Here is a 72,089-nt window from a genome sequence, read left to right on the forward strand (position 1 = left end):
CTACAGGCTTTTTCTTCACCAGTGAGGAGGGTTTGTGGAATTTTTGCTGACACTTGTTTCTCATTTTGTTTTTGCTAGTGCTAATTTTCTGAGGACTATGGGCTAAACTCCATTAGTGAGCAAAGATCATTAAAGCTCTTTCACTGAAGCCAAAGCTAAAGCTATCTTGTGTCAGCAAAGCCAAGAGTTATTTGGAGTTGCATGGAAGGAAACAGGATAGATCCAGGTAAGCACCCAGTTAATCTTACAGGGAGGAAATAGGGAGATGTGCCAGCTCTCTTCTTTAAGTGCAGGGCATCTAGATACAAGATTTGGGCTCAGATTCAGAGCTTCTTTCAGAGGTATGTGTTAAGGTTTTACACTGATATTTCTGCAGTGTGGTTAAGCCATGAGTTGTCCAGTGCAAACGCTTAGATTATTTGTTAGAGTGAACATCTCCCAGAAGACCAGCAGTTTTGAAACACAGCTTCCTCTAGTCCCATACGATATGATTTAAAAGCTAAAAACTTGTGTAATTTTTTTTAACACAGAAAATGTAAAATGGTTAGCAAAAGCAGGACAGAGAGAAGCAAAACATACATACAGCTCTCCCCCTGCCCACTTTCTCTTGGCAGGTGAGTATTTGCTTCTATGCTTGGCCTTATCTATCTCAGCAACTTCACACTGCAGCATCACTACCTGTGCCCTGTCCCTTCCAGCCTGCCTGGCTGCTTCCTGTTCCTTGTCACAATCTGGTTTTACACAAGCTGCTTTTTTTCCCATGCCTCCTCCTGAATCTTGGGAACCTTATAGAATCATAGAATTGCTCAGGTTGGAAAAGACATTAAAGACCATCAAATCCAACCTAGCTTGTTTTCAATGCTCTGTAGCTTTCCCAGGGGAAGTACAGTGGCCTCCTTTTCCTGTGTGACTTTTCTTAAAGAAACACCCTGTGTAATTGAAGGCTAGCAGAGCTGAGCATGAGTGACTCCGGCACTTTTTGCTGTGTGTACAAACAAGTGTGTGCTTCTAGGTGCAGCCATGTATCACTTTTCTCTCCCCCTCCTCACACACCCTATTTCAGTTTTCTTGTACAAAACATAGTAAACAAAGACATTTTCACCTAATATACAACACATAAAAGCCATATTTATTTGGACTTTTTTTCTGACTTCCGAACAGTTCTTTAGGTTCTCATATGTCAAAGATAAAAGCAATTGAAGCAAGCTTCCTTTACAGTCTCAGAATGATTGAGAGGTATTGGAAGTGGCTCTGAATGAATGGTTCATAAGGCTACTAATTTAAAGACCTAGTTCAACAGCTATATTTCATAGTTAGTGTATTTGGATCATTTTTAAACTGTTATGGTAAAGTTTACCGTGATTAGTATCACAACAGTCAATTCTTCACAGCACCTTGTTGCTTAACAATGCAGAGATTTTGAAAATTCAAAGAATTAGTGATAAATGTATGTACAATATATGTTATTTCTCCCTCTATAAACTCGTAAGTTTTAGAACAGAAACATCTCCACAAATTCCCATCTGAAACAAGTTGATTTTGTATCACAAAATGGTGTTATTACAAAACAAAGTTAGGGCTTCCAAAATTTATGGTTGTTTTGAAGGGTAAAATCAATAAAACCACCGGAGTTTTTCAGTCTTGGTTATGAAGGATTGTGTTGAGTTATTACATCTTTAAAAGCAACTTTTCTGTTTGTATCAAAAAGATATCACTTACTTGTAAAGCTCAGTATTATTTCATTCAAGCTCCAAAACAGGAAGTTCAAATAGGTGCAGCTGAGACATGAGAGTATCTGGATCATGATAATTGTCATGGGAATCTTGATAGAGCTTGCAGAATGTAGGAGATGTTAGGTTCAAATATAGGTTATATAGGGAGAAATTGCAATCTGGAAATAGGATACTAAAAAGGATTTAGAGGTCATGGAGTATGAAGGAAATCAAAATGAACTTTTCTGCTTTGATGCAGCAGAGAGGGACTGATGTATTAGTGTGTATAGACAAGAGCAGTGAGATAATTTGACTACCATAAGCAGTACAATACTAAAATGCTGAAAACAACTAATAACAGAGTTTGAATGTTGATTTGAATTGATTTAACTGAAGTTCAGCTTTCTGAGAACTGAGTGAGTGGTCCATCTGAGTGGCCTCAATGCCTGCTGTAGTGCATGGAGAGAGAGGCTCACATCCAAAGTGTTATTGTCTGACCTTGAGTGAGATGTCTAAGGGATTAGCAGGAACTGATTGCTCTCTGGAGTTGCCTTCTTTACTCTGTGGACCACAGGAGAACTTGCAGGCCTGCCTAGGCTGAAGGCTCAGCTTTTAGATAGAAAAAATGAAAAGAGATGAATTAAAATCCTAGAAATATGCTGAAAGACTGGCAACACAATAAAGACCCACAGAAATAGTATAAGGGTTGAATATAATATGAGGATGAAAGACCGAGAGATCTTAATATGTTTTGCTTTTTTCCCAAAATGTAATTAACACCTACCTTGATTAATATGGGTAAGAGTTTTCATGTGAAGAAGTTACCAGATAACACAAAACTCTTTAATCTAACAGGGAACTGCATAACGCGAATCAAGAACTGGAAGACAAAGCCAGACATGGTCCAGATGAAAATAAAATATGAACTATTAAGAGTAAGGATGACTAAACTGGAAAATACAGTCTTGGGAAGTGTTAGATTACTCGTTCTGTAGGTTTAAAATCATATGCCTGTATTGTATCTCTGGCTTCACATGTGATAACATTCTTTTTGCTGGCCCTGATGTCAAGGGATTCTCATCCTCAGCTTCTGTGGTGGTCCAAATTTTACTGCCACAGCATTTCTCCTCCTTTTCCCTGTATGACCTCTAGGGACAATGTTGTCATTCTGTTGGTCAACGATTAGCACTTCTTGCATGTCTCTTCAGATTCCCAGGAGCATCAAACCACTGTTGAAGGGACACTTCTCACTAGACCAGATTGCTCAATGCCCTGTCCATCCATCCACAACCTCTGTGGGCCTCCAGTGTCTCACCTCTCTCACAGTAGACCTTAGATCTTCTCCTGACTTTGTACCTTTTTTTTTTTTTAATGATTGTGTTATACTATGTTGCCTTGCTGACTCTAACTTCAGTGTACATATTTTTTTCTTGACATGAAACCTGGTCCTGGTATGAAGGTTATTCAATTATTGTGGTTGAGGACAAAATCAAGAGTCAGTTTTCCATTATCATCTTCCAAAGACTACACACTTGAAAGTTTCCTCAGATGCAAATAACATTTAATTAGTTCATCTGTTAATCCTCACTTTTTTGTTGATCTTATGCCTTCTTCTTAGGGACAGAGATGGTTACCATGCAGATCATCTTGCTTTGAGCCTCATTTTTAGTGGAAATAGCTATGCTTGATTTTGTTGAACCATTTGTCCAAATGTGCAGGGCAAGTAGGTGAGTTTTTTGTCTTCCTCACCTCTACTTCCTATCAGTTTTCATTCTTGCCTCAAACACATATCTTTTGCTCATGGCAGATATCATACATCTTCCTTGACTGCAACACTTTGGGTGACAGCACTGTGAATTTTACAATGAAGTCTATAGTCAATACATATTCCTTATTCTGGTGTAAATTTTAGGCTTTCAGTTACAGAGAATCACAATTCTTTTGAGGATCCAGCAGCTGAATGAGTAGCCATTAATCTCCAAAAGGGAAAATGGTGCAGAATCTCTTTAAGAGGATACACGTATTTTGTGAAATTTCTTCTCATGTTCTATCCTGTTGGAATCTGAAATCCTGCACTCATGTATGCATACTGCAATTAAGATCTTTCTCAGTTTTGATATTTAGCTGTTGTTTTTCTGCTATTACTTCTCCCATGAAAAATGACTGGAGGAATGAAAGAATTAATGTTGAAAGGTCAATTATTGAAAATTCCAGAAGTGCCAGAGGTAAGATTTCAACCTTGTCATTCCATTTAGGTGTTCATGTTATACAGTAATCTTTACTTAGATGATCTATCTAAATTTTCTCTATCACCCCCTCATATCTGTACCCCCTATTTTCAGTACACAGATGCAGAGTGCACTCTTAGTGCTGTGTTTTCCTGTCACCAATCAATTAATGACGATAGGCCTTATTTCCTGATTTCAACAGTTTTCAGAGAGAATTCATGACCCCAGGTGGAAATGACCCAGGATAAGTAGAATTGGCAGCCTGACAATTTCTATTGTTACAGTACAGGTGGTTAACAGCCTGACAAAAGAGGTACAACCAGAAATGAGGTCATAGGAGAAAAGTGAGATAGTGAGATAAATTGCAATATTCAAAAACAACTTTGAGGGCAGGGCCTGGCATGGTGACTTCAACTCATTGCTCTGTGCTTCATCAACTTTCATCACCTGAGAAAACTTGCTCTGCTGAGTAGGGCTGTGCCATGGTACCTACTGTTCAGTGTGCTGAGGATTGCTGCCTCTCCATGTCCTTCCATGCCTCTAGAAGACATTGAAACAGGAGTGATGAACAGCCAGTAATTTCTTTTCTAAACCAGCAGAAATGGATAGATGCTAAATCTGGCACTTGTTCATAAGTACCTGTGACTGGAACTGATTACCATGGTCTTAACTGTAGAGGTGGATTGCCTCCAAGATTACAACCTGCCCAACCAATGTGAATGAAGGGCCATGAAGACCTCCTAAAGGTCTCTGATTTCTATACTAAAAATACCAATCTGCTTAGTTGAAGAGATGAATTCTGACATAGTTGACAGCATCTTTGGTGGAGTGCGCATCACCACTTTATACATTCTTAGTAACAATAGAACCTGTATTACTGATATATTGCATTTAGTCACTGCTGGAAGCCAATGGTGAATGAAAAGAAGACCATGCTTTCTCAAACCTCTGAACAGTTTGGTTTTGGCACTCTGTACCTTTTTCATCTTTTTTTTTTTTTTTTTTCCTGTTGCAAAAGAGTTTTACTGTAAGGAGCATTATAGTGTCTGACTAGCCAGCCACCTAGTCAACCTGCTAACTTTCTAGTCAGAAAAGTGGGAAAATGGGAAAGTCTAATGAACTATGATCGTGCAAACAGTGATGCTGTCTCCAGAGAGCCTAGGCTGAAAGTTGTGTCTAGTTTTTCTCCTACAGAAGACTGGATGCAAGAAACAGTTTTCAAGAAGTCTTGAATATACTGCTTCTGGATGAAGCATGAATTGGGTTCAGCTATATATGATAATACTTAAAGACAAAAGATTATTAGATGAGGTGTCTGTGAGCCTTTGTCTTGTAAAGACATTCTAGACAACCTATGAAGAGTCATTTGGCAACCAAAGGATGAATAAAATTTGCCAGTTTTAACTCAAGAATTATACTATACTAGATCTTGTATTTTGCTATCTTGTTTCTGACTTTGCAGTTCAGATCTTGATCTCCTGTTCTGATAAAATGTTTGAAATATTTTTCCCTCTTAAGTGTCTCTGCTAGAGGAAAGTCCAAGTGAAACTGATCAATTTTTTTTTTTACAAGCTTCTTCAGAGGAGACAAATCTAATCTAACTGGTGAAAGCAGGAGCCATGGGGAGTCATGTATATCCATTTACTGGGACAAATTGAGAGGATTTAAAAGTTAGAGGGCGCTTCTTGCCATATTATAGAGACACTAAAGAGTATATTGTAGCCAGCACATTGGTTATCTCAGAAATTTTCTTGCATGGTGAAGTAAACACAAGGCAGACATAACTTAAAGCTCCTGTGTCATCATATGTACACTGGGTCATTTGGACACTATTCACTGAAAAAGAGAAAGAAGAGTTTCTTTTGTCCTAAAAGGCTGAATAAAAGGCTATTTGAGTGAAGGAAGTCCCTATTTTAGACTCTTTTAGAATAAGAAGAAGCACTAATCATCACATTTCTAGTGAATAAATTCCAGGATATATTTTAATTTGTTCTTCTAAATTATATCACCACAATAAATGACTAAATAAAATTCTGTTGTTCACAGACATGGAGTACAGCTTACTGAATAATTGTTAGCACTTGTTTTGACAGTAAGCAGCATGACAGAACAGCATAGAAAAGACCAAGCCACAGATGTATGGTTCAATCCTTTAGGCAAACACTTGTACACCCAGTGATAAGCACACAAACTTGTTACCTCTTGGAGAAATAACCTGTCAAATTGAAAGGTAAGAAATGCACATACATTAATATATTTATGTGCCAAATACACGGAATAGTCTATTTATAATGTATTGACTCTTATATAAATATATTTGTCTTCTGTGATTTCCTCAGATAAGCTGTAGTTGTAAATCTCTCTTTATACTTTCTGGGAATGGAAAGGCTATTCATCATGCCTTAAAATTTAAAAAGATATTTTGTCCCCTTTTGCCTCTGTTGCTGCTGTGAAGTGTGCTAATCTTACTGAACTGATATTATCCAAGCAGTTTTTCCCAGTTTCCTTCAGAGGATTTTACACCTCACAACTTTAAGGTTTCTTTCCAAAACAGCTAGTTCAAGGGCTATTTTCTTCCCTCTGTTCCCTTTTCCTCTTTCTTTCCTTCTCAATTCACCTCTACTGTAGAGATAAGTACTAAGCTTGAAGCTGCCTCTAGTGATTCTGCTTTTTAGGAAGAAAAAAGGTACGCAATAAGTGAACAGATCCTTCAGAGAAGGCTGAACCTAAGCAACCAAATCTTCAGTCACCAAATACACAGGTTGCTTTGGACAAATCAAAGCAAGAAAACATTTCCTCCACGTCAACTCCAAGGCCCCACTCCTTATTTCTTTAGCTGTTATATGCTTCTGCTAGATCTCATTAGTAATGCTAGCAGAAGTGAGCAATATTTTTGGATATCACATTGTTTAATATCTTGTTTATACCATATGATACCAATACCAGGAATAAAATTGTTTCAGGTAGATGATCTTAATTTTAGGCATGCAAATCTGGCAAAATTGTTTCCACATATGTAAAAGAAATTCTGAAGAATTAAATATCAAGTCTGCTAATTCTGTCAGAATGGATGATGATTGTATGGCAAGTGCCTGGAGTCATGTGAAAGTCACTCTGTACATGAGGCAGCGGAAACTGTAAAGACTCACATTTACATGTTTGTTGCCAGGTTATAAGAATCTGTCTTTTTCTTGCTTTTTGATATTGGTTTATTAAAAGCTTTCATGTAGACAGTAAAAATTGGAATGAATGCAATGGAACTCACAGTTGTTTGTCATCGCAAGCCACTAATTTGTTTTTGGCAGGACTTTTACTTCTTTATTGATACACGAGGGAGGATATGTACTAGACTTCATTTTGGATGTCCAATTTAAAGAATGATCCTTCTGTATAGCCCAGAGGCATATCTCTGGGAAAACTACTCTATTATGTGCTTGTGGAATGCAACACAGTTCATCAAACCACCCAGAAGCAGAAAAATATGAGCCGACATACAAAAATGTGTTTTAGTTTGAGGAAATTTCACATATTCTTCTGTGGGAAAAATCATCCCTTTTCCCTATTCCTTTTTCCCCTTTCCCTTTTTCCTTTTCCTCTCCTCCTCTCCTCTCTTCCTCTCTTCCTCTCTTCCTCTCTTCCTCTCTTCCTCTCTTCCTCTCTTCCTCTCCTCCTTTTTCTTCCCTCCCCTTCCCTTTTCTCCCTTTCTTTTTCTCTCCTATCCCCAAATGTTCTAATACTACCTGTAAAACAGGGAAACAGAAGTGAGTAATTCTGACTATGGAGATTTCTTTTAACTAGAGAATTGCAGAGTTATTTTGCTGCTGCCCATGAGAAATAAATGTGATTTTTATCCTCCAGCTGCAAATAGGAACAAGTATCAGTTGTGAGAGATTTGTAGACATTTCATAATGTAATGTTGTTTCAGGTAAGTACAGGTACGTGTTACTTTTTCTATATGCTGGAGCCAGGGCATGAGACCTTAGGACAGTAAAACAGACTCTCTGCTATGGTGATAGCATTCTTCTTCTCCATGGATTCTAATTTGTTTAAATTGCCTTGGGTTCCTCTTCCTCTGAGCTGTGCAGATATCCTGCAATCATTGCCCTTGGTTGTCTGAGTTCAAGGTGGCTATTACAGTTTTGATGCTAGATTAATATTTGCATTGGCTGCATGTAGGGTAAGGCTGAACTTGTAGATGAATGTGATACTGTGAAAAAACAAATCTGCATGAGAAATGTAAAAATGATTTCCCAACATGAAATAATGAGGATTTCAGGGCACATTTCAGGATTATGCCTTTGTGTTTTCCAAAACTAAAATTAACTGCCTTTTTTGTTTTGCCGCAAAATTTTCCTGACATTTCCATAGTAGATCTCTGAAAGAAGGGTATAAGTTGAGTCTGGTATAGATGTATGTATTTTATGTAATTGTCCTGTTACCATCAATGAATTTTCTAGTTATGTAGAAAGATACTATTATTTTCTCAATTTTATCATTGGTTGGATTCTTTTTATAAAAAATATTTTAAAAAATTGATATTTCTAGAAAAAGCTGATAGATCTGGCTTACAGATGGAATACATTTGCAAAAAATGTTCAACATACTTTAGGCTTTATCAAATAGTTCTTTAATAGTTATTTAAATATTTAAATATAAATATATTTAATAGTTATTTCTCTCTATAACTTCCTGAAGGGAGGTTGTAGTGAGCTGGGGGTCGGCCTCTTCTCTCGTGTCATTAGTGATAGGGCCAGGGGGAATGGTTTCAAGCTACAGCAGGGGAGATTCAGGCTGGACATTAGAAAGTATTACTTTTCAGAAAGGGTGGTCAGGCACTGGAATGGACTGCCCAGGGAGGTGGTGGAATCACCGACCCTGGGGTGTTCAAGGAAAAGCTGGATGTTGTGTTGAGGGACATGGTTTAGTAGGAGCTATTGGGAATAGGTGAACGGTTGGACTGGGTGATCTTTTAGGTCTTTTCCAACCTTGGTTGGAAATTGGTGATTCTATGATTCTATGATTCTATGATTAAAGTAACTTATTACTTCAATTTTGCATCTCAAGATTACCGCACTGTTGGCAAAGCATGTTCCGTCTTTTGTTTTTTTCACACAGAATGTAAGCACCCAGCTCACTATTAGACTCTTTATTATTATTATTAATTCCTCTTTGGTATGGTTGATGCTCCAAAATTTATTGTACACTGTTCTATTTTTTTGTAAGATCTTATCTGCAGTTTTTACTAGCTGTCTTGACCCCTCTAGGATGCCCTATCTGCTGAAGAAACACTACTTTTCTGCCACCATTTTTTTTCAGATGAATGGAAAGCACTTGTAGTTGTTATTTTGTACTTTTCTTTCTTTAAAGTAGACTCTATTGCTCTGTTGCTGGAGGCTAGCTCTGATATAAATACACAAAGGGAACAATAAAGAATATATACTGCTCACAGGAAAGGAAGGCACTACAAAACTCGTCTCATCTTAATGTTCTATACATTTGGAGGAGCTGCATTTTACACCCTTTACTGTCCACTGTTACAGGTTTTGGCTGTACAAGCAGCACATAGAAAATAAACCCAGATTTGTTGAAAAATTTTAGAATTTGCTGCATGCTCTAGCACTTCTCCAAAACATCTTTATAATCACAAGCATGTACAGTGTCAGGGAGAGCTAAACCAGTTGTGACGTCACTTCTAACTTAGGAGTCTTCTAGAGAGCATTAGTTATTGAACATACATAGCCTGGCGTCTGGTGTTGCTTTACAAGGTTGCTTTATAACAGAAGCAGAAGCTAACCAAGTGTGCATGTAGAGCTCTCAATAGCTCTTTGTTAAATTGGAAGTGCAATATTGCAAATAAATGCAAAAGGCCACTTCTGCCACCTTTTAGCTTTCTTCTTGTTCCATAACAAGGAGTATACAAGGAGTATACAAAAGTATACCAAGATAAGTGTGGAATTGTTGATTTATTTATAATGAACATTAACCCATCTTGTCTTTGTCACTTTATTATCTTTGCAGAATACCAGGGATGCAAAGTAAAGCTTAAATTAATCACCTCACGTGAGAGTTGTTCATTGTGGTAGATTGTGGCTTTAGTGTATCATCAATCTAATGACACATCAAAGGAAAGGTTTTTGGAGCAATCAAGTGGAGTTTCTTGTATGATTCAGAAAAGCCTTCCTGAGGGGGTAAAGCATAAGACAGATGGGGGGGGTGAGGGGGGGTTGGGAAGGAGTATATTTGAAAATAGAGGATATCCAATAAAGCTGATTGGAGCTGATTGGATTCAGCATCTTGAAACCAAACAGGAGATAATTGTGGGATTGAACTTAGTTGTGAAGAGCCTGTAGAGAGATGGTAAATGTCTGATGTGCAGTGAAGATGGCAAAACTGAGGAAGTGATCCAGAGATGTGAGAACTAGTAGAAATGATCACCAAACATGACTAATAATTAGATGCTGGAGAAGACAGATGTATTTCAAGGCTATAGGAATTGTCTGTACTATTTAAAGTATGGGACTTTGGAGATCAAAAGGTGGCCTCTCAGTAAACAGATATGTTATGCAAAAAGAAGTTATAACATGTCGCAGTGATGTAAATGTGAAGTCTAGAGAGGTTCACTTTGAAGATGATGTTTTGTTTATGATCAGCATAAGATAGTGTAGGATGAAAGTATCCTTGATAGTTGAGAAATATTGCAACAATGCAGATCTGCAAAAAAAATGCTGATAGGTCTCTTATAGATACATTAAGCTTGATTTGAAATCAGTTAATAGAATCATAGAATCATTAAGATTGGAATTAATCTCTAAGACCACCAATTTCAACCATCAACCCATCACCATTATGCCCACTAAACCATATCTCTAAGTGCTACATCTACATGTTTCTTGAACACCTCCACCACTTCCCTGGACAGCCTGTTCCAATACTTGACTGAGAAGAAACTTTTCCAATATCCAGCCTGAATCTCCTCTGGCATAACTGGAAGCCATTCCCTCTCATCCTATCACTAGTTACCTGGGGAGAAGAGACCAACCCCCATCTCACCACAAACTCCTTTTAGGTAACTGTAATGACGTGCGGAAAATCAAACCCTATAGCCTGTAAGGATATAGAGAAGGCATGTTTTATTGGCAATTGTGCAAAAGCTCTGGTGCAAGGGGGATAATTCCTCCAAGCTTGCACACTGTCTAGAAAAACTGTGCTACAGATATAGGGCAAACTAATACATAATCATTAATTTCCCAGAACTGGGATACATATTCATTATACCCCAAAGCATGCAGACCCTCCCCTGTTGCGTGTGTCTAGGGGGTCATGGGTTGAAGAATTTGTTGTCTTTTTTGTGAAGGCTTTTGACCTTCCTCGCCATAACTCCATGTCTCAAATCTTATCAGTGTGGCCTTCATCCCCCTCACTATCCCAGACCCTGTGCCTGCTATTCCCCTTTCTCTAACGAGCTCTACATTCCTGCTTTTATAAAGTATTCCTAACTATCCCCCTTTATCCTCCCCCCTATTCTCAGTTATTGTGAAACCTTTTTGCTTTTTACTTTTCTTATGGGGCCCCTTTTCCACCTTTCAGTAGACAGTGATAAAGTGTCCCTTGATCCTCTTCTTCCCTCTCCACCATTCTCTGTAAGACTTGTGCTCCAGACCCTTCACAAGTTTGCTGTCCTTCTCTGGATGCGCTCCAGTGCCTTAATGTCTTTCTTATAGTGAGGGGCCCATAGATTAGACAGATAAGATTGTATTTTGAAATCAGTAACCTTACAGAACTACAGAATTAAGAGAGACCTTTGGATAGTCTGCAGCGGGAAGATAGTTACATTAATGTTTGTAGATGAGATTAGTCATCTCTAAGATAAAAGGGAAAATGAAACCAAACCCTCAAAATTTGAAGATAGAGATTAACTAATCTAAAGGAGATAATGTACATGTGGGGCATGAAGCTGCATGAACAAATTACTTGTTGGTTTTCTGATGGACAAATAAGGGAATATAGCTATTTGAGATTACAAGAAGAGGTTTTCAGTTTTGCTATTGAAACAGCGTCAAGTTTTTGCACTTTACGTTTGCTCCTTGTGATCGAAAAGAATATTTTCTTTGGATGAATACTTGAATTTTTAAAAAATGAATTATATTTACAAGTGGAAGCAGTTCAATGCGAAAGATCAACCGTTTCATGTGGAAAGTATTGTGATAAAAAATGTTGACTCTTTCCAGAAAGCATCAGCCAAAATAACTTTATACAAGCTTATACAAATGTTTTTCTCTGCTCTAATTGAAGGTAAATCAAGGAAAAGAAGGTCATATTAGGAGAATGGACATTTTATGAGGTTGTAGCAACAAGGCAGATGAAATTGTAGTACTGGTATTACAAATGGACTTATTTCTTCTATGAATTACTAAGTGTGTGTATGAAAACATTCGAAGAGACATATATTGTCAGTGAATACACTGCTCCTTCAATGTCTTGTGGATTGGCCATAGTGAATAGTTAGAAATAGACATGGGTTTTTCAAAGGAAAGTTACACTTTTATTGTCAGAAAAGACTGATTAGTTAGGAATGGTTTTTATTTGCAAGTACTTATTGTGTTTTACAAAAGCGTTTTATTCTAGTTGGACTTTCTACTTCAACAAGATTTACTGATCAGCCTCTGAATTATCAGCAGCTTCATGGCCCAAACACTGATTTGGAACATATGTGGCCTAAATTCAAGTTCCATCACAAATTAAAAAAAATAAGGACAGACTCCTTTGCCAAAAATAATTCTCTTTACTGACAAGCTGTCTGGATGCCTTTGGAGTCTCAGTGTCTTATTTTTATTTAAAAAAAAAAAAAAAAAAATCAAAACATTTTATGGCAGATTATTTTGGCCTAAAAGCTGTTTCTGCCCAACTAGATGCACAGTGTTAAACCTACCTGAAGAACAGTAAAAGCTAAGAAATAATGTGATAGGATTTCTTATTTACATCATTTTTTATACTAAACATTATTTACCTTTACATGTCAACAGTAAAGGTGGTGAAAAATACACTGAAAAGAGGAAGTTTTGGAACACAAACTAATGACTACATCTGAAAATTTATCAGCTTATATCAGCATACTGTGTGTATTGAAAGAAAAATAGCTGTATGCAAATTCCTGTGTTGGTTCCATTTTCTTGTCCAAACTGATTTGTGAAATTTGATTTTATTTGCAGTGTTTGTGAAAGAATGTAAATGTTGCAGCAAGGATCCAGTGGCATTGTATTCAAGCAGTAAACGCTACAGTGATTATGAAAACATGATTTTTTTCCCATGCATTTTCACATACTTTACAAAGACAGCATTATTTCCCCTTTGTAGATGAAGGAATTGAAGTGTAGAGAGGTTAAGGGACTTGTCTGACATCTCAGAGTGAGTCAGAGGCAGAGACTGAGAAAGTCTGGATTTGATTCCTTGTTTATACCTTTATTCACTGGACCATAGTCTTGCTCTCAAGTTTCTAATCCCTTTGTAAGTAACAGATGAGGTGGCTGTTTTCTGTTTTGGGTGGTTGGCTGGCATGCATCATTTGAGTGAAACTGCATTTTCCATATACGGACAGTTTATAACATAACATGGCTTACTGGGTGGGCATTTACGTCTCTATAACCAAGAAAAGTGAGAAATGAGCCAAAAGAACAGCTTAATCCTTACACTGAGACAGTGAATATTCCAGTTCTTAATAGCTCTCCCTCAAATCCTTTTTTAATTTATCTTTTATTGAAATATTTCTGTAGGAGAGATTAAAACCTCACAGGGAAATAATTAATGGAAACAAAAAGTACATACATGCGTTCCCATAGAGCAGAATACTATTGGAGGAATTTCAAGTCTGGGTCCCGTGCTCAGCCTCTCTCCTGTGAAAGTACATCCCATGCACATTTATTTCAGCTATTGAAAACTGCTGTTGTCAAATTGGTTCAGCAACATTCTCTCTGTTGTCAAATTGTTTCAGCCAATGATTTAAGGATCTTTCAAAAGAGTTAGTTCAATATGTACTATAGATAAAAAATAAATTATAAATCACTGATCAATGGTGTTAAAATTCCTTTGATTTACTGGTGGTGTCTCTGCTTGTAAATTGAAAAGTATCAGGGTACAGTCCCATAGGACTAGGGATTTACCTATAAAACTGATAGATGGGTCCCTCTCAGCTTTTGACACTGGCTGAACACCAGGCCAAAGCAGATACAAGGCAGAGTTTTCGGTCACCAATTTGAATGCTGTAACGCATTTGGAAAATGAAAAAAAATATTGACTTTGGCAGTCCTCTTGTTCAGAGGCTTTTGGTCCACTAGGCCAGAAACTGAGTCCTGGCACTGCTTGGTTTGCTGGTATTGATGTAACTGTGAACTGCATTATCCCCAGGACAACCAGAGCTTAACAAGGATGTGAATGAGGGATGTAGCCTAGTAAGAACTTGTAGGGAAATAAGGAGAAAAACTCCATCTTTCAGGAATCTGGATTTTAGTTACTTGATGAAGAACTGATGCCATCTAAATTAAAAAAAAAAAAAAAAAAGTGTAGCTTTTAACAGTAAAATCTCTATAGGAAGTAGCAATTGTAAAATGATTTTAAGTTGAGGGAGGGAAAATTTAGGTAGGATGTCAGGCGAAAGTTCTTTACAGAGAGAGTGGTGAGGTGCTGGAACAGGCTGCCCAGAGAGGTTGTGGGTGCCCCGTCCCTGGAGGTGTTCAAGGCCAGGTTGGATGGGGCCCTGGGCAGCCTGGTCTAGTATTAAATGTGGACATCAGTGGCCCTGCATGTGGCAGGGGAGTTGGAGATTCATGATCCTTGAGGTCTCTTTCAACCCTGGCCATTCTGTGATTCCGTGATACTAGAGTTATTCAATTTATTACCTCAAACTATGGACAAAAACTCCATAGGAAGGAAAAGTTTGTGATACAACTCTTGCTGGGAAATAGAATTTGAATATAATCTGTTTATGAATTATCTTTAACAAAAAGTGCAGCAGCCTCAACAACTGGATTTGATTTTATTGCTAATCATTTCATGACATCAAGGAGAGATGCTGAAAGGCAATATGTTCAGCCTTTGCATTATGAAACATTGCAAAACTGCTGTCTCTGCAGTGTTCTTAGTAAATCAGGAAATAAATGAATTTGAAATTACATGAGAACAAACTTGACAATGAAAGGATTTTGTAATACACAGAAAGATGCTGCTTGAGAGACAGAAAGTGGGGAGAACCAGCTTTTTGGGTGACTGTGAGATTTTTTGGAGCCTGGAGGAGGATTGAGGATGTATTCCCTTGAGGATCTCATCAGATAATATTGAAAATTTATGGACCTTATTGAAAATCAGACCTCTTCTGTCCAGAATTTCTCAAAAAGAAGTGGATGTATATTTTTGTAAAATATGCTAAAACTAAAACTTTATGATACACAGTTAGCTACCAAATGTTAGCATTCTTGGAGTATAAAAACTTGGACCATAATAGTTCATTTTGTTTTTCCTTTTCTTCTTTTTCTTCAAGTCTAAAGGAATCAGTAACTCCAGAGATTACACTTAAAACAGCTCCAGACTTCTTAATTACCAACAAAGTCTTTCTCCTCTTTTGGGCAAAGTGGTGTGTGAATCAAATAATTCCAGTAAAGTCAGCTTTTTATATGAGCTGTTGATAACAAATAAGAAGCTAATAAGGAACAGAGGTTTCAGAAGGGATTTATATGGTCATTAAACAGCCTTGTCAATTAAAGGTACTTGCAGAATATTTGTTTTTCCCAAAAGGCTCCCCAAAACATTTATTCTGCATCTCTCTCTCCTCTAAATGCCTCTCTTTCTCAAACTGGAAACTTATTGCTCATAGCAAGATATTTTATGTTTCAGAGACATGCCTAAGGAAGAGACCAAGGCCACACTAAGCTTTGTAAGATACTTCGACTTTCCCAGCTGCTCACAGCAAGCAGGTCATATCTTCTGATGCTAAGTTTGCTCTCCATGTTTTCCAGAAGGAAAATCTTTTTCTTACTTTTCCAAGCAAAGTTTAGCTTTGTAAGTGACTAGGTCTGAACGTTTTAAACTCCCTCCCTCCTTCCCATCTAAGGCACTCCTTCCCCTTAACAGAAAACATATAACTTCTTGGAAGTTAGTAATAAGACCTGAACATAAGTAGCAGCCATTGCTTTATCTATCACATTTAATGCCTACCTCACTGCATTACTGTAATATTAATCTCACTATTCCCACTTAGACTTTTGAACTACAGAAATGATAGCTAAGCTTCTTCAAAAACAAATCAAACATTCTAACAAAATAGTGAAATGTTTCAAACATTGTTACTAAAGCCTCAAAGGAAAATTTTCTTCATGACTTGGAACAAACATGCCTCTTGCTCCAATCTTTACAGATTCTTTATTAGATTTTTTTCCCCATCTGTGTATGTTTGCAAAATCTCTGGAACTAGTTTTTCTTTTCCAAAACAATGATAAAACAAATCTAAAACTTATCCTTTTCATAGTAGATTCATCCTTTTAGGTCCTTCAGAAAATATATATTTAGCTTATTTTCTTACTTTTATACTCATTATCGAATGGAAGTTAAGGATATAAAGGAGGCCTACAGGAAAGATGGGGAGGATTTCTGTGTCAGGAAGTGTGGTAAAAGAACAAGAGGAAACATCTTCAAACTTAACAAAGTTATGTTTAGAGTAGATATAAGGAAGAAATTCTTGGGGTAAAGAGAGTGGGGAGGTGATGGAACAGATTGCCCAGAGAAGCTGTAGATGACCTATCCCTGGAGGCTTCCAAGGCCAGGTTGGATAGGGCCCTGGGCAGCCTGATCTGGTGAATGGGAACTCTGCCCACGGCAGGGGTTGGGACTGAATGGGTTTAAGGTCCCTTCCAATCCAAGCCATTCTCTGATTCTATGATTCCGTGATTCTATGATATAAATTTCCCATTGAATACCTGCTATCTCCGGATGCCTTATTTCAATCTAGATTTCTAATTGAATATATAAACAGATCCTGGTTACCTAAGGATTATCAGTGATTCACTGATGTTAGAATGTTTCAAGCAGCCTCAGTAGTACGATGTTTCAAAGTAAATACCTGAAATCAAATGAAAGAATGGATTTTTGACCAGCTGTGCATTAATTTTAAAAGGTTGAATCAGACAGGAATCATCATGTCAGTTTGGAAAGTTGTGTTCTTAGATGATACTGTAAAAACAGTATCATCCAAAAATTCCAAGTGCCAAAACTCCACAGTCCCTCAGAATTGCTACCCATTGCAGATGATTTAATCCAGGAATCATTTAATAATAAGAATTATTTAGTGGTAGTTTACACCTGATTTCTTCTGAAAGCAATGAGAGTTACTGCTGTCAGTTGTATACATTGGAGACCTATTTTAATTCTTGTACACTTCATGTGCAAGCACTACAAATACTCTCAATTCCTATCCAGAAAAAAGGCAGTGCAGAACAGAAGGGATTGTACTAGTTTACTTTGCTATCTGCAGTACTTGACAAATCTATTGAGCTTCACCTTTCCCTTAATTAAGATCTTTGCCCTCTATACTATCACTGAAAGAGATTTCCAAAATTCAGTTTCTTTAGTGTTTAGAAGTTTTGTTTCACTTCTAGTTGAAGTTTACTCTTGATCATTTTATAACCATTTGCTTTTGTGTCAGCATTGTTCCTGAGTCTGAATAGTCTTTTTTATTTTTTTTCTCTCCTTTCCATTTACCTTTTGGTATATTTATGCAGAACTTTAATATCCACTCTTAGCCTTCATTTCTCGGGGCATATTACCTTGCTTCATTTTAGCCTTCCATACTAAAATCAGCTCTTCGTTCCCTTGATCCCCATAGAAGTTTTTTTTCCCTGTATCTACTCCAGAATGGATGAATTTTTATTGCCCATGAGAAATTAGAATTGTACACAGTATTAGAAGTGACGTTTCACTGGGGCCTTATAAAGGAGGTTAATACTTAAAAATTTTTATTGTGCCATGTGTATTGGAACAGGCCACAAGCTGAAGGAGTGATTGAGCAGCTGGTGAAGAGGTGTAGCCAGTCCCAGGAGCACAAGTGGAAGCAGTTAACCTTTGTGACCCTAACCTCATTTAAGGGCTGAAAGCCACAAGGGAAGCATCTCTACTTAGAGATGACCTCCTGTGGAGTGTTTGCTGAGCCCTGATCCTCAAAAAGGGGTAAGGGTTTGCTTCTTTATTGCTTTATTTATGACTTCTGCCTTTCTTGGGTGATCCAAAACTGATTTAAAGCAGTAATATCTGCTGTCGCTTGTCCTTGCCCCACATTGTCTACTTCTCTCCAGTTAATGCTCTCTTTTAAAGTAAAAATGTAGTTTCTGATATTGTTTTTTTAAAAATGTGAGTCCCAATGCTAAAATATACATATGCCCTTCTGGTGCAGGGAGAGGGGCAAGAAGAGTTTAACTAGTCTTTTAATAAAAACAGCAGTGTGTTCTTCACTGGTAATTTGCTCCCACAGATGCAAGAATACAATTAATAACAGTAATTTATTCTGCTTACATGGAGAACTCCATCAGTGAAATAAGTATTACAGCTTTTATGTATTTGCAGAATCTACTGTAATAATAGAAGCATCCACAGACCATTTTGCTGACTTCTGAACTAATGGCGGAAAGAGAGCAAGAAGTCTAGAGTTCTCCAAGTTGTAGTGGTATCTGTGTCAGTAAAGGAAGAAAAAAATACATAAATAAATGAATGTTGTCAGCATCTAATGACAGCTCCTAGATCTGTTATGGCCTGAGAGTTAGAGTAAAGGAGGCTGAAGAAATGTATAACTCTTGTTGAAATGAGGGAGTAGGTAATTGCTTTCTGGATTTGTCTGGTGACTTTCTGCGCCTTGTAGAAACTATTTGCTTGATATCTAGTATGAGGACTACTAGCTCCTGGGCATTGTTACTGTGGCATTTATCTTTCATTCCTATGATAAATATTTTCTTTGTATAGGAGAGAGTGGACTGCAATCCAGCTCCCTGGCAGGCTGCCTGCTATCCTGACCTACAGGAAGTAGTCAAATATGTTAGAAAGGTTTAACTCATCTGCCTTTAAATCTGAGCACTTCTCAGAGTAAGACTTCTTCTGTAACAAGGGTTTCCTAAGTAGTCTAACAACACAGTTCCAGTTACCTACAGGACGTGAAGGTAAAGATTTAAAAAACAGCTTTTCCCATCTGAAATAAAACCCTGCAAAGCTCTGTGTTAGGAATGTATGCATAAGTAGCCCATCTCTTACAATATGGCTGTAACCTATATGCCAGATGCTGCCATCCACTTGGAAAAGTCCTGGTTCTCTGTTGACGGAACTCTTTGAGAAATGTTTTAGCCAGTAGCCTGCCAAGCACTGATTTGTTATCAGATGCTGGAAAAAGTCCTGGCATCATTGCTGCTGCCTGTAGCCTTATTGAACTGCATTTTAATAAACCTCAATGCCTTTTGCCTTTTCAAGTTCTGTCTCTTCAGACTTCTTGGGTCCAACTTTCCAGGCAGGTCCTCCATCCCCCTTGTAGCACAGGTGGTAAGCAAAAAAAAAATAATAAATAAATAAAAAAAAAAATCTCTTTTTGTGCTGTCACACCATTATATGCTATCTTCTAGCTGTAGTCAGAAACAAACATATCTGAACTTCTGCTTGCCTCTTGCCTTCTGACTTCAAGTGGGGCTGCTACTTAGGTGATGAATAACTAGTGTAGCTAGTCTTTGTTTTCATAATAAATCTGGTGAATGCTTAACAAAACCCAAAACTCTCATAGCTTTCTTTTCTTTCTATCCTCCAAATGACTGGGTTGAAATTTATAAAGACACTGTAATTGGATATAAGTCAAGACTGCAATCTAAGTCTTTTTGACTTACAAAGTCAAAAACTGTCTTTTTGTTACAAAGACAGTTCTGAGATTACGAAAAAGTTGACAGACTTCTATAGCAATTAATATTTGAATAACTGCTGTCAACATTTCCCTTAGTAATATATCATTTCAAAGGGAATTTAGGGTGTTATATTTATCTCAAAGTAAGCTTGATGGAAGGCTTTTCAAAGTAACTAGAAACTGATAGTTTATCTAAGAATGCCCATGTTTTAGGCTTAACCAGCTGCCTTGCAATGCTTCTTTGCTGAAGTGCTTTACTCTTCTTGATATGAAACTATATTTCAGAAAAAAACAAAACAAAACAACAACAACCAAAACAGTAAAACTGCTCTGAGATAACAGGATACAAGGAGAAGGGGAAGGGAAATGGTGCTGCCAAGCATCAGAAACCAAAGTAAGGTGCTGAAGCTAGCACCTCATCACACTAGGGTCCCCTTATTGTCCATACAGGGCAGAAATGTTATCCTATTTTCTCTTAATGCAGTGATATTGAAGATGATTAGACTCCGCCGTTTGGTGCCTGTAATTTGGTTGGTCTCTTTGTACTCCTACTGGCCAGATATGCCTTCCAGAGATAGGTGGTGTGCCTTCAGTGCAAAGATGCAGAGAGTGTAACCACAATGGGGACCAAGGGTTAATTTGTAATAGATTGCAACAGGAGCAGAGCAGAAGAGTTATGTTAACTAAAGCTGCCATATACATTGTTTAGTAGGCCAGTCGTCTTAAGGGTAAATACAGAAGTGTCACTGTAAGTAACATTAGATGGTTGTTTGTATATGGAAAAGATTCATTAAGAACAAGATACCCAACTGTAAAATCTGTATTTTTTGTTCTATTAATTTTCAGTTTGCTTTATGCATTTATTCATAGGACACGTGAGATGTTAACTTAGAAGTTTCTTCAAGCACTTGTAACTCTTTGGGGTTGAGTTATATTTCTGTTTCTAAACACAGACTTTGGAATTAGATGTGTAGATCCCTTCTCTGTTTGAGATGTGCATGGTGTCTACTCCTCCAACTCCTTCATGCTTTTTTCTGAAGTCACTATGTTTGAACAAAGCATACTGGACTATGCTAGTAGTTTGCATTGATTTTGCTCTGAGATAGATTACCAATGTGAGGTGCAAGGTAACAAGGAAAAATCAAAGAAGCAGCCCATTAACATGGGGGGTGAAGTATAAGCATCCTGATCTTCCACAGATGAATTTCTAGCTTTTGAAATACTTTCAAGGTTTATTCTTCCCAAGTGCACAGACTGACAGGTTGTGTTTCAGATTAGATACAGTCATGCACTTCAAGAGCCATTCTGAAATATTTAACTTTCCATTTTTAAGATTACTGTAGCTCAGGAGTTTGCAAGATAATTAGAAATTTATTGCTGAGCTGGAAGTAGCTAGATAATGTTTCTTAAGGATAGTGGAATTTAAGGTCTTATTAACGAAGCTGAGTCAATGTCACAGAGCTATACATCAGATGGAGAGAAATACTTTATCCTAAGACTCTGATGAGACCACTGTCATCCACAAAATACTTTTTCATTATTTATGGTTATAAAAATAATGTCATAGATTGCCACCAAAGAAATGTGGAGGAAAAAGCAGGTAACATTCTGCAATTCAGAGGTGTCTGACTCTACCATCAACATGTAACCAAGACAGGGAATTCTGTTGGATAAATGATTGTCACAGTGGTTTATATTTTATTTCCTATTTTTTTTAATTGTTGTTCCTTTGTGTTGTAACTTCTGAAAGACTGGCTTCTGCTACTGTTTGTCTGGGTTTGTTCTGCAGTCCCCATGGTGTGCAAGTCACCTGTCTAGCTTAATTTAGTTGAGAGAAAGAAGTGTAAAATAGTTATATCTATACTCTGGCAGCTGTCATGAGAAAGAAAACAAATGTTATTTTTATTAGTAGTCAGCTTGCTCTTCCGGTGCAGTGGTTAACATTTTCTGTTGTGGCTTCTAGCTGCTGTCAGCCCTCCCAGCAGTGATTCAGGATCTCTGAGTCACAGCACAGGATTGGGCTGGGGATTTCTGCTGGCTGGTTCATGCGAGTTGAAGGTTTATATCTGGGTAAAATCCAACCTCATTGAAATATCGGAAATGTAGGATGATGAAGGAAACTTAAGCAGTACTTCCTGAATTAATAATAAAGCAGAAATGTTATATAGACATTGTTTAACACCTTGGCTGAAAGCCTACACCAGACCTAAGCTGCGGTAATGTTTGAAGTAATACATTGTCAAAGCAATATTTTCATCTAATTCATAAACAAACAAACAAAAATCTTGTAAAAATGCTGCAATTTAGTATAATGAATCTAGATGGTGAAGACAGCGTTTAAAAAAAAAAATAAAAATCTTATTGTCTCTGAGTTACAGCTGGAATGATGTGGAGATGAAGAATTAATCTTTATGGCTTGGTAAATATCCAGGGGGAGTATATCAAGGGGGTCTTGTCTACTTGTATTCAAGGCAGGCAGACTGCCAGATTGTATGGTGTATTCTCTGCTCATAAAGACACAGATTTTTTTTTTTTAGCAGTTTTGAAGAAAATTGAGGTAAATGTTTCCTACTTAAATCTTATGTGAATGAGAAATACAGGCTTCTACAAGTACTAGGATGTCATGGTATGCAATATCAGAAGAAAATAAATTCTAAAAGAACCTGGAGAACTAGGGCCCACAGAATCTTTTCAAATGGAATCAATGCTTAAGAAAACCAATAGATCTGGTAGTAGAAAGAGTCTGAAGAATATGTACAAGTTTGGATTCTTGTGCCTATATACTTAGAAAGAATCAGGAATACTTTCCTTTTAGCTTACAGAATCACAGAATCATAGGGGTTGGAAGGGACCTCCAGATCGTTGAGTCCAACCCCCCTGCCAAAGCAGGTTTCCTACACCAGGTAGCACAAGTATGTGACCAGGTGGGTTTTGAATATCTCCAGAGAAGGAGACTCCACCACCTCCCTGGGCAGCCTGTTCCAGTGCTCCGTCACATCACTGTAAAGAAGTTCTTGTGCATGTTTGTGCAGAACTTCCTATGCTGCAGTTTCCAGCCGTTTCCCCTTGTCCTGTCTCCACTCACTGCTGAAAAGAGTCTGGCCTTGCCACTTTGCCCCCCACACCTCAGATACTTATAGACCTGGATCAGATCCCCTCTCAGTCTTCTTTTTTCAGGGATAACAGACCCAGTTCACTCAGCCTTTCCTCATAGGAGAGATGCTCCAGGTCCTTCACCATCTTTGTGGTTCTCCGCTGGACTCTTTCCAAGAGATCCCTGTCTTTTTTTTTTTGTCCCAGAACTGAACGCAGTACTCCAGATGAAGCCTTACCAGGGCAGAGTAGAGGGGGAGGATCACCTCCCTCGACCTGCTGGCCATGCTCTTTTTAATGCACCCCAGGATGCCATTGGCCTTTTTGGCCACAAGGGCACACTGCTGGCTCATGGCCAACCTGTTGTCCACCAGGACACCCAGGTCCCTCTCTGCAGAGCTCCTCTCCAGCAGCTCATCCCCCAGCCTGTATCGGTGCATGCAATTATTCCTCCCTTAATGCAAGACTCTACACTTGCTTTTGTTAAACCTCATCTTGCTTCTTTACTGCCCAGCTCTCCAGCCTGTCCAAGTCTCGCTGAATGGCAGCACGGCCTTCAGGCGTGTCAGCCAATCCTCCCAACTTCATATCATCAGCAAACTTGCTGAGGGTGGCCACTATCCCCTCATCAAGGTCACTGATGAAGATGTTGAGCAAAACTGGACCCATCACCTACCCCGAGGAACATTGCTAGTTGTAGGTCTCCAACCGGACTCTGCACTGACAGCAACGGCCCTTAGTGACTTATAGCTGATATTCTGCATGAGGGATCGTTGGAAATATGCAGTTTCAAGCCGTTGTCCAGATACGTGTTAGTAACATCATTGTAGTCCTGAAATGAGTCCTAGAATTCCTTGACCTTGTTTTTCAAGTTAACCTGATTTAAGTCGTTTAAAAGGGAAATGAATAATGTACTTACTGGAATGTGACTAGAACATGTTATTTCCAGTGAATTATTTTTATCATAGTTTTGTCATCTATTTGTTTCTTTCTTTCTCTCTTTAAAAAGCAAAGCACAGAGAAGAAATATTTATATTTTTTCTTACTGAACTCACATTTTGAAGGCTTTCAGATAGCAGTCGAGAACAGATGAAAACAGATCAAAGCACTGTAAGAAAACCTGTGAGGTATTTGTGTGCAGCTTTTAGTAATGCCATTGTAGAAATCTAATTAATGTGCTCACCACCAAAAAAAAAAAAAGTTAAATAGTTGGATATTATTTTATAGACTATTGGGGGTCTCATTACTAAACTAGTACTGTAGGTCTTCTCCTAATATTTAACTAGATAACCTTCTACCCATAAATACCAATCTAAAAATGTTTTCAAGTCTCTTGCCTGATCAGATTAAAATGTCCATGCTGACTGAATTTGAGGCCAAGAGCTTCAGCAGTTCAATGAGAAAAGAATAAATAACATGCCTTTAATTATACAGACCTGGAAGTGTTTTACTGTCATCATTAACAGTTACTTAAATGTTGCTTGAGAAATTATTTTTGTAAAATAAAGAACAAACTCCGATGCATCTCTTAGATTTTTTTTTTTTTTTTTTTAATGATGTTTTGGAAATACATGCAGTATCACAAAAGATCTTCATGACCTCTAATTCTATTACTGTAACATTTTGACTGTCTTGCTGCTAATTCCTCTGCATTGTCTGCACGTGATGACTGTACCCTAATCTTACTAACATTTAGATTTTTCTTCTTGTGATTTACCCCATTTCACTAAGGAACTAAGTCTGTTTATTCTAACTATATCTTTATTATCCTTGTCTGAGATGACTTTATGATTATGAGCTCCCCTGGTATCTGCTGGAAGATCTTTGTTACTTGCATTCTGTTGCATTGTTTTAAGTCATAAAGTTCTACATCATGCAGATGAATGTATTGCTATGTAAACAGTATACAGATTTGTTTCTTTTCCTCACTAGATTTTAATTTGACATTTATTTAGAGGATGATTCAGTGAAACAGACCTGGGTGTTGTAGGGGGAGGAAATAAATGTCTTAAAATTCTAAAGTAGCTGATATAATGCTGATCCACATTTTATCTGCATCAGAAAAGGATCCGTTTCCTTTATTATTTACTGTGAGCTGGTAGGAAGATGTATTTGACCGATATCTTAACATTCAATATGCTGTTGCTAAGCTTGGAATTTATACTTCAAAGTTTTATAATGTCCTTGCTATTATTATGGATGATTTATGGAGCATTCTGTTAAAGTAAAAATTGATTGCATAAGGAAGTCCTTTCAGAACAAAAGAAAATGATCAGACTTTAAGAATAAATTGAGATGATAATACAGAAATATTTATAGCAAATAAAGTCAAATTTTGTTTGTGTACAAAGTGTGTTTATGCCTAAGATACACTTAATTATAAATATGATAATATTTTAGAACATATTTATTTTTACATGCATCTCCTGGTGGCACTGTATTTTAGAGGTGAAGTTAGTATGTATCATCTAACTTTGCTGTAGTCATCTTTATAAAGAATCAGGAAGGTAAACCACTAAGTAGCTAAAACATCAAGAAAGGATATAATGTCAATTATAGAGATACTTGTTACACTTGTCAATTACAAGAGAGCTTTCTGGAAACTTCAAGCAAACAAATTAATCGCTTTCAGTAAATAGAATATGAAAATAGGAGAATGTTGAATTTCAATTTTAAATCTGCTTCGGAAGATTAAAATAGCTGTGGGTATGACTGTGGGCTGTGCTTGAAGCTTGAATAATTTGCACATAGTGATGCTATAAGAATAGGAATGAGAGACAAAAAACCCCTTTGTCTTGCATCATGGAAATTCCAAAGCAGAATATTGAAATAACTAGGCGAATATCACAGGAATAGAGGTAAATATACTCTGGACTATACACTTCTGGAAACATGTGTGACTCCTCCAAAAAAGTAGCTGAGGTGAGATCTTGTCAGTGTGTTGGATCTTGAAAACCTCTGAGAGATTGTGACAATTAAATAATGGATGCTATTAAGTGTCATGATTTTTTATTTTTTCAAATTCATTATAAACAGCATGTAGTCAATAATAAGAACTGTATTCTGGAATAGCTATTTTAGGGCTTCTTGTTATGTCTAGTAAATAAATAAATGTGAAGTGTAAACTACTTATCTCACAGGACAAAGATTGAATGTCTCTATTGTTACAACTTCAGTATCCTGCCCTGCAAAACACCTAGATCAAAAAGCCTATCTTTCCTTTTATTCAAAAGTATTCTCCTTTTGAGGCCCTTCCCTTCACCACCTTGATATTCATCTCCCAATTAATTATTTATATTTGCTGTTTTGATACTTTGGTGTATGAAGGAACTTTACAAATTTTGTTGCATAGATAGCATTTCTGAAAGTGTAAATCCATTCTGAAATTCAGATATTATTCTGTGATACTTGTCTATCACATAATTACAGAATGGCTGACACTGGAAGGGACCTCTGGTGGCCATCTGTTTCAGCTCTCTGCTAAAGCAGGACTGGTTATGCCATTTTGCTAAGGACCACATCCAGATGTCTCTTTAAAGATCTCCAAGGAGGAGACCGGATGGATTGGGTTCTTTCCAGTATATTCCAATGTATACTGGGTGGCCCAGAGCTGGAGCCAGCACTCCATGTTGTAGCTTAACCAGTGTCAATCCTTCCATGTATTATGTAAATTTGTTTCAGATGAGTCCCCTGAATACTTGCTCAGGAACAGAAAGAGCACTGTATGCAAATTTGCAGGACCTATTGTACCTATATGAGGCTGAATGTGAGTTTCTTGGATCTCACTGTTAGTGATGGCAAGATGTGTATTGACCATTATGAGCTGCAGTCAAAATGTCAGTCCATGGAGTGGCAAGATCTGAATTCTGCTTTGAAGAGAAGCTTCAAGATACTGGTCTCAGTGCATAAAATGTTTTTTGGGATATGAAGCAGTTAACACTTCTCAGTTTTCTGGAACCCGGACCAACCATCAATTCTGTGACACTATCCTGTGACACTGACTAAACTGGAGGCTAGAACTTCTGGAGTCAGGCTGGAGAAGATTACAAACTTTTACTTACAACACCATAATGCCGGGTCCCATATCAGTTTGAAGAGCATAGAACACACTGTCAAACTTGGCTGCACTGTCCTTGCACACTCACTGTAAGAGTAGAGATTTAGCTGACTTCTGTCTGTTCAGGCCAGTAAAAGATAGACTGCACAGGCAATGTTTTCCTAACAACTATGCTGTCATAGCAGCTGTGAAACTGGGTTACCTCTGCTGGTGCAGATTTTTGAGTGTGGCATACAGGTTCTTGATCTGCAAGTTCTGGTAAAAACGTATGGCTAATGATGATCACTGTGTTGAAAAACAGTATTTTGTAGCTGAGAATTTGTTCTATCAGATAGGTATAATGAGCACAATAAAACGGTTGCAGTTTCCATTTAATTAAATAGGAGGCATTACTTTTGGAGCATCTTATATGAGGGAACATAGCCTCAGGATGAGATATGCAATCCTGTTAACTCTGTTCTGCAATTTTAAGGCATTAGGTAGCATACAGTTTCCATTTATATATATAGAATAATTAAGGCTGGTAAAGACCACTATGATCATCTAGTCTACTTGTGCTTAAAGCTGTGGACCAACTGGAGAGAATCTGGTGGGAATAATGAGAGCAACTGAACATTATCTTGGGGGAAGGTCTGTTACGTAACTTGAAAAGGGCTAAGAAGGCAAAGCTCCCAAATGCAGATGTATTAGATGAAAAAAAATTCCTTTCTGTGTTGGTGATCTATTGTAATAGTAATGGGCTTACATTGTAGCACTGGAAAATTCAAGTTTCTCTAACGTAATTGAATTATATTGCTTTTGGAGCTGTGTGGTCTTGAGCATATGAATGGTCTATAAAACAAAAATATGTCAGAGTTGATGTAAGTATTTTGTGCAGGGAGCTAAACAGATGTCATCTTGAGTGCTATTCTGATACTATGGATTTCTGAAAGACACCCTTTTATTTAAACAAAACTGGAATACTGAATTATAAATATACACAAAAACTGTATGTATGACAGACTGAAGAGAAATCATTCTGCGTTCCTCACTCTTTTTTTACTTGTGATTTGATTTTAAAAGAATGATTTGGCTACTGCTATTGCAGATTTCCAGCAAGGGCTAGAAAATAGCGGTTGGGCCAAAGCAGACAAATCTGGAATTAAATGTCTCTCTCACAGGATGTTTACTTGAAACTTTGAGATTATTGTTTCCCATTTGCACACAATGAGCTGCTCTGGTGGCATCACTTGTGTAAGAAAGTTTCTGTAATGTTAAAATTGGGAAGAGTCACTGGAAAGTATGACAGAATTATTTTGCTCTTGGGGAAAGTATGAAATTAAGAGTTGAGTATTTTGGAAACTTGTTTCCTCTGCTGTGCCATAGAAATATTTTATACTTATTACACCATTTAGATGTTATCTTAGACTAGTAACAACATAGAGTTGATCAGACTCAGTCCTAAAGTGTTTTATTCAGTCTCCTTTCTCAGTAAGCTCTTAAAATGGACCAGATGCTGTAGCTGTAGTGAATTTTGGATTATCTCTGAGTACAAATAGATTGAAAAGTATTCTGGTATGCCATAATATACAGAAATTCTTGTTTATAATGTCTGTTTGACTTGGAACTTTTTCCTACATTCTATGAAGGTGGGTTTTTTTTCCTCCCTTTTTCTAATACTTATGCTTCATAAGTAGTTAGTGACTTATTCAAATTAAGCATCCATCTGTAGATTTTTTTTTTCCTGTTATTCGAGGAAATTGTATTAGTGGTGATATCAACCTGAGTAGACACTGACCTTGTGACTTTGCTTTGTAAATGTTGGCATATAAATAAGAGAAACAAAAAGGGCACAAACCTAATCTGGTAACAAGAAGAAATACGTTTTTGTTTTGTTTTCTGATAGTGTCTTAGAAGGAGGAATAATGGGAAGAGTGCTCTCCTAATTTAGTAGTTTTAGGACTTAGAACATTTTTTTTATTCTCTTTCATTAGCATCTTGACTCTTTCCTTCCAGAAAACTTTACTGTACTCTGGATTGCTGTCTCTGGAAAACACATTTCAGAGTAGTTGTAATTTGAAATTAAAGAAAAATTCAGAATTTTAAATGTGGCAAGAGGGTAGTGATAAAAGTATGCCAAAAAAGCAGCATGCTTCTACTGTAGCAGCCACTCTGAACAATGAACTACTAAAAAAGCATCGCACCTGCAGTAAGCAGTTACTGTTTTTTTTTGTGTTTAGGAAGACGGTCATTCATTTTGCTTTAAGAGCTTGCATACCTATATGTCCTCTCTGCATTTTAGTTGAAGGTGTATTGAAGCTAGTATAGGATAACTCATAGTGCTGTTCGTTATTAGTCCGTGTTTTTTAGGTGTTTTTTAGGTGTCTGAGAACATTAAGCTTCATATCCTTTCCAGAAGCAAAGGTACGTTCCAACAGTTCAGATCACTTGGGCTATTTTTGCATGAAGAATGTGCTGAAGATTATTTCATCCTGAATTTTTATTTATTTATTTATTTTTGTGATCTGGAAACACAGAGAAAGAACTGCAAGAACAACCAGGTTTTTTGTTTGTTTGTTTGTTTTTTCCAGTAATATCTTTGTGTAATGTGAAGTTTTGATTTTAAACTTGAAAATCAAATAACATTTGAACATTAGACCATAGGTCATCTTAAAAGTTGAGTTTGAAGGACACATCTGAATGTTGTATTAATTGTTATTTAATCTAACTTAGTCTTTTCTGAATATAAAAAGGATAGGCCCAATTCAGACATGTAAAAAAACAAGTGTCAATTGTTTATGGGCTGGTTGAACCTGGTTCCATGACTAACGGGGTGAGGGACTCATGGACATGTACACTGGTATGCTTTTAACCTATGCGATTGCTTCCTGCTGAGGGATGTTACCGTGTAGCTGAAGCAACATGGCCTGGAGAGGCTGATGGCTGCTCACTACAGCTGGCAGGTGTACTTTACCAATGCTTTGGAGGAGAAATGTGATCTTTTGGAATTTCAGAGGGTGGAGATAACATGGCAGAAATAATAACAACTTCAGCCAGGTTATGAGGTAGAGTAAGATTAACCTGAAGCCTTGCAGTTTGCTTAAGTGCTTGAGAATGTCTTGAGTCTGTGCAAGTTATTTGTGGAGTCTACTAGAAGTAGCAGTAGTTGCTATCCGTTTTGAAAAGATCTATGGAAGTATGAAAGTGTTTTACTGAAGAAAGGATGAGTTTCAGAACTCAATCAGAAGCCTTGTAGTTGCTGTGACGCCGTTTCCTTTCTCCTTCTGCTTTCTCCTTCCTCTTCCTTTCAGTTCATTCAGGCATGATTTAGGGTTATAGACAGAAGAGCAATGGAAGAAAAAAGAAAAAATGTAGAGGGAAAGAGAATGAGGAACAGAGAATGTGGAAAAATTCCAGGACTGAGAAAGAGGCAAACAGAAGAAAAGAAGTAGAGACAGAAAAGGAAACTGGCCTTAGCTATTACTGAACAGGTAATACCTGTAAAAATATGTGATCATTTTGAATTATTTCTTAAATTTTCTTTAGTTTCAAGATTCAAGTCAATTGTTAATTATTTGTATTCTATACTTAAATGATTCCTCTTATGTAGTGCCCTTGAATAACAGAAATAGTGATGTAACTTTAGAATGGAGATAAATAGATCTGAATAGTTTAATTGCTTGAAATTGTTGTTAGATTTGTTTTGAATGTGAAAATATTTCCATGTATTGGTGCCCCCTTTTTGCCTAGTGGATTTGGTTCCTTCTCTGCATGACAATTTTAAAATGTCATCATACATGACTGAAGGGATAGGTTTATTTACGGGATATGAAGTGAAACTGAATCAAAAATATATATATTCATTCCTGTGAAGTCAGATCCTACAATAAATGTACAGTGTATACCTCATTTATCAGTTCATATTCACCATTAAAGTTGCTGCTCCAAACAGAATTCTAAACACTATCTTGTAGTGTATGCATGGGTGAGCTGCTCTCTCTGTATTGTCTGTTGACTCTGCTTTGCTTTGTGATGTGCTGCATGTTAAGGGACATGAAAGGGAGTGCACAACATTGCTAAATCCACTAATTTATAACATCATTCTTTTATGGCTCAGTGGAAAATTTACGTGTCTTGTAAAAAGGCAGAACATATTCAACAGGAAATACTGGAAATTCTCCTTTATCCATGTTTGATGAGGGATTAAGCTCTTTCTGATAAGGGAAGAAATATAAATTGGGTTTTCAGCAGAGCAAGACGAATACTGAAGTTGTCCGTTATCAACTGATACGTTCTTGTGAGCAGTGCCCACATCCTTTCGTTTATGTTGCTTTCTTTTGCTATGGATACCTCAAGTGGTAAATAAGTTCAACCACGCACTTTCTCTGCCCACTACCCATTTGTGACAAGAAAATTTAAAAAAAAAAAAAAATGTATTTTCTGAGTCATAATCTTGACTAAGTGCTTTTTCTTGATGATTTGGTTATTATATATGCGTTGTTATTTTTGCTTGGGGAAAAGTTATGAATGCCCTAAAGCTCCTATCTACTGGTTTTCTGTAGTGCATAAACATGCACAAGAATGCTATAAATAGGGAAGCTAATTTGTGAGGAAGTGGAAATTGAATTTAAGTGTTGTTGAAGCAAATAGAGGGCAAGCAAGCTAGAAGTTGTGAATAAAATGAGATAAAAGGAGGGAGCTGGCAAAAATCTTTATTTATTTATTCAAATTGCAGTTCAGTTATTTTCTACAGTAAGTAGACCTTAAGATGGAGATTACAGTTGTTTTTTCCCTTCTGTACTTTTCTGTTTTTTTTCTTCTGCTTCTTTTCCTTCTCATCTCTTTATTTTGCTTATACTGTTTTATCTCCTTGTAGCCTGAGAGACTTTCATATAATTCTATTTATCTGTTGTGAAATGTATTTGTGTGCTTATTTAAAAAGTCAATTCCTTCTAACTACAGTAGTATAGTAATAATCATCTTTAGCTGGATTTTAAAGTATTCATATAATCTTGTGATTTTTTTTTTTTTAACCCAGCCTTTGTAGCCAGATTATAGCAGAATTCCTGCTAATGTCTTTGTATTTGCTGTTGAACTTATTTCAGTTCAGCTGTACTTTGTTTACCCCTGTAATTGCAGTCTTTCTCTAATAACAGCATTATTTTGCAGTTTTTTCCTTGTGATAGTCTTATTCTTCTCTTGAATTTCTGAAATATTAGTGATTACTGTTTGTCTGAAGAAATTTGTGCAGGATATCACGTTGTTATAGTTGTCACAAAGGATTGCTAAAGGTTAAATCCATTTGTGTTGTTGGTATTTTATGTGTTCTAAACTATAGACTTAAATTCAACTTCTGCTAGCTTGAGAGTACGTCTGTGTCATACTTGTTTAAAGCTACCTATAGCATTCGAAGGATAAGTAACTGAAGCCTTTCACTTAATTTTTGCTGTGACTTACTTTGGCCAAGTTAGCGAGTATGACTGAATACTGTCTTCTGTCTTTTCCCTATCTGCTGAGATGATTATCTAACATCAGTTTTGTTCATGGAGATATTTGCAGAGACAGTGCTTTGTAGTGATGTCATGAAAATGACTGAATGAGAATCTGTAGTCTGCTTCAGTGTAGGTAGGAGTTGCCTTGGGAGCTCTCACTTCTTCCTGTTAGGTGCTTACCTCTTTAAGTCACAGTGCAGAACTCTAGTGTTCATGTCATTGGAGACCTGAAATGCATCTAATGCAGAAACATGAAAAATAGACCACATGAATGTCCTAAATGAATTTGAAAAGTACTACACTCAGTATTATCAGTAGAATTTTCATTTAAAGACTGGTCACCATTAAACTTAATCATTGTGGATTAGGTACTGCTACCAGATTTTCTCATGTCTTTTTGTATGGAGCATGACAACCTACATTACTACAAGAGTATCTTAATCTCAATTTTGATTAGTGCAAAAGTGCATATTGTTTTGCTACACTGAGCAAAAGCAGTATTTGAGTTTCTTCTTTCTTCATGAAATTGAGAAAATAACAAGTTATGGATTCTGTAGTTGCATACACTGTGCAACACAATACAGGTAGTATTGCTGTGGAAAGAAAATCTTAACCTTTTGTCTTTTGCGATACTTAATATCTTAGCTTTAGTATTCTATTTTCTTTTTTAATTTATCTCCTCAATGCCTTTCGTTGTTCTCGCTTGTCATGCCAAGTTCTGAAAACCATGCAAATCATGGCCCATACCTTTTAATTGTCCTGGAAGACACCCAGCACACTTTTGGGAACTGTAAAAATAGTACATTTAAATTTGACACCGAACATGGATTGTGATTAACATCAGCAGCAGATCCATCATCTGTATCATCCAAAGTCTGTTTGATTTTATAGGTAGCTGCTTTTCATTCCACATCATAGAATTCTGCTATTCTGTGCTATTTGTATTACACAGACTTTTCACTACCTTGGTTATCTCAGGGAATGAGTGTACGGCACTAAGGGAATGATCTAGCATCTGTTATGCTTCATCCTTTCTTCCACTACTTCCTTGTGGAGTGAATAGCACGTGTGTGAGATATAAGACATAGAACCTGCGAGTAAGCTTTATATTTTATAATTATATGCCTATTTTTTATATATTCATTTATATATATTAGTTATATAGACATCCTCCTCAGAAGTCCATAGCATTAAGGGAAATATAGGCTGAAAATGTCTAAAAGCAAAATAAGCTGAAACTTTCACAGGTCGTCAAGGTTTTGTTCTATTATATGTCTCTTCTCTACATATGACTGTATTTTTCCATTTTGAAACATGAAATTCAAGCTGTTTTATCTCCTAAAATATACTTAAGTACGAGGGCTATGCATGATTCAGAACTCTGAAAATTTCAGCTGTTTGAAGGTTATCCTTGCCTTCCATTTTTGTATTATCACATCAGTTGGTTTGAATGGAGACAACACTGACATAACTGTTTGGACAGGGTCTCCAGAGTTATCATCCCTCACTGTTCTGAAGTTTATGCAGTTCTTAGCTGATTGAGAATTCAAATCTTGGTGACAGTGCAGCAAAATAGTTCTGCTGCAGTGCTGGTGAGGGAACGTAGTGGAAACATTCAAGTTATCTTATGCCCACATTCCTCTGCTTTTTGGAATGCCTACCTCTTCTGTGTGAATAGGAAAAATAAATAGTTCATGTCCAGCAGGAGTTGATTTTCTGCATTCTATTTTGGGTTCTTAAATAATCTAAATTCTGCTCCAGGAAAGGCCTCTATTGATAGAAATATTTACATTATCTGCTGTTGGATATCTCTGAGAGGGTATTACTCTACTAGCCTCTAGTTCTAGACTAGCAGCTAGTGTAGGAAGAGCTGATGTGGCACAGTCAGCAATGAAAATGAACTTAACATTTTGTATTTACAGTTGTCAGTGGGACATCCTCTACACCATTCTGATTTCCTTTTGCAGGTGTTTTTTCTCCTTGAAGCATGCCCAGTGATCAAGGTGCTATTTATTACTCTCACAGCGCTAGATAGAACCACCACAGCAGCAATGGAAGGTCTAGAATTCAAAAATGAGAAGAGTGACAGGTAGATAAGGATAGAAGGGAAATCATACGTAGTAACAAATGCACAAAGTACTTGGAACAGGTACTGCATCGCAACAGTCTCTCATGGATAAACAAATTTTTACCAAAGTTCGAGCAGTGGTTTCACATGCAAACTCTGAGATGCTGTTTTAATTTATCTAACAAGATGTAAGAGGGCAACTAGTAACAGTCTGATTACGTAAAGTATTTCAATAATGAGGGAGGGCTGCTGTGAAAATAATACCTCCTGTTTCATTATGTTGGCCCATGATATTAGAGGTGGATGTTGGTAGTATGACAGTAGAGGCTGTACCTTCCCACCAGTATTCCATTACATTTTGTTGCTGTATGACAGATGGCAGCAGAGGGGCAGTCTGGCAAAATGGCATCTGACATGGAAGTATGTATGAAGCAAATGTGTGGAACTGAATTCCTCCATGAAGCAAAAATGGTGCCCATTGTTGTTCATCAATGCTTGCTGAACATTTTTGGAGGCCAAACAGAGAATATGAGCACGGTGAGAGGTAGGTGGTGTATCTCAGGAATGGCGACAATGAGTTACCTCCACTGGTGCAGAATCTTACAAGCATAGCAGGCAGGCTCTTGCTCATTGCTGGTGGAAAATGCACAGCTAATGGTGGTGTCTATTTTGGAAAATAGCATTTTGTATTTTAAAATTTGCTCTATCAAATAGTGTTATTTTGCTGTTTTTTGTAGTTTTTAAATGACATTTTATGTTTTTTTTTTTTTTTTTTTTTTTTTTTTATAGGTTTATGCAGTCTGAGACAGTGCTACAAATAGCTACTGTGAGATTCTGCAGTATATACATTGGATGATACATTTTACCCTGGTAAATCATTGGTTCTTACAATAGGCAGCAATTTTCTGCAGTGGAGATTAAGGATTAAGCCATGTCATTGCTCTTCTGAAAATCAGACTGGGTTATCAGTGCCAATTGCTGAATCAAACCAACTAGCCAAGTATTAGCAAACTATCCTTGGAAGTTATTTATTATGCTATCACTTTGTCAAGCCTGACAGATAAGCAATTTATTTAGCAATGGGTATGATGGCAAATTCTATTTAATTTCTTTCCTGTGCTATGCAAACCTCTTACAACTTAAATTCTCTGATGATGTTCTCTAAAATGTGCAAAAGTAGCACAGACTCTTGGTTAAATTCCACTGGTCTAGGGACAAAAAGAACCTGTTTCTTTTCCCCGTAGCATATTTCCCCCTTTACTTATGCACGGCTTTTTCTTTTACTGCAACCTTCAGGATATTGAATGTATTGCTACCATCTTGGCATTTCTTCTTTCAAATGGTGTAGGTTGTTTTTTATTTCTGGTTATTTCATGTGAATCATTTTGTAAGGTTACTGAATGTATATTTTTATCTCCCAGATTTATAGTCTGGTGAATTTTGTACACCTTTGAAGCCCACCCAGAAAGCTGATTAAATTACTTTGACTTCTTTAGTATGTGATATTTCAATAATGGTATTGATTGGTATGTGGTATGTCATTTAGCTGCTGTAATTGTCTTTAAAAAGTATTTGAGTAAAATGCGAAATAGAAGAAAGTCAGTGTTCCTTGCTGTAACATTGTTTACCTACAAAATAACACAGGCTGCATTGCTAGATGTTTATTGTTTATTTAATAAACATCTGCCTTAAGTTATTTTAAAGCCATCTCTAGGGCTTCTATTATTAGTTTGCTGAACTTAATCTCATTCTTTTGAAATTTATGACAATTGTACTAGATGATCTTTGAAAGTTTCTTCCAGCTAGACTATTATTCTGTTGTGTTGTATCATATTGCATCACATCCTATTCTATTCTAACTTTGTCTCTCTGGTGGCCATATTGAAATAATTCTTTCCAAACAAGTTTGGTTTTTTGCATTGTGAAATTTGCTGTTGGCATTTTCCAGCAGGATTTGCTGACCTATATATCATGCAATAATGTATCTTTGTATGTGGTGGATACACTAGATTTTCATACTTTCTCCCTTGCTTGTTGTTTTGAGAGGACTTTAGAGGATCAGGGAAAGAGGCTGAATCTTCTTCCACTGTTGTATCAGCAAGTTGGATTAGAACAATAAACCTGCTTTATTTGTAGAGCGCTTTCTAGAATAGATTCAGTAAAACTGATGCAACAGTGTGCTGTGATTAAAAGACCAAAGGGAAATAACTAAGCTGTTTTGCATCAGTTGCATTGTCTTTTAGCTCTCTAGAGAGTTTTAGGGCCTTCTCTCTTCTTCCTTCCTCCTCCCTCTCCTGCCAACCCTCAAGATATGTCTGTAAATGAACGTTTAGATTGTTGAATTCATTATGATAAAAAGGCTGTTTCTTTCTTCTTGTTTAGCTGTTATTAACTGAAAATAAACACTCCGTATCAGTTGATTAAGAGGAGAAAATTGGTAAAAGACAATCCTTTTGTTTGCTGTTAAATATTTGTTGGTCTCCATTAAGATGCTAGCTAACATTGCTCTTTATTGGCAAACGGGAATTCAGACTTAAAGACCCAGCTCCTCAAACGTATTATGTATAAGGTTAACATATCTTTGTTTTTGTTGTTGTTTTTCTTTCCATAGGGAACTGGAATCCAAACAAATGGATGGTTCCAAACAAATTTGGTGACTCGTAACTAGATTGGGAACTACCGAGGGATCAAATGAACCAAACTGGGCTGGAGGGATTATTGCTGACATGAAAGCTTATGGGAAGTGGTGCTGATGGATTTCTCAGGATTAAATGAGACAACTAATAATGTAGTCCTTTGCGACCAGGCTAGCTTGCAGATTCCTTCTTTCTGAAACCCGTTCTGAGTAAAGGAAAAAGCTAAAAGGCAATTCTGATTTGCTAACGTTTTGCACAGCTCCAGTGAAATCATATCATCTGAAATTTTTTGTGTTGTATGGAGTAGAGTTATGACTTGCAGATGTGTGAAATTCTGTGCATGTGAACAGTTAGGTTTTGTGGAATTTTTTAAATGTAGTTCAGCAGCTTTAGTGCTGTGGATAATCTGACATCTTACGAGATTGATATGGAAAGGGAAGAAGAGGAACATAATGAAGGATAGCATTGAGGGTCAGTAAGAGGCCATAAAATTCATCTTGGGATTCTCCTGATCATCCTGCTTGGAGATACACTTTGTACTTGACTTGGTGCTGTGCTTTCAGGAACGTGAATGGAAGCTGCAACTGCAGATCATGGAGTTGCTTGCAGAATGGCAGTCTAGAACTTGTATTAAAAACACCCTTTAACTTATTTCTGTGTTTTCCTAAGTGGACCCGCCCACGTTCCCAAGTCATTTTCTGAGTTGTAAGAAGAAAAGCAAAAATAGGTACCTACACATAACTAGTCAACATTTTCCCATAGAAAGAAATTTAAATATGCCACTATAAGCTAAAGGAAGTTGGTACTTCTTTTAGAAGAAACCCTAGATAATATGGTAAAACCTTAGTTTTACCTCAGTAAACCTCAGTAGGGAACCTACTGAGAAAGCATGTTATCTAGTCTAGAATGGACACATGTACAATGTATATTATTCTGAATGTGGGTGTCAATTTAAAGTAGGGTTGATTGAAGGGTCTTTTCCCATACTGTATTGAATCCCAAACCTGTACTTCAGTGACTGACGTCCAGAATACTTACTTATTGTCTTTTCTTTCAGAAGTAGTTACAGGTGGCTGCCTTAGTGTGAAATTCATGTTGATTATTTCTTTGTCTGTGATATTTTCTCCTCAGTAGTAGCTACCAAAGTCTCCACAGCATGTCTCAGTGTCCTCTAATTCATTCACAGAAAGAATGTAATGCTATCAAGGGCAGCACCTTGATTGAGATTAGACTCTGTGACTAAATGATGTTTCTATTGAATTCATACTAACATTGCCTGCAAGATTTATTTTTCTGGCCTGCAGAAGAGTTGACCTTTGTATGCCATCTGATTTTCCATTCAAACCGCAGTATAGTGCCAGAAGCTTTCCTATTTCTGTTAATATCAAATGTGTGTAATACCCATTTTCGGTCTTCAACTCAGCTGCTGCCTAGAGGTTGCAGCTCCTGAAATTGTGCAGAAGTGTTAATTTTGCCAAACTTCACAGAATATGCACTAGGGCAATATTTTATTATTTTTATTACTATCGTTTTTAACTTTTAGGTTAGAATTTAAATAAACAAAAAGTTAGGTTTATCGGACAAGAACAAAATGAAAGCCCAACATCTACTAATGTTAAACTTAATATTAGAGCTAATGAATATTATGCCACTAGTCAGGAATGTGCCCTAAAATCCAACAGAATTTAATGGTGATTTACAAATGAAGTAAAGCAAAAGAGTTTTTTTGTTTGTTTGTTTTTACAGAAGAAAAGCAATAAGTGCTGCTCTTTGAATCCTTTGAATCTATTGCGAAAATTCTCAAAACGTTTTTCTCCTGGACATAAATATCTGACTTGAAGTTTTGAAATAATGCTCCTTTTCATTACATGTAAAATCCAACGTGTGTCAAATGCTGTACTTCCCTACCAATTTTGCCAACAATGAGAATTCTTTTGTAGAACCTACCATCAACAGAGATAAATTTGGCATTTCTTCTTTTCTTTCTAGCAAAAACTGTATGTATTTCATTTCATTTGGGACCATCAGTTGCTGATGGGTTCAGTTTTGCTTGTTATCTGTTTCGCAGTATTCCTTTGCTTTTTCCATTAATTAAGATACTATGTAAATGGATATTGTACTGTTAGAAGAGTCAAGGTTTGTATGGAAAATAGCGTGATGAAAAAGCACAAATTCTTCATTTAGTGTTGGCCTTTACTGCACTGCAGTACTGTGTTGTAATGGATGGGTTCATACACCACCAAATACCTCCTGTAACTCCTTCATTTCTCCTAGTGCAACATTTAGACAAGAAAACACCTGGGTAAATGTTGCAGCAAAGTCTATAGTTCTCAGGACAAGGCAACTATTTGCCATATATCCAAAGCTGGTTGTGCTTGTCAGCAATTGTTCTCTAGGTGGTGTATGATGACCATATAGGAGGAAGGATGTGAGTGGGGTCTTCACAGGTACAGCAATGTTTCTTTTGCTTTTAAAGGAGAGTAGTACCAGGCTGTGACTTCCTGCCTTCTAACAAACATAAAATATAAGAAGTTATGTATTGCTCTTGTCTTCAAAACCCATATAACTTTACATAGTTCCTTTTTTTCTTTTCTGCAGTTTAACTGTATTTTTTGTCTCTTGGCTGAAAGAATATTAAGGACCACGGGGAGTCCGAGTCCCTCTTTGCCTGATCCTCAGCACAGCAGTGCTTGAGTACTCAGCAGCTTTTCTCCTATCAGCTATAGAGGAAGAAACACTCAAAATTGCAGGAAGTCACAGCTCCAGAAAGACAAGATAAATGAAAGATTGCGAATGTTAGAACTGACACTCACTAGATCTGAACTGTGTCAATACTGGGAATGGGATGCAAACTCTATTTTGGAAGAAGGGAAGGCTTCCAGGGAAAGGTAATACATATAGAGGAAAAGGGATGTTTCTGTCTGAGATGAGAGGATAAAGAAGTGAAAGTAAAGTTGCAGATATTAACCCTTTCTTCTTTACAGTGAAATAACATTTTTTGTTTTAAAGCATTGCCTTCAATGCTGTTGAATGCTAGTTCCTCTGCAGGCCTGGGAGACATTTACCCATGTCTTCTCTCAGATTAGGTAGCTATTGGCAGTACCTCCATTTCCCAAGTTGTTTGATAAGTCTATGGGCTTGAAAATCAGAGTCGCATGGTGAAGAAGTAATGTTATGGCATAACTGATAGTTTGTGACTTAAGGTTTGTGAAATGAAAATCAAGATGAAATACAGACAGGATGTAAGCTGTGCAAAAGATGCTGAGGTATTGAGCTTGTCAGAGGGAGTGAGAAGTCAGCATAGTTCACATAAAAGATAGCGAATGCCAGCATGCTGAGAGAACCTGAGGCATGGAAAAAAAAATGATTAATATCAAGTTGTAGGGGCAGATTGTGTGAAGAAAATACAGTTGTATTTCCTTAATGCATACATGGAAAAGTTAATGGAAAACCTGAGGAAGAGAAGTAGGTGGCTTGACTAGGATGCCACCAGATAATTTCAGAATCAAAACTTCTACAAAGTCAAGTTTAAGGAAATGGAAGTCTTATTTTAATCTGCAGGTATTTGAGTTTGTTGTTCAAAATTACACCTGGAATGAAAGAGTTAAATCTAATGCTGGGAATGTCTGCTCTCGTGAAAATTTGTCACTCAGAATAGCACTAGTTTGAGTAGTTGGCTGCTTTCTGTTGCTTTGTTTGGCTGCAAAGCAGAAGGATTGGAGCAGTAGAATAGATATCTTAACACACACACACAGGCAAAATTCCATTTGCTTTTTCATTCAAAACAAGTGGCTTTTTTAGCTGTTGTGATAAGAAAAAAATCTAGATATTTTCCTGTTTTAACAGGAACTAGAGGCAAATATCTTTTAGGCCAAATATTCAAAATGGTCTTACGCTGTCTTAATTCTTGTGATTCAGTGTGGTTATTTTGGTTATTTTACTGTCCTCAGAATAACTGGTTATTTTTCCTTCTGGACAAGAGGTCAAATAAGTGATGTTCTATGACTTAAAATTACCTAAGGAGAGGTGTGTAGTGTGGAAATGATAGGAAGTAGGTAAACACCTTGTATACAGTGGAGCTGCTGCCAACACAGCCAAAGACCAGATTAAGAATCAGAATTGTGGAGGTAAGTATGAGGAAATATGTTCCTAAAGCAGGTTGATTTATTTTGGCTACTATGTTTTGTTTCTTTTCTAGACGTACACAGAAAACATTTTTGTAGCCTTTCTGTATGGCATCACAGAAAAAGGTGAGGTAGTTAAGGAGAAACTGAAAATGGAAGTTTCAGTTCTGATCTTAAATTATATCATAATTTGGGGTTTAATTTGCTCTTTTGTCAGTTATTTTTACTCTTTTTTTTTTTTTTTTTTTTTTTTTAATTTAAGCTGATGGTAATTTTCATTAAAACTTGAACATGCCACTCAATCTTTCAAACTTAATAACTTCTTACTTACAAGTTAGATTTAGCTGGTCTTTGAATAATTTCTTACTGTTAGAGGATTTCCTAGATTTTTTTCATTACATTTGAATTAATTTGTAAATTGTTGCTGTGTACTTTTAACTTGCAGTTTCCCACCGCAGTATGTAGAGTACAGCTATATATTTTGGTAATTCTAATTCATTTATTTATCTTATATAATTTCTTTAACACAAGTAGTAGTATATATTATGTTGAGTTGTACTGAAGTTGCACAGTTGAAGTTCAATTAATTTTTTTCAAAGCAAAGTAGTAAAATCACTCTAAAATACTACTTAGATTTTTTTTTTTCTAGAAAAAAGCCCATTCTATCTGATTAAAAAGTATAAGAAACTGAAATACTAATTCCTTATGTTTTAGTTTTTACAGTTCTGCAATTTCACATTCTAACAAGATCTTCCTTCAAAAACAATACGCTTCAGAATTGCTTAATCCTTGTCTTTCTCCACAGCTTCCTGTCACTTACAGTGTTAGATGTGAAACAGATATCTATATATTATCTTTTTAATTAATTAATTAATTAATTTTTTTTGAGAGAAAGAGAGAGAGAGAGAGAGAGAGAGAATAATGGATGAAGCAGAAAGGTATCTGGGAGAAAGGACAGCCAGTGTATGAGAGGTTGACAGTGCAACAGCTGGACTTTGCTTTTATGCCGCACACTGTGTGGTATATGTCAGCGTGCTGACATACTTTTCAAAATATGAAAAGTAGTAGTTGTAATGTTTTTAGATTCACAGTACAATTTCTCCCTGCTGAAAGACACACAAAACCTGCTAAGTAGTATGCAAGGTGGGGAGACCAGTAGGCCAGAGCTGTGTTTAAACTTCTTTGTCTGTAGTTTTATCTTCACAAAAGATAGCCGATATTCTTAAAATGGATACACTGAGGAATCTGGAACTCAACTAGGTAACAGGTCATTTGGGAAAAAATAAGCTCTGTTGTCTTTCTATTTGATATTTCTAGTTTATTTTGTTATAGCTGGGGACAATATTTGAGAATAAGACTGACCTTTCTTGGGTATGTTTTCTTCTTGGGTATGATCTTAGTAAGGAGATATTCATATTTAATAGCAATAGCGTTAGTCCTGATACAGAGGAAAATACACTGAAAGTGCTGGTGCTGGGAACATTCTGTCACCCTCAGAATGAACTCAAGTGACTTTCTCTGTTGCTGCTATGCTGATATTGTAGGAGAATGTTTGCTGTTGATGGGGAAGAGTGACTATTTGTGTTAATAGCATATAATAATTGATGAAAGACTTTTGAACACTAGTTTTTAACTAAACTCTTCTATCTAAATGACTCGTCCCCATGGTTCACTTATTCTGTGAACTGTCATGGTCCATAGAACATTACAAGAGTAAGAATGAAAAAATAAGCAATGCATTTTGAAATTAAAAAATATACAGTAGGGACTACTATTATATATAATTTTTGTATTTATTACTAAAATGAACATTCTCTACATCTGAGGTCAACAGCATTCAAGGTGCTGTATATTCTGAGAATCTGGTGGAAGAATATATGTAGTTTCAAATGTATTGCTGTGTTTTGGTAATACTGGATTGCCTCTGCTCTACTCAGAAAGTGAGATATGATACTGATTTGTTCAAGTGATGTTGCTCTGGCAACTAATTCATTGTCATCAACTGTATTTCCCCTTTGATCATTTGAATATTTATCTCAATTTAACATACTGACCTGATCTTCTCTATGTTGATATATTTATTTTTATCATTTATATTTTTCATGGTCTTTGAGCTGTTTTTTTAATTTATATCACTTTTTCATCACCCAAGTTCATATGATTCAATATTTTAAGGTATAGAAATAGATCAAATGCACACTAATAGAGTCACGTATAACTAGATCAGGTTGCTCAAAGCCTGGTCCAACCTGACCATCAGTGTCTCCAGGGATGGGGAATCCACCACATCTCATTTCTCTGGGCAACGTATTCTGGTGCTTCACTACCTTTATTGTGGAGAAGGTAAAAAAAAACCAAAAAAAAACACAAAACACTTTTTCCTTATATCCAATTGAGATCTCCCCTTTTTTAAACCATTTTCCCTTGCCCTACAACAACAGACCCTGCTAAACAGAGTCCCCTTCTTTCCTATAGTCTCTTGTCTGAACACTTCCTTTTTTTCTTCTGTGTGTTAATCTTGCTGTGCATCAAAAGAACCTCTTCTCCCTCCTATAAATTGGAGAGAGACACCTCTTCAGATACTGAAAGACTACTATCAGGTCACTTCTGAGCCTTCTCTTCTCCCAGCCTGCTCTCACAGGGGAGGTGAGAACCCTTGGAGTGTTTTTGTGGCCCTCCCTCTGGGAGCGCTCCAACAAGTCTATGTCTCTCCTGTACTGAGGACTCCACATCAGGACATGGTATTCCAGGTGAGGCCTCACCAGCACAAAGCAGAGAGGCAGGATCACCTCCTTCACCTTGCTGGTGACACTTCTTTTGATTCAGGCTAGGACATAGTTGGCTTTCTGGGCTATGAGGGCACATTGCTGACTCATGTTTTACTTCACATCCACCAGTACTCCCAGGTCTTTTTCAGCAAGGCTATGTTCAACGCCATTTCAACAAGTTCGCTTATACAACACTATCATTGAGGAAATCCTAAGACGTTGATTATTTCTAGATACAATTTCACTGTTATGCATGTGATCCTGTCTTCTACTTGTTCCAAGGTTTTTATGAATGTCTCTCCCAGATTATGAATTTAAGACTACGAGAGCATAAAAATAGAATTGTATAATCTTAGAATGGCTTGGATTGGAAGGGACCTTAAAGACCATCTAGTTACAACCTGTGGTCATTGATTTGCTGCCTCCTACCAGCTCAGGTTGCCCAGGGTCCCATCCAACCTGGTGTTAGGCACATCCAGAGATGGGGGTACCCCAACAGCTTCTCTGGACAGCAGTACCAGGGCCTCACTGCTCTCTCAGTAAAACATTTCTTCCTAATATTTAACCTGAATTTATTCTCTTTCAGTTTAAAGCCATTCGTTTTTGTCCTGTCACTATTATTCATGTAAAAAGTCAATCACCCTCCTCCTTATAAGCTCCCTTCAAGTCCTGGAAAGACAAAATGAGATCTACCTGGAGCCTTCCTTCTCCAGATTGAACAAGCCTATCTGCTTCAACCTCGCCTGTCTTCATAGAAGAGATGTTTCAGCACTCTGATCATCTTCATGTCCCTCCTCTGGACCTGCTACAACATCTCCATATCCTTCTTGTACTGGGAGCCCCAGGCCTGGACAAAGGCAGATGCAAGGGCAGAGTAGAGGGTGACAATCAGTTTCCTTGCCCTGCTGCCACCATTCTTCTAGAATCACAGAATCCTTAGAGTTGGAAGGAACCTTTAAAGTTCATCTAGTCCAGCTCCCCTGTGATGAACAGGGCCAAGCAAAGCTAAATCAGGTTGATCAGGGCCTGATCCAGCTTTGCCTTGAAATCCTCCAGGGGCTTTTTTTTTTGTTTTAGAATTTATATTCACACTTCGCAACCTGTTCATGCTTTAATTGTGTTTTTGTCTATCGCAAATTCTTCATATCAAATTGCAGTATTTACATTTTCATGCTGCTGTCGGATGCTTAGAAATATTTCATGCAAGGTAATTGTCTTTTGTCCAGGGTCTTTCTGTTTTGTACTCTACAGAATTGTTTTATTTCTGAAATTGCAGTGAAGCAGCAGTCATCTTCCAGTATTTTTGTAACAAAGTACAAAAACTGATCAAAACCTTCTGTTCTAAACCTCTGATGTGTCAAACAGCTATGTTTTAGCCTTTCACAAGGAATTTTATTCACAATTTGCATCTTAAATCAAGCTACTGTAATTCCTTCAGTAGAAGTCATAGGTGTACCTATCTAAATAAATAAAAATAACAAAAACAAACAAACAAAAAACCACCCACAAACCTAAATGTAAAATACAGCTGGATACTTCTGTAGAGGTGCTTTTATTTTTGTCTCCACTAATGGTGGCCTTGGTGGGGGCAACAAAATTTGTGATAATACCTTTGCTGTAAGGTAAAATATTCAAGAATAATTGAAAATTTCACAGGAATGAGGCAATTGCTTTAGCATTGTAGAAATATGACTAGAAGAACTTAGACTGAAGAAGTCTGCTTAATCTAAAAGAATTTTACTGTAACTATATAGTGCCTATTTACTCAACTGAATGCGGAATGATCTTGATTTTGAATAAAAAGTAAAATAAATTTTAACAATGTTTATTGTTTACCTAAGTTGCTTCTAGGTAACAATGAATATTGAATATGATAATAGTACAAGCATAGTAATATGATAGTGATTGTGATGCAAGGACAACAAAAATTATGTATGTAAAGCAAAAATATATCAATGTTAATTGATGTGGTTAATGGCTAAGATATGATTATGACATCATGCAAGCAAGTACAATACGCATGGAAATGTCATTTCTTTAAAGCTTTCTTCAAGATAATATTTTTGCAGTGAGACTGATTTGAACAAATCAAGATCTAAGCAGCAGAGGAAAGCTCTTAATTTAATGAAACACGGTGAATTTGCCATTCACAGCTTGATCTTCAAACCTGTCTGTGCTTTCAGCCTGGTCTCCACTGATCCCTCTGAAACTGTGGTGAAGCAAAGTCTTTCCAGCCTGTTACTCCGGGAACCACGAATTAATACTGGTCAATATTTCAGCATGTATGTTCGTATTTATTTGCTCCTTTGCCTCATCTGTAAATGGCTATGTGCTTTCCATTGGTTCTTTACACGTAATATTTTTTACTGTTCTACCGATTTCTACATTTGAATTGTTGAAATTAGAATACACTTTTTATGTGCAATTTTGCATATGGATGATACTGAGCCATGTGCCTTAGAGCAGGAGGTCATGAGTAGTTTAAAATGTCACAGGTGTGCGTTCTAGGGCAACAGTATGAACCATTCTGCCTCTCAGAATGGCTAAAGACAAAAACAGTGACACTTCTACCAGTAACATAAAATTCTTCTTGATTTCTGTAAACCCTGAGTTTTCCATAGTTTGGTAATAGTAACACAACTTAATTGGAAAGAATGATCAAAACTGAAAGATAAGAAGTGTATCATGGATGAGCGGCCTCTAAAACAGCTGTTCCAGATTTGGCTACCTGTCAGGTTAGAAGCTAGATGTTTTCTCATCTCTAGATAACAATTTACATCCTACTTTGTGACATTTACATTCTAAATTCAAGACTCGCTTGGATGTCTACCTGTGCAACCTGGTCTAGGGAGCCTGCTTTGGCAGAAGGGTTGGACTAGATGATCTCTAGAGGTCCCTTCCAGCCCCTACAATTCTGTGATTCTGTGAAATAAAGCATTTCCTTTGTTGCCTATGCTAGGCTTCTCCTGATCTTAGTTTCACTGGACTTTTCCAAAGTCCTTTTATTCAAAGCAATTGAATTTCACTTAGCCTCTTCTCATTTGGTGGACTAGTTATTGTTCATTGTATGATCTCAACATTTAAGTTCAAGTTCTTTGTATCTAAATTTGAATGGTAAAAACTGTATTTTAATTTAGGCTTCTCATGCACACAGCATTTATGGCCACCTAGTTCAACTATAAACTGTTTGGCTGAAACACCTTCTAATCTCATTTTTCAGAGTTGCATCTTTTTGCCAATCATTGGTCTTGCTGTGATTAGTTTATGTTTCTATGGTTCTTTCTCTTCTGGTTCTCACTGATGCCCTTGCAACACATGATAGAAAATTCTGTTTCTTCAGTTAAAGAACTTATATTTTATTTTACTATTTCATATTCCAAAATTCTCCTAGATGTTTTCTTGTGCAACATAATCTAAGGAACGCGCTTTAGCGGAGGGGTTGGACAGGTCCTTTGCAACCAATATTACTGTGATTTGTTTCTTTGTGCCTCAAGGACACCCAGTTCTTCACAGATCATATTTCAGTTACCTGTTTAGCTGATTATCTTCACAGCTTTGCAATATAGGCCAGCTTCTCCATTTGTTCATGGTCTTTGTGTTGAAGAAATTAGTGAAATAGTAAACTAGACATAGTTCTTTTCATAGATTTCCATTCCCGTTTTTTTGTTCACTCTGACTATTTTGTCTGGTTGTACATTCTGCATCACTGTCATTTCTGAAAATGGGCAAAGCAATCTACTTTGTGGCACAGAAAATGGAACTTCCTTCATGGTGGTTTTTTTTTATTTATTTATTTATTTATTTATTTATTTATTTTTTTTTTTGGAAATACAATAGTGCTGGCAGGATATTAAGACTCACATTTCAGATTTGTAACTTCAGCCTCCGTTTTTGTAGCATAGAATATTTTTCAAGAGAATGCAACTTTAGTCATTTCTAAACTTGCCTACATTTATGTCAACCAAATCTTTCACTTTTATTTAGTGAAAAAAAAAATGCAGTTAGTGACAGTGTCTTTTCACTTTCATTCCATGACTAATCTCTGTCCTAGACTTGTGTTAGCTAATTCTGAAGTTGTCATGCTGAACAATTTTATTCTTTCCTGTTTGATATTTTGTTAAATGATATATCTCAGCAGGTAGTTGCTGAGTTGTAGTGGCCATGTTCTGTAGGTGTCTCAGTAATGCAGAGTCTGTTAGAATAAAATCAGTATAATTCTGTATTGCCACAAGTTCTGTACACTTAAATACAAGTTCTGTATCCACTTAAATGGATTTTCTCTCTCCTTTTAAGGTCAAGCTACAGCAGAAATGTATTAAATGCATAATTTGTTACAGTCCCTCCAAGAGGCCAGTTCTGACAGCAGATCTGTATTCAGAAATAGATTCCACTCATTTCTGAACATGGATTAAAGTTTATCTCAAAGACAAAAGATTAATGTAACACATCAGCTAGATATTGGGCTTTATATTGTGCTTTATTATGTTGTGGAGAGAGTTTCACTTTTTCACAGGAGTTTATTTTGTGTTAATCAACCCATTTGAAAGTATTTTGAGCTATTTCCATTCCTTAAATGTTGAGTCTAAAAAGTAATTTCTTAAAAAGTAATTATATTTTTCTTATTATCAACAATACTGATTTTTGGTGATATTATCATTAGTCACAGAACTTTTAGATTTATTGTGTAAAGCCTTATAATAACTGGTAGGTGGGTAGCTGCATAAGATAAGATGACTCTGCTACCTGTGCTACATCTCTGTAGCCAATTGGAAATCAAGTTCTTGAAAAAGTTTGGTATTGAATATATGTGTTGAATTATCAAATTATCTTCTCTCTCATGGTGCTGAATGCTGGATGAGAGAGATGGCAAAGCCCTTCTATGCCTCTGGTCTATTCAGGCAGTAGAAGTAGAGGCAGTTTAAAAAGAGCTTAGTACAACCTGGATACAATATAACTGAAGACAAATAAAACACTTGGTGCTATTGGTAGTTCTTAAAGTTACAGAGCTGATACTTTTTTTTTGTGGCAGCTCAAAATGAAAACAGATACAAGCAACCTAATTTTCTTACGATATTAATGCTGGATCATTAATAGTTCACATTATTTCATTTTGGGGACATTCATGAAAAGCATATTAGTTACTAACATTCATATTAATTTATGTTTGCTTTGTAAACCATCACATTCTTCCAAATGCATCTGAGTCTTGGATGTTGCCAATGAGTAAAAAAAATCACATTTATAATGTGAGCAAAAGATATAGAGATATGAGGAATTTGCTTCCTGAATCATGTTAATAGAAATCAGAGGCTGTTTGCATAGTTTAGAAGTAAAACGCTTTATTTTAAAATACCATAATCATACATTACAGAAGCTGTACCATCTGTGAAGTAAAAATTTCATATATCTGGTATTTTTTGAATGATAAACACAATTTCCTTTGGGGCAGTTGGTCCGCTTGTTCCTGAATCATAAAACCGTATGGTTAATTTTTTATGTGCAGGACAGGCAATCATTATTTCTTATGAAGATATTATTAATCAGTACTATTAATAATTTGTCTGTGATTCACAAGCTATTAATATATTGCATGCTGGAAAAGGTTGCTCAACGAGGTTGCACCATCTCTGGAGGCTTTCAAGGCCAGGCTGGATGTGGCTCTGGGCAGCCTGGTCTAGTGGTTGGTGACCCTGCACACAGCAGGGGGTTGAAACTAGATGATCATAATGATTCTTTTCAACCCAGGCCATTCTATGATTCTATATGGTGTGGTTATTTTCCTCTTTTCCTCTGCCTTTTCCAAGGATATAATTGTGTGTAGATGGAAAACGGTGAATTTTTTTTTTTTTGTTTCTGTCTGTTCTGCTAAGTATTTTTTAGAAGAGTAAAGGTTAAGGTAGTTGGTCTTGAACATAGATGGTAAAGGCAGTAGGAGTTGCACTGGTGCTTAGACCTTCTAAGAATGTTTTCAATCTGCTTTCAGCAATATTTTGCCCAAAAAAAACAGACTTGATTCATTTAGCAACAGGCATCCTGCTTACCTTTTGTTTGTTTGCCATGGTCTTTTTTTAAAGGACAATCAGTTTTTTGTTTTTGTCTTTTTTTTTTTCCCAGGGACCCCTCCTCTGAATGATGAAGACTAAAACTTGATCAGTGTAGGAAATTGTGCAAGATTATTTAAGGGAAAATATAATGTAATGTTAAAACCAACTGTAGAGGGCAAAATTAATTACTTCTCCATAGATATTACTGCATGATGAAAATTTCCTATCAATGAGGAATCAAATTAAGATTCTTGAATGAAGAATGGACTACTTGTAATGATGCTTTAATAAACAGATGAAAATATTCCATTTTGGAAACTTTGTGCTTTTGTCCACCTTCAAGTATAGTCTTTATTTTGATCAGATTTATTTTCAAACAGCTACTCATCCATCAGTTCATCTTTATCTGAAAGTTCATTAATTTAGTGACAGCAATCTAGCTGTATGTTGCAAAGTTCTGTAAACACAAGTATGTGTCACCAGTGAGTATATTCAAATTTGAATCTGTAGTTTCTCATCCATTCTCTAAATAGTGAAAGATAAATTATATTTGTAATTGTCTTTGAGTGATTTGTCTGAAATGGGAATATATTACTTTTGCTGTCTAGGTGTGGTTGCCTTGTAAGAATTGAGTTCTTATCTCAAGAGAATGGCCACAGTAATCACAAACGAAATAGAATTATTCAGTAGCTCAGGCTATGAAAGTTAATGGGTCAGAACACAGTACAAAATATGAAGTAATTCCTCAAATGGCACACTTCTCTCTCCTGGTGGAAACACTGAATGATGCTGTGTGATCTCAAGAAAATAAGAATAGTCATTGACCTTCTATCTACCGGATAGTCAATAGCATGGCTCATGTGTTTTTAGTTCTGTATGTGATGTGTATAGCATAAAGATGAAGATAATGGCTACCTGAGGCTTAAAAGCACTTCTCTGAAATTGCTGTGGAATAGAAGAGGTAGTAGCTAGCCATACCAGATAAATTCCAGAAAGGTTTCATCAGAGCTGATGAATAGACTTCCTGTTGAAGGAGGAAATATGTTGGGAAATACTACTCTTCTGAAAGAATAGTCAAGCACTGGAATAGTCAAGCCTAGGGAGGTGGGGGAGTCACCCACCAACCGTGGAGAAGTTCAAGGAACATTTAGACATCATGTTGGGGGAGGTGGTTTAGTAAGAACTATTGGTGATAGGAGGATGGTTGAACTGGATGATCTAGCAGGTATTATTCAACCTTTGGTAATTCTATGAAAGATTTCATCAGTGAGAGTCCATGAAAAGAACTATCTTCTGCTATTTTCTTATATGGTATTTTTATTATCTTTTTGTTAACAAGAATAATTATTCAGTTTAAAACTCCTGAGTGATTTGTCAGAATTAGTCTGATAAGCATCACTGAACATCTCTTACTGGTTGGTTGAAGAACTGAGCAATGCTTAGTATGCTAAGTCTTTGAGTCCTCCTGAGGGAAGTAGTAGTTAAAGAAGATGAGGAAGATAAAAAGAAGGAATTTTATATAGCTGTAATCCTTTTGCTTGCTTTTCTACAGATGATTTGTTTAAAGAATCATTGTAAGAAAAAAAAATAGTTTAATGCAAGATTTATTGGCTGTATTTATGTTTTTTTTTTAACTTTTTTGCTTGAAATATTGAATGAGGAAGATGAGAAATGCTTTCATATTTTTCTGTTCCTTAGAGCTTTGATGTTTCTGTGTTGGGTGCTACCAGAAAGGGAATAACCAGCCACATAATAGCGTCAGTGGGCAGAAGCTCAAAAACTTGCATGGAAGTTTTCCTATGACATCAAGAACACTGTCTCTGAGGCTACAGTGAACACACAGCGGTGCTTGGAGAATTTCTCAACAAAACAGATATGTTTCTGAAAGCAAGAAATTCAAGTTTGACAGACTTTGGTGAAAACTCATTTTGTTTAAAAATTCTTGCCCAGTCTACAGTTTGCAGAGATGTGCTTTGTTGTTTGTTTAACTATCTTTGGGGTTAATTTTTGTCTAGGATCTCGGGGAATACAAGCTGTATTATCTTAAGAATACCTTATTCAGAGATAATAAGCCAAGAACACTTACTCTATTAGGTATCATATAGTTGACAAAATGAGGCTGAATGCTTGCACATGATCTAAACTAGAATATGTAAAAACAAATTCTTGTCTGGGCACAAATGCTTTAGGACCAGAAAAAGTTTGATTTGAGTGGGAGAACAGGAATTACTGTAGTCATAAACAAAAGAGCTGTAAACCACACTGGATTGAAAGGGATAATTTCCAAAGATCACTCACAGTGTATGAACCACATTATCAAGTGTTTTGCCTTTAAAAATAAAGATATAATTTATGTGCTTCTGTCTTATCTTCCTTTCAATTTCCCTAAGTGTCCTGGGATGAACAACCATAAACAAAAGAGTGCCCCTGCACATGAAGAGAGGATTTAATAGTATGCAAACAACTGTTAATATTTTTTTTCTTTTTCTTCCTGGAGAGAATTATTTTTTAACCTATAACTCATAATAACCAGAAACACAAGGGAAACGTAAGAAACACAAGGCAATATAAAATTCCACCAGGCTTTTGCATGAACAGACAGCAAGTGTCAAAAAGCTCCGGTCTGAGACTCAAGGCACCAAGGTGGCTGATAACATTACTACGTGGAGAAAGTATTCCTTTTTTTTGAAGCAGATCCACTTGCAGTGACTTTCTTACCATTCTGTTCATGCTTAGATCAGCAACATAAAGCAGAGGCCACTTGTTATATGCTGGAATAATTCAAGACTAAAAGGTCTCTTTAAAATAAAAATAAAAATCTCCTGTTCAGACAAGCTTAATTTCATCATCCTTATTCTAGCATTGTTCAATTTCTATTGTATACAACAAAGACAATAAAGAATTTAACCCACAGCACTCATCTTAAGCCTTGTAGACTTTTAGAAAACTTTCTGTGGCTAAAGTAAATTATTTCTGTGGCAGAGAGCAGAAATAGGTATATGCCATGGTAAAACGATCTAATTCATTTAGGTGCATTATTAACAGAGCAGAGAGGTCGAAAATGGATAATTCTGCAGCATAGGAAGTTCCGCACAAACATGCGCAAGAACTTCTTTACAGTGAGGTGACGGAGCACTGGAACAGGCTGCCCAGGGAGGTGGTGGAGTCTCCTTCTCTGGAGATGTTCAAGACCTGCCTGGATGCCTACCTGTGCGACCTGCTATAGGGAACCTGCTTTGGCAGGGGGTTGGACTTGATGATCTCTGGAGGTCCCTTCCAACCTCTACAATTCTGTGGTTCTGTGATAATTTGACCTGATGTTTCCAGAGTTACATGAATATGAATTGAGCTTCATTCCCGAGTGTACTGAAATGTAAAATGCGACAAAAAACTATCCAGGCAGATTTATGAAAAATGCAGGTCTTAATATACACCAGTTAAAAACATGTTATGAAAATCAGTTTTGAAACTCATGCTTTGAGGTCTGTTGATGAGTTTCCTTACATGGATAATATCACTTGTATCCATACAGTGCTAAGACAGGAACTATTTTCATTGATATATGAAATACTCTAGGGTAGATTAGACATCTGCAAAGGACTGTGCCATTCTGAAAGAGAAGCTGTAGGCCAGATAAGTTCAGGCAACCTAGCATTATCTGACATCCAGCAGTAGGTGTGTAAAAGATAGGATTCAGTTCAAATGTCTAAATATTGATGTCTATCATCAAGGTGCCCAGACTCTGACATAAGTCAATACAAAGCTACTCTATAGGGTAATGAAAGGTAGAGGATGATAAACTTTATGCCAAATAGGCAGCTTTTGGCTGGTCAAATGAAAATCTATAGACTTAATTGACTATGTGCTAAGACTCCATTGATTGCAGTGGACACTTGGGCATACAGGAGCTACAAGTATGTTTAGGTATCTTAACTTTGACTCTAATTCATTCCAGCAAGTCTGAACAAGTGCAAAGACCTGACTGCAGAAGTGTCACTGGAAGTCTGTTCTCCCTGGAGGTGCCCGAGTTGTACAACAACTCTGTGTAACCAGACAGATGCGTCCAGTGATCTAGACCCTGGTTTTGGTTCCTCCATCTTTCAGACTAAGAAAATCAGCAAGTTTTCCTCCCTGCTAATGGCCAGTATTTCTTTTAATAAAATATACTGTGTGACAAGATGCAGTGACTTTAGGGTCCCTTATCACATGTTTGTGGTGGATATGCTATGGAGTGCATTGCTGTTTGTTTACTAGTCATGAGAGAAATTAACAAAGCAAACTATGTACTGTGTTTTGTCAAGTTACATACAGAGGAAATAATGGAAATGCAGATCATGAACAATGAAACTGTGTAGAGATCTTCTCATTCAATAAATAGTTTTGCTTTTCTCATAACTTGTCTAGGATATGTTATAAATAGAACACACAATACAATAAAAAATTTCTAAAAAAACTTACTTTGAAATTAAGATCAGGTATGAAAATTCTATTTCTGAAAGAATGTGTAGAAGAAATGAACCTTCTGGCTATTTTCAGAGAAGCCTATCTATTTATGTCCCATCCCCATTATTTTTTTTTCAGGGCAGAAGAGATTGTTTCTCCTGTTTATAGAATACTATAAAATTTCTTTGTCTTATTCTGGTGTGAAATGAAAATTTTTAGAACTTCAGAAAGTTTTGAGAGAATTGCCTGTCATTCTTTCCTTTCCTTCGCTCCCTGTCAGCCTCTACCTTTATGAGTGTGCATTTCCCATTTCCTGAAGTGTTCAACACTTTGGACTTTGACAATCATAAGATACAATGGGAAAACAGGCAACACAAATCAATGTTTCCTCCCAAACCCTTGCTGAACATCCTACATGTAACCTGAGTTGCTTCTTTGCATAGCTTTTCTCCTTCTAAAGCATACATATAGTCACTTTTTTCTCTACTTGAGATAATGGACTATTTTCTCCTCTCTTCTGGTATTTCGGTTGTGCGTTCTCATATTGTTAAATTCCTTAAGATGAATCATTAAGAAAAATCTTTTTGTCTTCCTTCTCTCATTTTCCTGTTTCTTCAAAAGAACATGAAAACAAGGGGAAAAGGTCTGCTCTGTGTTTATAAAAAAAAAAAAAAAAAAGTGGTTTTTTTTTTTTACCAGTCTTTCTGAGTATTTTATTATATTGTACTTTGATGGGGCAATAATGTTCCATATGAGGCAGCATGTCTAAGTAAAGAGATGTCAGAAATTGATGGTGCATATGGAAAATGAATGTATTACTTCCTCATCTATGGTTCGTTTGTACAGACCTTTAGTCACATAACATCTTTACAGTTACTGAAACAAAATTAATCCTAAAACTTTTCTAAAACAGAATGAATTTCGGCATCATGTTACTGCTGGGGATTTTCTTTTCTAACATTGGACTGAAATGAAGTCTGTGACTCTGAGGAGATTTAATTTGTTTCAGTATATACTCATCAAACTCTGCATAGAGTTGCATACCAGAGAAGTCTTTTGCTCTTGCCTCAGGCTTTTATGTTGCACTCTCTTCCCATAGCAGACACCAGAGTAGAACATAATAGAGGACAGACAAAGTCATATTTCGATGTAATCTGAGAGAACTGAATATGATAAGATTTTTTTATCAGTGCACATTTATTAATGTTGTTTTCATTTTTCACTGCAGGAGTCAAGCTGAAGCACAGATACAGGACTCACATTTAGACAGGCACCAATTTTATGCCTCTTGCTGTGATCACTGTTTTTGAAATACAAGTTGATGTTATTCATGAAACAAGCCATTTAAAAGTGAGACACAGAATCACAGAATCACAGAATCACCTGGGTTGGAAGGGACCTCAAGGATCATGTAGTTCCAACCCCCCTGCTTAGCAGGGCCACCAAACATCCACATTCAAATCAGGTTGCCCAGGACCCCGTCCAACCTGGCCTTGAACACGTCCAAGGACGGGGCATCCACAACCTCCCTGGGCAGCCCGTTCCAGGGCCTAACCACTCTCCTTGTGAAGAACTTCCCCCTAACATCCAACCTAAATCTTTCCTCCTTCAACTTTGATCCATTTCCCCTAGTCCTGCTGTTGTCAGCCCTTCTGAAGAGTTTACTCCCCTCCTGGGTGTAGGTTCCCTTCAGGTATTGATAGGCTGCAATGAGGTCGCCCCGCAGCCTTCTCTTCTCCAGGCTGAACAAGCCCAATTCCCTCAGCCTGTCCTCATAGGGGAGGTGCTCCAGCCCCCTGATCATCTTAGTCGCCCTCCTCTGGACCCTTTCCAAGATCTCTATGTCTTTCTTGTACTGAGGGCTCCACACCTGGACACAGTACTCCAGGTGGGGCCTCACAAGAGCCGAGTAGAGAGGGACAATCACCTCCCTGTCCCTGCTGACCACCCCGACACAAAATAAGACGTTTAAATTTAAATATTTATTCTTCTAATATATTGGTGAAATGGTTTTTCCAGCATGCTTGTGCTTAGCCTGCTCTTCTATTTTCCACTTTATGCTGATGTGGCAGGGAGGAAACGTTATGAACCTGTACGGATTATGGAATTTAAAAAAGGAAAAACACCACCACTGCAACAACAACAAAAAAAACCCAAACATTGCTAAAAATGATATTGAAATCTTAGGTGTTAGACTAGAGAGTAAGTAATTGATGAAAAACTCCTGTTAATATAGGAGAGTTATGGTGAAAAGTAATCAGAGGAGAAAAAATATGGAATAATTTCTAATTCTTGTGACACATTATTTAAACTCAAATTATCTTGAGGCAAAATTGTTCTTGTGATTTTATTAATAAATATTCAGATCAAACTGTAACTAACTAAGAATAAGATAATCTGTCTTTTTGTGTGTTTGAGAATAAGACAGCATTTGAGTTAGATTCTTTGCACTAGAATAACCCTCCAAAGGGTTTGCTAAAATGTTTACATATGTCTGCACTTCTGTGGTGAATCAGTAACTTCATTTTGCACAGGAAAAAGTAGAAAAACGTGGAATGAGAGTGCCTCTTCCGTGATCTTGCAAAGAACTATAGTAAGTTAAGAATCTGATTTCCTTTGCAAGGATCTTGATTCTCAGACCTATGGTATTTAAAACCAGGCTCTGTTCTGGAGTGCCAATAAAATCTTTATTCTGTATATTCTTTGGAAAAGGACACTTGAAATGGATATTTCAACATCATCTTAAAAAAAAAAAAAAAAAAAAAAAGTATTTGTGCCAGCATACTAAGTGAGAAAAATATACCAAAACAAGATTCTGGGAAAAGGGCATCAAATGCAAGTTTGCTTGTGCAGAGAACTTTTATGTAGTGGAATCTAATCAGGAAAAAAATAATGAATTAATATATTTCTCTGTTTGTGATGGTGCAAACATTGACAAACCTTAAGTAGATCATATCTGGTCTACATGTCATCCTCTGATACAAACTGAGGACAGCAAAGATGAAGATGGATTGATTTGAGATTGCATTAAATGAATAGCTGAAAGAAACCACAAAATAAAGAAAATGCTTATTTTCATTTACATACTGGGTTGGTTTTTTTATATGTCTTTTAGTTTCGCTGTCTACATTTTAAGTTCCTAAGTTGGTTTTCAGGATGGATGGTGTTCAGTAAAGTAGAAATTTCATTTTTTTATTAGTAATGAGAATTAAAATTGTTGGTTGTGTCAATGAATCATAAGCAATAACAACTGAAAACCACTGTTGAATATGAAATATGCTATTCCGTTGCTACCTTCCATGTCTGTCAGTTTTTTTTTGTTTGTTTGTTTTCAATTGTAGATCTTGTAATGTATTTCCGTATTTCCATTTCATGATTCAAAATCTAAAAATGATTCTGGTATCTTTACAATCTTTGTTTGTTTGTCAGTTTGTTTGTTATTTGGGGTAAGAATAAGAAAGAAGTTTTTAAACCATACAGGTTACTTTTCAAATCTGTAAAGACTATGTATTCAAAATTATATTCTTTTCCAGAGCTATGTAGTGTTTTGTCTGTCTCTGTTCTCTGTCTGCCTTGAGCCTGATGAAATGTGCTGCAAAAACAGATGTTATATTTATTATCTTCTGAAAATAAATTTTGACCCTGTAGTCTTAATTTTTTTCTGAATCTTTTTGTCACTGTTTTCAACTCAGCACTTACATCCAGTGAAGTGAGTGTTTATATTGTGAACATGAGATTTCAGTACTACTGCAAATCCAGCTATGAAATTGATCAAAAAATGGTGTACATTTTTATTGAATAATTGATTGAATTCCTTTTATACTTTTATGGTAATAAAAAATAAATTAGTTTTAAGTTATTCTTCAAAATAATTTATTAAATGGCTTATACTTCTAATCTTTGTCCATTCTTGACAAAGAAATGAAAATTTAAGTCTTCATACCTATAATTTTACTTTATACACTCGCCATTTCTTTTATGTGTATGGCTATGTTTTTATGTCTTTAACTTAAATATGTTCTTCTGATAAGAGCTCTAGTGAGTACAGATTTTATCTTGCTATTAAGAATCAGATTTTTTTGCGTGTCTTATGAAGATATTGTTATCTGATCGAAGGATGGTAGCTATCTCATGATTATTTCCCACTACGACCTTCAAATTGAACAATTTTAATTTTCCTTTCCTTATTTTTTAACAGTCAGAGGTGAGAAATTGGTAGCTTAATAGGGTTTTATGAGATAAGTTTGAACATATAAGCAGGTAAGCATATATTAAACCAAAATATTCCATGAACTTTTTTGACTTATCTTCTGACAAAGTATTTAATCGATTTTCATATACCAAGTTCTTCATTAAAAAATAAAAAAATAAAGAGAGAAAGAGAGAGGAAAATCTTGCTAAGAAGTCTGGACATTTCCAGTTCTTATTCTAAGACGATTAGAAACTCAACTCCAAAGCTGAGCTTTTTCAGTGAGACAGAAATTCTGTTTCACTGGACCACAGGGAATCAAGGGTAGCTGGCTAAAATGTCAGTTCTGCCACTACAGTGGATGATTTCCAGTCTGAATACATGCATATTTTTTCTTATTGTATAAAGTATCAAAATATTATCTAAGAATAAAATAGGCTAAATTCCTATTTTTTCAAGAAATTAATCAAACTTATACGTTTGGATTGAGCTAGGTATTAATTCTTTATTTGGTCGAAAGGGTGAAAGAATATGAGCTCTTTATTTCTGTTGTGCTTATGAAGTTATTAAATCTGCTGGAAACTTCTGGCTAAAGTCTCATTTCTCAGGAATCCTCCTAGGTATTTTTGTGCAGTGAAAGTGAAACAGAGCATTAGAAACCATTAGAAAATTAGCCTAGAATTCTCATCCCATGTCTCAGTATCCTGTATGCTCATCAGTTCCTGACTTTAGTACCATGCTAACAAAAACCTACTAGGAAATTAATGTATTATCCTGTATCCACAGATGCTCTGACCCTTCAGTTCTTCTGATCATTTTCATCTGGCCACTTAATCCATTGATTGCCCATTTCTCCTTAGTCCCCTTGTATTTCTCACAACTGAATTCCTGTTGAGAATGTTATTATTCCTTGCTGCTTTTCTTGTAGTCTTATTTCGTATTACACTTTTCTGAAAAATCACATAAATTTACTGTGTTCACTCTTTACCAGAAGTCAGAAAATGTAAATTTAAATTATGGTTGTTACTGGGAAGAATAATTTTGATTTTAGAAGATGGAAATTGTAATGAGCATTTTCTGAATCCTCTGGCATTTCTAAAATAATTACAAGCTATTTGGTAAATCCCTTGACTAAAAGGCTGTTCCAGTCAAAGCAGTGACAGAAGTATATGCTCTGAATTTTCTGCCTTGCTGATTTGTACTTTCCCAGGTTTTCACTTTAGCTAAAGTTTTTTTAGCTGATTTTTAAAAACATCTGATACATTTCATTTTATATTGTTTGCATTGACAAAACTTTTAATACATACCCTATTCCTATAATTTAAATAGTCACTAATTTAATGAACTCTAATTAGTTATTTCCTTTGCATTATGTTTCCTGTATAACTTTGGAGATGATTGCTGAAATAAATTACTTGTACAGGCAGTGGTTTTAAGAGCTTTTCTGCTTCTTTCCTGCTGTGGTGACAAGTACCTCATTCAATTGTTTCAAAATGGATGTTTTAAGTGGCTTTTCTACTTTTTGAGTGTCCTCTTCAGTTACAAACTTCGCTGAAGCTAAAACTTTGATTTGTAGGAACATTTCTATTCACTAAGATTTACTGCAGGATTTTGTTTTTCTTGAAAAAAGTGATTTTTTGAAAAGTAATTTCTCCAATGACATGGTTCTGGAACAAATTGAAAATACAATATCTAGTAACTTTGTTGCCTTAAATGTGCTAGGCCTACGAAATAGAACCAAAAATCTTATTTTGGAGATAAAATGTGGTCCAGTCTCTATGTGCACTACTCTCTCCTCTGTAATAGAAAGAATGACCTCTCTATCTCAAACCCAGGGCTATATTGGAAAAGAATTACTGTCATTACTTAGAAGAGAAAGAAAAAAAAAACAAAAACCCTGCGATTTCAGTCTGAGTCTCAGATCACCAGATACAATAAAGCAGAACAAAGACACTAGCAATGAAAATTTTTTGTTGTCTGGATTCATCATGTTCACACAATATGTTGCAAACTGGAAAATACTTCATTTTCAAAAATATATGTTTTAAATATTCATAGATAGTGAATGTTTCCTTCTAGGAAGAAATAAAAATATCTCCTGATCTTTTAGTACACTATTATTTAAATAATTATTCAAATTTATTGGTAGTCTAGTTGCTAAATGAAAACTTCTGCAATGGCTTTCTCCAACTGATAAAAAATTTCAATATAAATAACCAATTAAAACAAGTTGATAATATTTGAACAATGACAGGTTAAAAATCTGGAAAACAGGAAAAACAGGAAAAATGTAGGGATTTTGTCACTAGGATAAGTTTCCTAGCTACACATGAATGGGTAAAAGTATTATTCTGCAACTTTTGACGTTTTCATCATGATTACTATTTATCTTTTATTAATATCAATATAAAACATCCCTCTATTAAGAGCTCACACTTAAACATTCAATAATTAGCATTTGTATCAAGGCAAACTAAAAATTACAGGCAGCATAAATCACTTTAAGCTCAACTGGCCTTATTATTTTATAAGCTTGCACTAGTATTAAACATTCTCATTACAATTGAGATTATTTTAATGTGACATATAGAGTTATAATTAATTCAGTATAATAAAATAGTATTCAAAGACTATTTATTCAATATAACTTGTTCCAATAGCAACAAGGAGCAAAATATTAAATGTATTTGTTTTTATTTATGGCAAATAAATATTCTTCTGCTGTGCATATTTAATTATCCCATCTCCGTCTTTTTTTTAATTAAGAATTTTATTAAAAATCAATAGGCAAGTAAATGTAGGATTTTTTTTAGTTTTCACATGAACTTTTAGTTTGTTTCACTATGAAAAAAAAAAGTAAAACAAAACAAAAAACCAGAGTAAGTCTGTGTACAAGGAAGAGCCACAGATGGCTTCTTTGTATTGATCTTCAGAAATACTGATTTTTAAGCAATGAAGAAGTGCATATGGGAATTTTTTTGTGAAGGCTAAGGGGAAAAAAAACAACACAACAAAACAGAACATGGGAAAAAATAGGAGGCTAAAGAGCTGCATCAAGACTGCCAGCAGTTAGCACAGCTTTCATCTCATGCAAGCACTGTAGGCTTGTGTTTGCAAAGCCTCATGATTTATTTAGAATTTTAATTAAAAGAAAAAAGTTATTGGAACAGCATCCTAGCAGTACCTAGCATCTGCTGACCGTGGCTAATGATTTTTACAACCTCATCTGCAAACACTCCATTAAAGAAGCTAACCATGACGTGCGGCACAACTGAAGCAAAGGAACGAGGGAAAATAAACCTTGCCTGCAGCTACTGGTATTATTAAAAAAGGGTGAAAAAAGCACCCTATGTGCTTTGTGTAAATATGTTGTAGCTTCAGGATTCATTCTCAAGACTTCTGGAAGAAGGATCATTATATACTAATGAACATGTACAGCATTTTGGATTCTACATGTTCCCTTGAACATTTTTTTTTTCAGAAATAACATTAGTTTCGTGGTTGCTGCCCAAAGAAAAGGAAAAAACAAACACTTTAATTTTATAAAGCATGGCACTACAGAATTTTCCTTTACTTGTACTTGCCATTTGATATCTCTCCTTGTAGCTCTCTAAAAATGAACACTTTGCATTTGGTTGGAATTTCACTGGGCACAGTAAAACAGAAAAAAAAGCAAGTACAGAGCCAGATTATAGCTATAAGTACTTACTGATGGGGATTAAGAAAAGAACAATGTGGCTACAACTTCCTTACTTAGTGGCTGCAGCTTTTCTTCTGTGGTTAAGTACTCTGTCTTTTCCTTGGTTTTAAGTACATTAAATTTTGCAGCAAACTGGATCCAGTCGAGATTCTTTTCAGAGAAGCTCCTTTGGGATTTGTCCTAACCACCAGCAGTACTAGTATTTACCTTGGGGAAAAAAGAAAAAGAAGAATAACTACCATGGTGTTGCCTGAGCTACTTCAGATTCATTGTGCTCCCCTTACATAGTTGTTGGAGACTGGAAAGAGCTAGTAAGTGCTGCATCAGTTTTCTTCCCAGCTCAGGATGATTTGTGGCATTATTTTTTCCAGCACAAAAGTACCACAGACTGCTGAAGAAGTCCCGAATATTAGGTTCAGCTCTTCTCCAAGCCAATCCAAGCATGTGATCATACAAGCATGCAAAAATAATGTTGTCTGCAACAACAGCTAAGCACCTCCTGATAGCCAAGTTTGTGGAAAACATAAAAAAAACCCACAAGGGTCGGGTAGTGTGTACTTTACTACTTTAAGAGGGCTTGAAAAACTGACTTGAATAATAGAGAGTCTCATTTGAGAAAAATAGCTTCATTTGGCACAGAATCTTTTAATGGGCAGGTACTTGTGAGAGCTGAATCGTTATAAAGCTTGACATGTATTTTTGATGTGTTGTCACAAGTTAAAAAATATCCCCCTGCTGCTGCCTAAAGGCACTGTATAGCTGGGTGGATTTAATGAATGTATTAAATTTGTGGGTTATAAGAGACTGTGTAAAGAGCAGTGATACAAAGAAAAGAAACATGCCGAGTTTTCCTTCCTCTGTTCCTTTCCAGCAGTAGGAAAGTTTCTGATCACTGAAAATGACTCTACAGAAAAAGATCTCCTTGGGGAACTGGCAGATCTTTTCCTGGCAGGTCTGGGTTTTATTCCAATCCCAAGAAGAGTGTAGCAATGTTTTGTTATTCTTTTGGAAGAAAATATACCTGTATAATAAGTATTCTTGCTTTTAATACAGTCCTTTCATACCAGGAGTCTTTGTTAGCTAACATGCACTGGGTTTTGCTCTATTGTCTCGTTGGCAGGCTTCAGCTGCTTTTTGTAATACTGCAAGAACATTTAAGTCCTTTCACAGCTCAATTGAAAATCCTTAAGCTTTCTTTTGACTGCCAATCATTCTGTATCCATTAAACTTCTCTTAAATACTATAATCAAGTGTATTTTTTTGTGTCCCACATCTTCTCAGTGTGTTATCTTTAAATCACGTAGGTATCATGGAATTGATTTGCTGAGAACTAGTGGGATTTCAGAAATGTCCTCTAAGGGAGTACATCATAAAATGCTGCATACAGAAGCATTCAGAAAATTCAGCTGAACTTGTATGAGATCTTAAAAGACTTAAAACAGTTGGTATTGATTTATAAACAACTGCTGGACTTATGCTGCTTCATGCAACACTGCTGACAACTTTCAGACAGAAAATAGAAAAAGTCATTTGGATACAGAACAGAAAAAAAGCTATGTCTACTCTTACTGCCCATCATGTGATTTGTTAATGCTTCATTTGGGTACTGACCTCAGACACATTCAGACAAAGTAGCCTTATAAGCCACTGAAGTGGAAGAAGTCAGAAGTTCAAGTGCATCTATACTCTTAAACCAAAAATCTCAGACTCGGGTATTTAAAATTAGTCATTGTACTCTGTAATTAGAAGCTGGAGATATTTAATATGAATTTTAAGTGTCTGCAGCTTACACAAAATTGAATGGAGATATCAGATACTCCCAATTATTCCCAGCTATAGTTGCAGCTGCTCTGAAATAAAATGGGTTTTATTATGCAATTGTCAAAATATGTATTTCAATATTTAATTTGAGACACCTAAATGTGCTTTGGTTCATTGGTTTCTTTTTTCACTGTATGAAGCATATCAGAAGACATATTGCATTCAGATCTTGCTTTTTTACCTGGCTGGACTCTATGCAGCATGATCACTTAGTTCAACTGTTTAGGGTGGTCAGAGATATTCATGCTAGCCGTGTTGAAACTGTGCAGGTATGGAAACATACCTGATTATCTTCTGTTTGTTTCATTACCTTTGTATGATTTGTTGGCCAGACACGGATTGATGGGCTAGAAACAATTCATTTTTCATATTCTTAGATAAATTTAACAGGGCAAAGAATCTGTCCTTAATTGAAATTGAATTATTGTGAGACAGTAGAAATCTGGTTTTAAAGCATTTTTTTTTTCAAACTTCTCACTTCTTAAATTTAAAAGTAGATTGCCTTATTGGCTTTAACTAGATAATATTTAATCTCAATTTCTGAATTTCAATTTATACTATTTGACGACACAGATGGGAAATTGTGCTTGAGACCTCACGAACCTATAGAACAGAAGAATTTCCAGTGTGTACCAAGTAATTCTCCAGCAGATTCCTTGATTCCCTGGTTAAAGTGGATATAGTGCAAGATCCCTGGGATAGCAGTAAACATGTGCCTTCTGTAAATGGACAGAGGGCTGGATCATCATCTTATAGGAATTACTAGGTCACAGCCTGAACCAGGGATTGAGCACTAGGTAAGAATGTGTGGCTAATCCAGGGCACACAGGTGTAAGCAATGCACATGGGCAACTCATTACTCTCATTTAAGTTTAGCAGTCAAGGAAGCAGGATTTCTGTTCAAAGTTTTACCCTTTCTGGAGACTTCAGTAACCCTTGGAAAGGGTAAGCCTGTTATCCCTGTATTATCTCCTGGATTATATCTTGATGAATACCCTTATGAATATGTTTGTATGTTGGCAGAAAGCAATATCATTTCCTTCCCTTGCTCCACAATCACATAAGGAGAGTAAGGGTAACAGGATCCTGGAATAGGTAAAATGATTACAACACAAGTTATCCTTTGAAAGTGAAAGCCTGTGCCAGATTCTTTTACATCTCTTCTGCCTTATATGAGAATATATAGTCTATTCTCTTTGAGAAAATTATAATTTACAAGCTGTGTTCCTAAAGAAGAGCTTCATGAAGTTCTTTGAAGGACCAGTGATTTCTATAGTTGGGCCCCTGTCAACCACTAGTGAGTTGTCTTAAAGAATTATAGAACATTAAAAAAAAAAATAAAATCCTAATGCTTACTTAATAATTTTTAAATTATTTCTAGTTGGCAAGTACATATGTGCAACTAGAAGTAATACACCTTTTCCCCATAAAAACTCAACCCTATTGTCACCATAGTTAATCTCAAGGCAATCAACACAATCCCTACCATATACTTCTACCTCACTGCATCTCCTTCCTAGCTTGTTCCTTCTGTCCTTTTATACCCTCTATAGTGGTAATCCAGTCATGTGAGTCATCCCACTATATTTCTGTGATGGGAACTATATCACAGTTTTTCTACTGCATGATGGCTTACAGTTCTTTTATTTGACAACCATACTACATACACTGGTGTAGATGCACTTAATTTTAGCTAGTGATTTTGTCATTTTTGTGAGGGGAAAAGCCCTGATTTGTATGTGACCATTTTCGGGCCCTTCCATGATTTCTAGCCCATTAATATTCCTTGCGTCTTTGCTGTTGAATGTCTCTCCTTCACCTGCCTCCACTGCAGTGGCAGACTGAAGGACCTTACTAACACACCCTCTCACAAACGGTGGCTTACTACCAAAAGGCTTGTTTCTAGCACTCCTGGTCTTATCCTTTTCCCTCTTTCTAATAGCTTAAAGGTCTGTGTTAAATCCTGTGCCAAAATTATTTTCCCTCTTTGAGAAAGATGTGCTCTGCCTATTGCCAGCAGTCCTGGTGCCATTTGATCTATGATCAAAACCCCCAGATTTCTGCAGCTGGCACAAAGCTGTTGATCTTCTGGCTCTTCATAGTTTTCTTCTCATCATTCCCTGTTGACTGGAGAGATAGATGAGAACAGTACTTATGTTCCTAATCCTTTACTAGCTGGCCAAAGGCCATGAAATCTCTCTTGATTGTCCTAGGAAATTCATTGCTGCTTACCTGAAAAATCAATAATGGATAATGGATCAGAGGGCTGTGCGTGGAAAGGAAGCTATCTCTTCACATTTTTAATTCAGTCCCCAAGGAGGCAGCATACAGTCAGTCAGTATATTGGACATTCTGTTCCCTCCAGAAGGGAGTCTCCTGTGACAACTCATCTTCTTTAATTTGTGGATGCTTTTTTGTTGTCGGGTATGGGCTGACTCATTCTCTGCAACACCTCCAAGCTAGATGAGTCATCATCCTAAGTATTGTTCAGTTCCATTTGCAGAGCCTCATATCTGTTATGCAAGGACATCTAGGAAGGCAGAGTAGTAACTGGGGAAGCGCAACTACTGCACCAGCCAGAAACTTATCAACACTGCCCTTTATCCTTTAGATTTCTACACTCAGCCAGGTGGAGAGAAGATAGAAAACCTCCTACAGCACGTGTCATATCTACCTGTTGGGCCTGTCTCAGGAGAGGTAGGGTGTAATTTCCCTAAACTGCTCAATTTACTTGTCCCCTTCCAGAGTCTGTCACTAAGAGAAGGAGCTCTTCTGTCTGGCTTTACCTCTCACAGGTGTGCTCAGTGCAGCCATCCTGTAGGGCACACCCTGCACTTGAGTAGCAGTGTGTTCCCACTGGAATTCTGTCCTTCCTATGAAGAAGGAGTTCACTCTGGAATTCTCAAGAGACAGTCTGTCTATTGTACACCAAACAAACCAAGCTGCATGTCCATGAGCAAGATGTTTGTTAAGGGTGCTCCTTGAAGGTGTAATAAATCAATAAAAAAATCAAAAAATCAATAGATGTGTGTGTGTCTGCATTGGAAATGTTAAAATACCATTTTAGATATATAATAGATATATAGATATATAAATGTATGTCCCACACACAAAATGCTGCATCACAATCCTGGCATCTTGCACTCCCTGGGACTGCCTTTTATGCGTGTGGGGAATGGTTGCACATGTCATGTCAGAAACTGAGAGCTACCAGTCCCTGTAAGGTCTATGCCCCCACCTTGGAGTCTCTCTGGCTCAGAAAGTATGCCTGTGTACCTCTTTCCAGCCTCTGCCAGAACTGATCACCTCAGAGATGTATTATGTTCAGGGCTTGTTATATAAAACATAAATTTCTTTTCTGTAAACCTTATTGCAAATTATCAGGAAACATTCAATCTCTAGCACTCTAGAGAAAAAGATAGTAAGATACTGGGAATACTTTTCCCAGTAGAAGAGTCACCTCCTGTTTTGTCCAGTATCTTGAACTTATGAAATGATGACGTGCCCTCCCTCAACTTTCTCCTTAAGTCTGGCATTACACACAAGGCCTTGCTCAAGCAGATAACGAGCACAGTGCAGATTATACTCGAGGCCTTGATAAGACAGACAGTGCCTGCAAATCTGTTAAAACTGGGTTTAGAAAAAATTGATGACAGATACCTGGTCGGACAACTGAGGGCAATTGAACTTTTGCCAAAAGCTATAAATATGAGTGAATGGTGTTACTCTATTAACAGTGAGCAGCTCAAGATCCCTTGAGCTCTTTTATGGAGCTACTGGCTGTAGGATGTGATCTCACCTTGAGTAGGGATGTCTCTTGAGATTGTGTCTACTGCAGAGATCCCTTACATCTTGATGTTAAGATGCCTTGTTGACAGATTCTGGGTCAGTGACTAATATTTCATGCTTTGTCAGCTTTACTATGATTACATCCTAAGTTTATTGCACACATATAATTCTAGATGTAAACTACTTTTTTGTGAGTTCAGATTCTAAATCCCAGTTTGTCTTGTGTGCTGGAAAAGAGAAAGGTAGTAAAGCAGTAGGCATGGTTAGTACTGAATATGCACAAAATATCTGCTTGGACAGAAACATGCAAAGGTGCTCGAACTGCGTCTCCTCCTCCTATTGCATTGGTCTGTGAATATATTATCTAGCCACTTGCTTTAGTGACACTGAACGGAACAAAATGACAGTGCCAGTGTACAGGACACATTCTCCAATGTGTAGTTATTCAGTTTGGTAATGTATGTGTTAAATAATCTTTGTAAATGCCTGATAATACAGCTTAATGAATACCCACTCATATGCTTGAACATAAATGATTACAAAGATTCCATATTACTACAGGCAATTAACTTATACTTATTTAAGATTTACTTTTTCATGGCCAGCAGGGATATATCCCTCCTGGGCTGTGACCAGATGTTTAAATATGCAGACTGTAATTTTAGTTTTTATAGCAAGTATATGCCTCAGTGGTAATGGATTTGACTCTTTCCAGCAAACATCTCAAATCCTGCAGTTTGGTGGTTGGTTTAAGGATAAAGAGATACTCTGCAAATGAGTAAAAACCAGTCCACAGCTCACATTGGTGGATCCTATGGAGCCAGATGCATAACTAATGAAATCAGCTGCTGGTCTTTTCACCCACAGGCAGCACATTCTCTTACAATAAAATAACTGCAATTCCACAGGCTGATGTAGTTTGGGAAGAAGTGAATGTTGGACTCACTGAAGCACAAGCCTTTCAAGGAGCATGTTTGGTTAAGAATGAATGAGCCCAGCTCATTCAGAATCTATTTGCAGCTCTGCCTTTGATTCCCAGCAAGAGCATAGATGCATTCAAGTGCTTGAAATTCACTTTTTTTTTCTTAAGGATTCATCTACAGCAAGCTTTATTTAATCAACATTTGTTTCTACAATAAAACGCTATCCCTAGTTTTATGTGCTTGGGAATCTAAGACACTTAAAGATGTGGTTCCCAAGACTATCTCTCTCTCTGGCAAAAGTTAACAACCTTAAAAATGACATATGATCTCAAAGACATGCAACAAAAATGCTATCTAGATACAGTCTTTTTTTTTTTTTTAAATCCATACAGAATTACATCCTTGGAATTTTTCAAATGTCAAAGGGCAATCCCTGCACCATGATTACTGTACAATCTTCACAGTATGATCTCTGCAGTTGGTAAGCTCTGTATTCCTCTGCAGACTTGTACTGCTATATGTTAGACACTATAAAAAAAAGCCACAGTTCTCAGTCCTTTCTCTTCATTTCCTAGGCAAAATATAATGCATGGCCAATCGTGACTGATTGAATTTATGTTTCATGAGAGTCAAACTGAAATTTAAAGGAGCAGTTAACAGTTAGCTCTGGCAGCTCAGCTATCCTATGTTGAACGCATAGATGTGGAAACATCGTTTTCTAAATGAGAGCAGTGTATACTTTGAAGCCTATTTTCCTTTAACCTGTTAAAGAGCATTTCTGTGTGATCTTAAGCAGGAGTTTCTTCTTTCTAACCCAGTGGTACAGCAAGAAAAGTACCACCTTAGCCACTCTGTAATCATTTCTTGTCTGCTTCATCCAGAGCTATCCTCCAGCAGCCCAAGTCAATATCTTGATATTCACTGAGCTGTTGTGCTGCTTTCTTCCATTTGTTTTATTTTGAGGGAATGTGTACTGATTGGTGGCTGTGGGAGAAGTCCACACTTGCAGTGCACTCGTGATCAGATGCATGGGTGCTGGATCTGGGATGAGAGATTCAAGATGTGAAATAACAGCAGTGGGACTGGTTCTCTCTCTTTGTCTCTCTTTTGAAGCAAGGCAGTGTTAGATTAATTGCTATAAAAGAAATAGCTAAGTAAGAAATAATAGGTGAGGTGGCTAGATAAATCATGCTGTATCATTTAAGAGGCAATATCTTGTTTTTATAGTACTTTGTAAAAGCGTAAAATTCTTATAAGTGAGGAAAAAATGACTTTTCATTGTTTTACCATAAATAACTTCCTCTAAAATGAGCACTGGAAATGGAAAGCGTTTTGAATCTGTGCTCAGCAGGATACGTCCTTTGCTGTATACACAGCTAAGCTAAGCCTTTCAGAGTTGTGTGCAAAGCTAAACCTGCCATCTCCTGATTACTATGTGGTTAGCTAGCCATGGACAGTCAATCTTGCTCTTCCTGCAAGGCTGAGTAGCTGTTTGGATGTTACTCCTTTCTCCTGACCTATGGATCAGCTTCTCTGTCACCTAGGAGCAGCCTCAGCTGCCAGCACTGTAGTTATCCACAGGCTGTGCTGAAACAGGCTCTCTTCACAGGATCTTGGCTGCTGACCTGGTCTTTCTGCTGCCATAATCAGAGCATCCTGCTGCCTACACCTGAATGTGACTCTGTTAATATAACATTTCAGTGCAGCTAGCAGGGAAGGCCATGATTAGAGTTTGTATGGTTAATTTACCTTGAAGATCTGTACCTTTCAGGTGCAGAGTCCTTTTTTGAAGTGTTTCTGTCTGAGCAGGTTGCATGTGTTATATGTGGGGTGTGATTTCTAAGGGGAAATTTTCTTCCCTTGCTATCTCCCCAAGGAAAAAAAAACATTCTTAAAGACCAAGGTAGCTCCAGATGTTTTCATGGCAGCATCCAGAAGAAAGTTTCATTTAAAGAAACAGAAAACAAATGAAACCTGGGATAATTCAGAGTGAGAGAACAAAGCAAACACAACCACAGAATAGGTCATGCTCTGCTCTACTTTTTATCTTGCCAGCTGAAGAATAGCACTTCGTGTTGACTTTCATCTCCTTTGGATTGCAGGTACTTCTGTGTGGTCAGGTAGGGATTTGGGCTTTGAAAGAAAAGTTTGCAATATTGTACTGCGTGCACAAAAATGTCTAGTTCTGACCTAGAGTCTATCAAAGGAGGAAAGCAGTAATAGGAGTGAAAGAACTGTTGGAGTGGCTCTGCTCAGTAATGAGGAAATGCTCTCTGTAGTGATGCTGGATGCAATTGCCAAAGCCAATTAGAATAGCTGAGAGGGGAAAACTATTCATTGTGACTTAAATTTATTTTTTTTTTTAACTTTCCTGATAGCATTAATGCGTCTACAGGTCACAAATGTAAGCTTTTACTAGTGACATTCTTAGGCATGCACACGCTGGACAGCATGTAAAATAAGAGGCCTGATGCCTTTAAATAAAGAAATATATGTACATACATTTAACATCTTATCTCAGGGAGAATAATGCTTACTTTTCACAGCACTTAACTAATCTTGGATAAACTTGATTAAACAGTAGTAATTTAATACTGCTAGCTTTAAATTTTTTTTAATTTTTTTTACATTTATTACTTATTTATGTATTTGTTTTCCTCTAGAGCAAGGCATAACAAGAAAACACAAGCATTAGATTCAGTTGAAAGCAATTTTGAAGCTGTACGTTCATTTCAGATAAGGAGTGATATTTGATTTATGACACTGAATCCTTTGAATGGGTAACAGGATTTTTTGTTTGTTTGTTTGTTCGTTTGTTTTTAATGGGGGTGTGGTATATTATTCTAGAAGTTGTTGTTTACCGCTAAGCCAAAGACCAGGGAATTCATCTGAGTAAAAATAAGTATTCTATTTATGTGACATAGATGTAAGAACCAACTGAAATTCAAATAAATTAAATCTTTCTCTTTAATGCATAACAAAAGGTTGAGATCCTTAACAGTCATTGCTGTTCCACTTGAAAATTTTGTATGATTTATACCTTTTTTTTTAAACCTCTCAGATGTTAGGAAAAAACTCATCTGTTACAGAAAGCCCTGTATAGTTATGTAGGT

The 72,089-nt window shown here is 36.6% G+C and overlaps 1 long non-coding RNA gene across 2 annotated transcripts; it reads left to right on the forward strand.

The window, feature by feature from the left end:
* Positions 1–18,051: 18,051 nt before the first annotated feature.
* LOC128082386 (uncharacterized) lies at positions 18,052–36,949 on the forward strand. Of its 2 annotated transcripts, XR_008207654.1 has the most exons (4): positions 18,052–18,148; positions 30,291–30,470; positions 34,915–35,083; positions 35,329–36,949. It is a non-coding gene; the product is annotated as an uncharacterized LOC128082386 (long non-coding RNA). The 2 variants fall into 2 exon arrangements; XR_008207652.1 differs by lacking the exon at positions 30,291–30,470 and having other exon boundaries at positions 18,075–18,148.
* Positions 36,950–72,089: the final 35,140 nt, after the last annotated feature.

Source organism: Tympanuchus pallidicinctus, unplaced genomic scaffold (assembly GCF_026119805.1).
Source record: "Tympanuchus pallidicinctus isolate F22 unplaced genomic scaffold, pur_lepc_1.0 scaffold1, whole genome shotgun sequence".
Classification (NCBI taxonomy): Eukaryota; Metazoa; Chordata; class Aves; order Galliformes; family Phasianidae; genus Tympanuchus; species Tympanuchus pallidicinctus.